The sequence below is a fragment of the Balaenoptera ricei genome, chromosome 17 (genome assembly GCF_028023285.1).
Source record: "Balaenoptera ricei isolate mBalRic1 chromosome 17, mBalRic1.hap2, whole genome shotgun sequence".
Classification (NCBI taxonomy): domain Eukaryota; kingdom Metazoa; phylum Chordata; class Mammalia; order Artiodactyla; family Balaenopteridae; genus Balaenoptera; species Balaenoptera ricei.
In genome coordinates, this window is record NC_082655.1 from 43012623 (window position 1) to 43084711 (window position 72089).

Below are 72089 nucleotides of genomic sequence, written 5' to 3' on the forward strand. Positions count from 1 at the left end.
TCATGCCCAATTTTCTTCCTTCCCCCTTTATCCCGTACACTTATCCCATATGCTTCTTGCACTCTTACCTCCATCTGGGTGTCTGCTTCCCAGAAGATCCAGCTGACACTGTTGGTTGCAGGAGTGGTGCAGGAAAGCTGAAGGTAAGATGTGTTTTGGGGATTGGATCCAATGAGACTTGGGGCACAGATGTTCTGGCACAAAGTGGCAGTCCAATTGCTAAAACTAGCAGAATTGCCTGGTTGTTACTAAGTTGCACTGATGACCTATAGAGGCATAATGAAAAGTTGAGGGCAGTTAAGAGACAACTGAATATTGCCAGAAAGGCTGTGGTTCGCAGAGTCCCTTATTGCCTGCAGTGAGGGAGCAGAACAAGCTGAAGACTAAACTCAGGATTTAATAGTGTTGCCAAGCTACTAAGACGATTGAATATAAATGAAAGTTCTATTATGCCAGGACCAGGATTCTTGTTGGGCAAACCTGGGACCCTGACACATCAGATGAGGACATCTGTAATGACACCCTCAAAGATTTGGGCTCTCCATATTTCATTGAGTCTGCAGAGTTGCGGAGGTGGCCCACTCCTTCCTATTAAGAGATAGCATTCTCCCCTGGTGGGAACACACTGTGATGTCTTTTTAGCAAGGCAGTAAGCCCCCCTCTCAGGATCTCCCCTTACCTCTTCTGATGACCACTGGGTTGATAACTAGGGTTAAGTTGTAGCAAAACCCAACTAGGGACATGCTGGGCCTGATAAGAGAGGAAAGGGAGCTGTAAGAATTAGCCAGCATTAACTGGTAGGATCTGGGGAGCTCCCAGGGGACTGGATTTGAGGTTGCTTGATCAAGAGGTCTGGGACATAAGACTGGATAAGAGTGAGTTTGTGAACTTGGGGACATTTTTGCAAAATGCAGGATTCAATACCCTGGCAAAGACCCCAAAAGCCCACTGAAAACAATGGCCCATGGTTGAAAAGTCTGCATTACTGTGGCAAATGATGCAAGAAGGGAGGTGGGTCTTCTGGACTAGATAAATTATGCAAGGCCAGAAAACACAGCTGAGAAGTATATTTCACAGAAAAGACCAGGAATTACACCAAGCCCAGAATAGAGAGACACCAACATCACCAGGAGGTTCAGTGGTGGCTGAGGGACTAAATATACAAATATTCACAACCACAACCTCTGCTGCAATTAGCCCAGAGTCAGGACTTAGCCAATAATGGGCAGCTTCGTTATTTTTTTCTTGATTCCAACTCAGGACTAACCACTGAAAGCCAAATATGCTCCCGAAAACAATCTCATAAGATGCCCTCCTAGTTAGCCTGCCTCCAGCTTCCTAATGCAAACTACCTGCAATCAGAACATACCTAAAATCTTCCCTTAATTTTCACCGTGAAGCTTTTCCACTCCCCTTGCCTGCCTTTGAGTCTCCGTCAAACATGAGTGATGGTGGCTGACTCCTTTGCTGTAGAGAGCTCTGAATAAACAGCCTCTGTTTCTTATCATTCAGGTGGTCTTTGTCTATTTCCACATGGCTTTCTTCTGCAGACAAAAGCTGATGGTAGGAGAGGCTGTCACAGAGCTTGGCTCATTGATACTAATGAGGATTACGGAGCTCCGAAGTTGTAGAGGCCAGGTGGCTACACTTAACTGCCAGAAGCCCGGGGGTTGCAATTTTTGGGACACCTGCCAGGATTGAGTGGCAGCCAAGGAGGCTTAACCTACAGAGAATTGCAGAAAGATAGTTAACAGAATATAAATAACATTGTTAGGGGTAAAATAGAAGAGGAGTCAAAGATGGTATTGCTCAATACATATATTTAATCAAAGAAAACAATCATAAAAGAGCAGGAAACTGAGAGTGGTCACACCAATAGAAAGTCACAATCCCTTTCTCAGTTTTCAGACCTGAGCCAGTTTTCAGACCCAGAACCCAGTGCCTGAAGACGTGGCTGGGTTCCAGTGAGAAGGATGTGGTATCACCATGGCAAGTATACGTGGTAATGATTCCTCCAGCCCCTCCACAGTGGGACCTATGGCTATTTATCTGAGTGATTGTACAATGGGGAAAGGGGAATATTAGGACATTTCAGCGATTGTTAGGCATAGGATCTGACATTGATACTTGGAGGCCTGAAACATCATTATGGTCCCACTGTTAGATTTGTGGTATAGGAAGAGCATGTAATAAATGGAATCCTGGCCAAAGTCCAGCTTGCCATGGATACACTGGGTCTGTGAACTCACTAGGTGGTCTTTTCCTCAGTTCCTGAATATATAATTGGAATTGAAAAATTTGCAGGTTTATCCTTAGCCTGTGGGGTAAGAGCTATGGTAGCATGGGGGGCAAAGAGGAAGTCTTTGAAACTGCCTACCCACATCCCTAGCCAAGATAGTAAACAAAAAGTAATATCATATTATAAGAGAGAGTGAAGATTAATGCCACTCTTAAGGATCTTAAGGATGATCCCCATCATATCACTATTTAATTTACCAGTCTGGCCCCTGCAGAAACTGGATGCATCTTGGAGAATGACCTTGTACTGCCGTAGACTCAATCAAGTAGTAGCCTCGATTGCAGAGACTGTGGCAGAGGGGATCTGGTTTGCTAGAGTAGATTAACATGGCCTTGTTACACAATCTGCAGCTATTGATTTGGTAATGGGACTCTTTTCTTTCCCTATCAGGGAAAAGTTAGAAAAGGTTTGCATTCACAAGGAGGGAAAACAATATACATTTATAGTTTTGCTCTAGGACTATGTTAAGTCTTGGATCTCTGTCATAATACAGTCTGAAAATATCTAGATTGCTTGGACATCCTGTAGAATATCAACTGATTTATCACATTGTTGATAGCATGCTGCTCAGGCAGGATGTGCAAGAGGAGTTAGCGCGCTGGAGACTTTGGTCCTCAGTCTACAGGGTGGAAGACAAATTCTACAAAGACTTTAGGACCTACCACTTGGGCAAAGTTTTCAGGGGTCTAGTGGTCCTAGGAGCATGCTGGGACATCTGCAAAATACAAGACAACTTGCCTCAACCTTCATCCATTATCACAAAGAAGTCAGCACAATACCTACGAGGCTTATTCAGGTCCTGGAGGAACACATTCTACATGTAGGAATACTGCTCCAGCCCATATATCATGTGACCCCAAAGGCTGTCAATTTTGAGAGAGGCTTGGAACAGGAAAAGGCTCTGCAGCAGGTTCAGACTGTGGTGGAAGCAGCTCTGTCATTTGGGTCATATACTCCAACAGACCTAAGTGACCATGCATCAGGAACTGCTTATTATGAGTTGGGTTCTGTTGGACACAAGTCATAAAGTTGAGTAGACCCAGACTGAGGACCAGACGGCATGAATAGTCGAGATACTCCCTGTGCCCATGTCACCCACAACGGTATGCCAGCACCTGTGCCTTAGCTCATACCTGGCAGGAAGTTGAGATGGGGAGGGAGGTGCATACAACCATTTGAAGGAAGAGGATAAACCTGAGGTTGGTTTATGGGTGGGTTGACTTGGTACATGGGTGTAAGCCAAAAATGGATGGCAGATGCAATACAGCTGCAAGCAAGGTGGCCTTGAAAGCTAATGTTGAAGAAAAAAGTCTTCCCATGGTAGAGCTTTGCGCAGTTTACCTGGTCACCCACTTTACCAGTAAGAAGAAATGGTCCATTTATCTGGGCCATGATGAATGTCCTGGAGAGTTTGGTCAAGGGCCTGGAAGGAAAAAAAGACTGAAAGATCACAGATAAAGTCTGGGGTAGAGGCAGGTGGATGGACATATGGAAGTTGGCATGAAGTGTGGTTTTTGTATCACTTATTAATTTGTGCTTACTAGAAAGTATATACTGTTCAATGGCACTAAAATGATCTAGTAGACAATGCAAATCAGGCAGTTGACATTAGCCAGCCTATGTCTTTCCCACTTTAGAACTACACACTAAACATATGAATGAAGAGGCCATAGAGGCAGAGGTAAAAGGTACTCATGGGTTTAGCATATATTCCTACTTATGAAGGCAAATATTGCTATTGCCAACTCTGAGTGTCCAACCTGCCAGCAACAGATCTCAAGGCTGAGCCCTGACAGGGCACTATTCCTCACAAGCAGCTGAGACCAACCAGCTACTTTGTGACAAGTTGACTACATTGGGCTCTTTTCATCCTGGAAGTGCCAATGATTTACTCTAATAAGAATAAATACCTATTCTAAATGAGTTTACTTTTCCTGCCCACAAAACTTCAGCCAGCACCACTATCTGGATTCAGGCTTACCTGATCCATAGCATTTGTACAATGAAGGAAATGGGGGAGTGGGCTTATTATCATGGAATTCACTGGTGTCATCTCATGCTGCACCACTCAGAAGCTGTCAGTCTAACAGAGTATTGAATTGACCTGTTGAAAGTACAGCTAACTGCAAGTATGGGGTCTCTTGATGAGAAATGTAAGGGAAGATTCTCAGGTTGATATTTTGCAGTGGACTAGATTGTTGACATTCTCAAGGGATATAACCTCATTATTACTCCCCTAGAAAATGAGTTCCCTTGTAAAATGTAATAAAGTATAACTCAAAATTAAATGATCTGTTCACATTCAGTGATAAGAGAACAACAAAGCCAAGCTCAGTGCCCTCATGTTCCTCATGCTCTTCTCTCTGTCACCTGATTCCTCACACCCTTCTCTCCTATTTTTGCTTTAGGTAAGGCCGTATTACAATGCATGCAGTTCAAATTAACATATGAACAACGTTACAAATGATGACATGCTTTGGAATTTTAGCATCATTTTGAAGTGCTCAAAACCATAAATGTTGTATTTGCCAATGTTAAGGTTCTACTGAAATTAGTTGAGATTGCAAATTATTTTGATTAAATGCTGGCCTTTTCAATTGCATAACTTTCTCTAGAATCATAGTGATCTTCTAGCCCAGGTCTTCCACCCATTCCATGTGGAAGAATCATTTCCCATTCTTGCATTCAGGTCTCTTGTAATATTATGTCCTTTAAAGGATAAAACAAATATGTGCAATGCAAATAATATCAAGTGGAACAATGTATTTCATACATATAAATGAATTTGGTGGTGTAATATATGTATCTAAGGCAAGCTTGGTCTGTCTTATTAGTGAGCAGAACCATATTGTGTGAAAAGAAGTCCCATCTCTAGTATTCATTTGGATGCTAAAATTCTTAGAAATACATACTTACTTCTAAAATGATTGCCTTATTTTGGACCCAGCTGATGTGAGTTATTATGAATCCCGTATCCAAAGGAAACACTTCTCTTCACATATGTGGTTATTTGATTTGAAATAGATAGAATCAGTATCAGATGGTTTTTAAAGAGAATGATTATATTCTTAAAGGAATCTGGAAGAGTGTGATACTGCAAAGAGATTTAAAGACTATGTAAGGAAAATGATATATTAACTAGTTAAGTTCGTATTTTTAAAAAAGTAAAGAGGCTTACCTTACCTCTCATCTTTTTAAAAATATATTTAGTTCTTTATAGGTTCTATTGAACAGCCATAAAAAAAATTATTTATTATTCAATGCTAAGTATTTTAATTTGAGTTCTTAAAGACATTTAACCTTTCAAAATTGTGCTATTACCCTGCAAAAAAGACAGTCAGTGAAACAAAAAATTCCATAAACATATTTTCACACAGAGACAGAAAGCATGCACAAGAAGAGGGGGAACACAATACCCGAAATAAGTGGAATATGACTCTTGTTCATTAAGAACTGTTTCAGAACCACCTATGGAATATAGGAAGTGACCTACTTAAGGTTTAATGTCAAATGCCAGTGAAGAACCACAGAGCCCCAGCTTAAGAAAAGTCATAACACCTCATTTTCTGAGGAAGCAAGAAGAAGGAAGGAGATAATCTCATATAATATCAGTTGTGGTAAAAGAGATAAGAACTTTCCAAGGTGGCTGAGTAATCAATTATTCTCAGTCTTGAGACAGGGAGATAAATTTTCTATTGAGAATTGCTGCCTTTACATGAGACCTTTTTTTGACAGAAGGGCCAGGTGGTCCAAAAGAAATACTCCTGGCTCTAGAGAGTATAATCCATTTTTTATAAACTGACTAGCTGAGCACCTACTATGTGCTAAGTATCCTGCTATGTGTCATGGGAGTTACAAAGATAAATAAAGGGCAAACTAGCTTTTGCTTTGAGATCCTACTTGGTGCCAAGCACTTAGGAATTCTATGAAGTGGATATTATGGTATCATTTTTACAGATAAGGAAATGGGGATTTGAGAGATTAAATAATATGCTCCTGTAACCAAACTGGAATTTGGGTCTGCTTGTCTGACACACAGCAAAGCCAATCTACTGACACTGGCTTGTGATGAAGGAAAGTACAGTGATTACTGCAGGTGTCAAGCAAGGAAAATGGGCAGCTAGTGCTCAAAGGACCAGAACTCCCTATGGCTTTCAGGGAAGGGTTTTTAAAGGCAACATTAGGGGTGGGGGTTACAGGGTGTCTGATCAACCCATGGACATTCTTCTGATTGGTTGGTGGTGAGGTAACAGGGTGATGTTTCAGAAGTCAACATCATCAGCCTTCTGGTCCCAACTGGCTTGGAGACTACATGCTGTGATCAGCAGTTGCTAGCTGGTAGGAGTCTGGTTTCTATAAAAACAACTTAGGAATGTGCATTAGACATTATTATCTATGTCCTTCAGGGAGGAGATAAAGGTCCTGTGACTCTGCTATGTGGCTGATATATTGTTTAAATTGTTACCAGTTTCTGGCCCAATAGCTAGTTTTGTTACTACATGTTCACATTTTCCTAATCGTTAACTCTTGAGTCAGCCTTTTGAGACTCAGGGGAGGCTTGAAACAGAGCCTTTTTATTTCAAGAGATGGGGGACAAAGGGCAGGGGCTTGTATACTAGAGCGGGTCCCTAAGGGACCTGCTTGGTTTTACTCCAAGTCACATAGCTAAGAGATGATAACGATAATATCCACTTTGCAGTGTTGTTCTTAAGTCCTAAGTACAAAGTAGAAGCTCACAACAAAAAACAAAACAAAACAAAACACCAAAAAAACAAAAAACAAAAACCAAAACTCCTGGGAGGATTATCATTGTGTATTTGGGAGTTATTTTATCTTAATTTTTCTTCAAACTCATCATTCAATTATCATCTGATTGTAACACATTCAACTTAGTGATGCTGTAGAATATTTTCCTATGTATTAGATTGAGCTATTAATAGCAATATGTAAGCTTCTTTGAGGTCTGAGACCATGACATACAGGCAAGGTGAACTTTCCCCACTCCACCAAATGGCTTCTTGGTCATGGGACACTGCTTAGTGAAGATCTATGTTTTACTCTTTTGCTGAGAGCTCATCATTCATTGGTTCCCACTGATGGCAGTAAAGATAAAAGATGAAGAACATGCAAAATCAGAATTTTACTTTGGTTCAGTATGCTTTAAAACAGTGACTTCCAAATTTCTCTCTGAAATCTACAGTAAGACATATATTTTTCATTGGAGCTAACATTTGTGTGTACATGCACACACTCCAGTCAAAGGTTTTATGAAACAATACTTACCTTATGGGTGGCAGACTCTGATACTTTCTATTCTATTCTATTCTATTCTATTCTATTCTATTCTATTCTATTCTGCCATTGCATTACACTCCATCCCATTAAAAATGCTGATCATAATACACTAAGTTGATTTAATGACCCACTAAGGGGTCATGGCCCACATTTTGAAAAAAAACATTTCTTTAAGACATTTAAAATATGGGGCACTATATCAATTTTGGACCTCCTACAGTGCCTAGAATAGTACTAAAATAATACTGGCTAATCTGATGTGGTAGATTGCCAATTTGCTCCAATTCTTTACCCCCTGTGCCCCCATATCCATGTGCTTTGCTGTGTAACTTTCTAGTGTATACCTACTTTGATACTGGCCTGGGCCATGTTTATTGGCCTATTGTTTTAGCTGATAGGAGTTTAGTAAACATGATACAATCAGAAGCTTGAAAAGTGCATGTACACTCTTGCCCCTCTGTCTTGTTTATGAGAATATGCCCAACTATGTTCTGGAGACACAAGGACAGGATCAGAGATGTGATCAGAGCTGAAGATCCAGATGTCCCAGCTGAGGCTATTCTAGATTAGCTCACAGCCAGCCAACACTGATATATGAGTGAGCCCAGCCAATATAAGCAGAGGCTTCTAGCCATCTAGTCAACTGCTCCAGACATGTGAGCAATAAACATTTATTGTTAAATGTCACTGAAGTTTTTTGGTTTGTTACACATTACTATTGTGGCAACAGATAACATACACCTGGCTGTGTCCAATCATGTACTGTTCGTGTTTGAGTACATGATGAAGTATATCTATGTAACTTGAAGCTTAGTAGAGTCAATTAAAAACTCCCCCATCCTGCCTTACTTCTGCTATGGGTCAAAATACTACTCACTTTAATCACCTCATTATAGGATAGTCCTTAGGATATCTGGTTTCTTCAGGAGGTTGTTCACAAACATTCACAAAATGTTCACATTTTGACTTCTGGAGAGAGGGCCATTGATATTAAGAAGATTATAGAGGCATAATGTTAATGTAGAATGGCATACTTTATATAGTGTACAGAAATACTTTGGCTTGCTAGTGTTAGGAATTTGACAGTTATTTTAAGGCATAATAGCATGACAGACTACCCTTTCTTCTTGTTTTTTCTGATTTTCCAGTTCTTTGTTTTAGGACTTCTCTTCTAATTACTCTTGTCTTATTTCCTTTAGCATTTTATTATCCCCCCCAGGAGGTACACACATTCCTTGTTTGTTACTCCATGTATACATATAATGAAAAAGTTAGACAACTTGGGATCCACAAAAGAGAGATATTACTTACTGCCCTAGAAAATCTGAAATAGAAAGATCTGGATGTGTTATTTGTCATGGATGTCATCAAGAAAGTCTAACTGCTAAAGAGATGGTTATTAAAAAAAATCAACCTCCACCTCTCACTCTGATTTCACAGAGATCTCTATGCCTGGACCAGTCCTTTAAAACAAGCTGGAGATGTTTCATTGCCTTCCACCGTGGAAGCCTTGATATGGTTGTTTTACTTATCACTAACCAGCTTGGGCTTTGTCTTTCCTAAGTGAACCTGGGACTCAAAAAAGAGGCCAGGCCTCCTAGAGGGTCCTAGATCCCTAACAGAAATTTCTGGTCACACCATCTTTCAGATACACCAAGCTAGCCATCTTTGCCAGACGGGTCCCAAGGACAGAACCAGATTTACTTTCATCTTCACATCTTTCTTGTTTTCTCTGACTCGTTGGTATTAATGAGTTCTTTGGCTTGTGAACTCTTGGATCCCAATAATTCCTTTAGCACAGTGGTTTTCAATTTTAGTTGCATTTTAGATCACCTGGGGAGCTCTGAAAAATCCAGATGCCCATGCCACACCCAGATTAATTATATCAGAATCTCTAAGGGTGGGTCCTAGGCATCAGTGCTTTTTTAGAGTTCTTGGAATAGTTTCATTGTGTAGCAAAGCAGAAAGCCACTGCTCTAGTCAACTTCTTATATCGTGTTCTAAATTATCTACTTTCAGTAAGTTGGGATGTACTAAGCTTTCATGTTTCCCTCATTTTGGGGTTGAAAGGTCTAGATTATACACATTTTGCCAATAAGAAGACTGTCCTCTCAAGCTCTCTTTCTCTTTTCTACTTTTCCTGTTTGTGAAAAAAAAAAATCTTATTTCTCTCCCCACTGCCCCATATCTATTAGTCAAAGAATGAAGTAGTTCTGCTTAAAATGGAAAGTATGTGGCTCAATTCAAGCCACCACTATCCCAGCAGAAAGTCCTTTCTGTTCTAGTATGAAACTCTTAAGTCTTTTAAACCTAGCATATGGTATGAAGTGAATACAAAATTATTAAATTAGACTGAAACATGATTTTTTTCTTCACTCACTGCAAGTACATTATTCTACTGTATCTCTTTCTTTCTGAAATTCTCAGGTAAGTTTGTGAATTGCCAGGACTAAACAGGATCGTTCCTTCTTTCCAGACTGTCTAGTTCCAAGTATTGACTGCCATTATGTTAAATCTTCTGTGAATTCTTAAACTCTAAGGATATTGTAAGATGAACACAATATTATTTTGGCAGGGAATTGTTTATATGTGTGTGGGTAGGGGGTTTTACTTGCTCTTATATATCTCTTTAACATGAAAGAAACTTGGTTTAATTTGCTTCTATTTTATTCTCCTAGGAACCAGGAAAAACGCTCAAGAGAAAAAAGGATATTATTTCACTCTAAGAGCTCACAGTGATGGAAACTTGGAAATGAAAGCAAGTATGTGTAGGTACATAGGTCACAAATTACATAGGTCACAAATTTTAAAAGTCTGAATTACCTCTGGTTTATTCATCTAAAATGAAAATATTCTTCAGTCATCAAAATCATGTTTATGGCTTATTTGGGAAAATTTATCTTAAAACCAGATACAGATTTTGGAAGGAAACCAGGAACCTGGACAGTACAATTCACTTGGGGTCAAAGGCAAAATTGCTGGGAGATTGAAGTTTTCCTTATTGAGCCTGCAATATTGATTTGGGGAATATAAAAGAAATAACTGAAAATATCTTCCTAGAAGTAACTGTATATCATCAGCTTTAGAGGAAAAAAACTAAGAACTGGCTTCATTTGAAGGAATAGTTACTCAGCTCTCTAGAGTTTGCTTAAATGACTTCAAGGACCAAATTTATAGCTTATATCATGTGCTGTTAAATCCTTTTTTTTTTTTTTTTTCCCAGAATCAGTTCAAGATGGAATACTTATTAAATTTCTCCTTGTTCATTCATTTGGTGTGTGCTTATTGAGTGTTTACTATTTGCTAGGTTCTGCTAGGTCTTGGAAATACAGTGATGGACATGATGGTCCCTGTTTTCATGGAATTTACAGTTTAGCAGAGAAGATAGTCATTGAACAAATAAGTGACATATATAGTGATTTAATTACAGTTGTGGTAAATGCAACAAGACAAAAAGTAAAGTGTACAATGGAAGTCATTAATATGAGAAGTGCCTTGTCTCAGGGGTTAGAGATAATTTTCCTTAGGAAATGATATTTTAGCTGCCATTAATAGAATTAGTAGGCTTTAGCTAGCATGTACTGTAATAGTACATTTTAATCAAATCATTGAAATCAGATATTTATTTGAAGAACCAATTCTATGTGGTCAGGTGTCTAGGAGGCTTCTGTGAAATTTAATTTAGGAAATCAGTGCTACTGTGTATTCATAGAAGCCAAGGGTTAACAGGCAAAGTGGCAGGAATGACTCAGAAGGTCATATCCATTCATTCAGTAAATATTTGCACAGGGGAAACAGACAAAAACCCCTGCCCTTCTGGAGCTTTCACTGTCGATGAATAGACAGTCACTAACAAGGTAAATCGGCAACACACAGAACACGTTAAGATATTAATAACCGCAATGGAGGAAAAATAAGGTAGGAAGGGGGTTAGGGAGTGTTAGGGGCTGTAAACTTACCATAGCCTACTTTATACATAATGTCTTGGGAGAAAATGGTTTCTGGTTCGACTCACAGAACTGCTACTTGGATTGCAGTTGGCTGCAATTGGTACCATGTTTGAAAGTTCACTGTCATTCTTCAGAGCTGTCATCCTTAAGTTGTGTTATTTTTTACAAGATAAATATTATTATCATTCCCATTTTACAAATATCATTTTTTTCACCACTGTGATTGGCAGACTTCAGGGACGGAAAGGTGAGGGTGTAGACGTTTTTGACTGCAGTAAAGCCAGAGCCTTATCTATTGTGTGAAGACCTTTGTGTGTGCAGAATTAAGACAGAAGTGGCTCTACCATTTATTCGCCTGGAAAATGAATCCACCCCTTTGATCCACAGTTTTCTTATTTGTAAAATACAGTCTTGCCTCGGTATCCACGGGAGATTGGTTCCAGGACTCCCCGCGGATACCCAAATCCGCAGACGCTCAAGTCTCTTGTGTAAAACTGTGTAGTACGTCCATCCTCCCTATCCGCAGGTTCAGCATCCACGGATTCAACCAACTGCGGTCCGATTTTCTCAGATTTTCTTAAGTGTTCCCAGAATTTTTGATCCTTCTTTGGTTGAATCCTCGGATGCTGAACCTGTGGATACGGAGGACAGACTGTAAATGGCTTGGACCAGATCTGTAAAACTCTTTTAAACCTGAAAACTTTCTTCTCTGAAAGGCTCTTTACCTTTTCTAGGGGGACTTTTACTTTCAGGAACGCCTACCCCAGCCTTTGATAGCACCCGGTTATACAATACTTTGCCTGTATTGGCTAGTGGTCTTTCTGTCGGGCAAGTAAAAAAGATATTGCGCTTGCATTAGCATCGTTTTAATAATAATAATAAACATTTGTGCGTTCCTGGCTATGTGTCAGGTGCATTTCCTAACCTTTTACCTACAATCCTCATGGCAGTTTTACAAGGTGAATATTATTATCATTCTCAGTTTACAAATGGCAAATTCAGAAAGATTAAGTAATTTGTCCAAGGTCACAAAGGTTGTAAGAGGCTGAATTAGGAATCAAGTTCAGGCAATCTGTGTCAGTGGTCTCCAAACATTTTCTGAACACACATCCCATTAATAGAATAATTTTGAGGATTCATCCCAATATATGTTTATTTACTGATTTAAAATTGTATGTGTAGGAATCATAAAATGTCCATAAAATAGAAAATAAAAAGCTAAAGATGATATATTTAAGAATTAATTTTAAAGTTTTATTAACAATACAAAAATTTTTTGTTTTCATAAATGTGGTTGAATATACTTCATTATTTTTGGTTTGAATCATGGCCTACACTTTGTGATTCAGCTATACAAAGATCTGTTTCTAAGTTCTTAGCTGAGAAAGATGCCTCACAAATATACTTGGGTCCTTATGGAAGAGGTACATCGTTAGCTGCCCTTAATTATGATATGCATTTGTCAATCATCCTTTATACAAAGGCTTTTTTATTGTTATTGTTTAAATTCTGCAAGAACATTCCTATCATTCCTGATTTAATCAGCTGCTCTTGCATAATCCTTGGAAGGTGGTGCATTTTTGTATTTTTACAAATGAGATTAAAGCCAACTAATATATTACTTTGTGGATATTGAAACTGGTTATAATATTTTGTTTCCACTTTTTTTCTTGGTACAGATAAGGGAGATTTTAGAGGGGACATCCTGCCTTAGCCTGGGTTTTCCAGAAAGCAGAACCTGGGTTTTATTTAGAACTGTACAATCCTAGGGAGCAGGAGGGAGGGACATGGAAAAGGAGAGCCTGTCAAGGATGTATTATTGAGTTGGCCACAGAGCATGACTGATTTTCGATTTTGAGAGATGGTCTTCACAAAGGCTATATAAATGACTGCTTCTCAGGACAGTCCCTCCAGGGGAAGGAATGGCGAAAATGTATTGTCTCACTCCCGTCCTCCATAAATTCACTTTGGATTGCACTTGTGTGGGTTCAAAAATTCACTTTGGATTGTGCTTGTGTGGGTGCTCAGCCGGGTCCTGTAGCCTTTCACCCCTCCAAGTCAACAGGAAAAACCTGGGGTGGGAGGCAAGAAAGAAGCATCCCAAACAGGTACAAGGCTGGGTGCTGTCAACTGCTTGAAGGACGCCAGAGTCTATGCACCACACAGGGACTGGACAGGAGAGAGGGGGGGCAGAGAGTGTTGAAGTGATCAGAAAGGTGATTGATAGACACACAAATTATGTCTTTTGCAACAGAAACATATAACTACACACACATTTTCAAATAACTAGTTTCCAAATGCTCTCCTAAGCAAATTTTTAAAAAAGCATTTACTTTTTATTCATTGTTAAAACATCACCTGTATCTACCTAGGTACAGTAAACTGCAACATGCTGCAATTATTGAAAGAACAGGGAAGGTTCCATTGTGAACCGCTAAGCGGGTGAGCCCCTTTCTTCCTCCAGAATACCCCATGCTGTATTTGGGTGCCCAGCAAACAAGCTGACTCATGCACTGGGCTCAACCAGTACACTAAATATTGGCATAACAATTTCTTATTTTTTGACTGAAAATAAATAGAAAAAGATGTTCTGATATTTTCTAAAGAAGTTCTAATATTTCATTTTCTCAAAATAGTGGATCGCCTTGCCCAGTACTTTGGAGGTCAGCAGTATAGGTCTTTTAAGACATGAAGGAATTAAGGCAGCTACATTAATAAACAGAGTTTGTAGTCCAGAGTTTGAGAACATGGGCTTCATGGCCAGCAGGCTTGGATCTCAATACTGCCCTTCCACCTAGTGCTTTTCGTAGCTTTGGTTGAGTTACTTAATCTCACTTTCCTCATCTGAAAATGGAAATGATAAAACCATGTCTGTCTGATGCATAGCAAGTGCCTGGTGAGAGCAAGCTGCCCTTGTAGCAGTAGCAGTTGACAGTAACAGGGGGAGGGAAAACCAGCTGAGCAGCAGTCCGTGCTAGGATTGCTCTCATCCTAAAGCAAAGTTTACAAGTTACCAGGAAATGAGTTTTCTGTCACCTCCTATTCTTCCAAGGTTCCTTCCTAGCAGCTATACTGTTCGGGAGGGGAGTGGGCCAGACCTCATGAAACTACATGATTTATTATCCATACTGACTTAGCCCAGGAGCTCTGGAATATGGAACTCAAATTCTTTTCCTTGCTGATCTCATTTTTTTTTATCACAAAATTCCTTCCCAAGTTCCTTCTTGGATCTTCCCTCAAGATGGAGAAAACCAGAAATTATGTTACTCTGGTTGTAATTACTATTTATTTTAGATGTTTATAATTTTTTCATTATAATAATTTCACCAGCATGGTGAAGGAAGCATGCTGCTTTCTGAGGCTACCTTTAATGGAGCAGGGGTTCACCTCTTTGGAGCTCTTTGGAGCTTCTCCTCCACTTGAACACTGACATTGACCTCTTTGGAGCTCTTTGGAGCTTCTCCTCCACTTGAACACTGACATTGACTTCCCTTAATTTCATGGTCACAAGAATGAGACGTTTTCTACAGTTCCATCTGCGGTTTCTCCCTAGTTTGTGTCTCTTTGATAAGGTCTCACTGACCTGTGTACTTTCAAATTAAGTCATTTTATTTCTACTAATCATAGTTAACTTTACCCTCTCATAGCCAGTGAATTTAACCCCTGGTTTTCCTTTTTAATTGATAGGGTCCATGCAACAGCAATAATTTCCAGAAGGAATGGATAACTTCCCTATTATAACTGTTGTAGGTAGTATAGCACAATTTAATATGTTGATTCCATTAATATAAGATAAAGTGATATTGAAATATATATGAGAGTTATGCTTTCTAGTTCCATATGTACTTATCCAAAATGGCTTGAAATCCCAGTCCTTTGTGCAGATGAGCAAGCTAATACTGTAGAGTGGGGTTTGCATGAAAATGTGAGCAAAGAAGACACCGTTGAGTGTCCTCTGGTTAAGGGTTGGGACTAATAATTTCTCTATTGTCAGCTCCCTCCAGGCAGTAGCAACTCTCAAAGCAATGGCAGCATCTCCACCTTTCTGTCTGCCTCATTTGGCTCTGACTTTTATCTGATACAGAAAGATGGAGAGATGGTACTTTAACACACTTCCATTCATACCAAAACTTCAAAAAGCAGCTCTCACAGGAAGCTTAAGTTAAAATTATTTGGATCTCATCACTTGTTTTCAGAAAGACGCTTTATGTTAGTGTAGGCCCCCTAATGCCACAGCCCTCTATTTTTTCTGTTATAACTTTTGTCACTCTTTATTTGCATGTTTTATTATATGCCTTTGCCACCAGCCTGTAAATTCCTGTTCAGCTGTATGCCACCAAGGCCAGCACTGCGCTGCACTGCAGTATGGATACAGCAATCTGGCTGTACATAAACAGTACTTTCATGCATCTGTTGAATGTTCAGGAAGTTCTTTAGCCTTATTCCTCAAAAAATGCCCTCAAGCATGTTTCTTTTATTTAATAACTGTCTTTAATATCATGCATCTGTAAGAATGTGCAAAAATATATCTAGGTCCACACTGTAATTCTTTACTTCCTGGACTGCTGTTCCAAGAAACATAACAAGAAGGTGTATTGATTTTTATTTCTTCTGGGCTTCGGCCACACATATTTCCGTGTAGTTTTAGACATTAACGACTGGTATTATAGTTTGGGGAATTTTGATGACAGCTTTGGTCTACATAGCTCATTCATCTCAGGACGCATGTGTCCATCTGCCAGGCTGAGGTGCTTTTTCCAAGAAGCATTCTATACACCGAGAGTATGTTTGGGTGTGGGGAGTTTGTGTGTCGGAGTCATGCTCCAAGCTGATGCCTCAGTAACAAAGAGGGCTGAGCAGAGCTCTAAGGCAGATGCAGCAGAAGTAATACACTCTCGGGAGCGGAGCAGTGACACTTTTGTTGAAGGAAAACAAACTTCACACATGCCTAGCAGCTTCTCCCTTGAGAAACCCATAACTTAGTAAGAGCCAAAGAAAATGTTCAAGGTTGAGAGCCATGTTTGCCTATGTCTGTGGGAATGGACAGGGTATACTCCAGTGAGTAATCTTCCTGAATGTTCCATAGCATTTGAGCATTTGCTTTCTCTTTTCTGGCATGGAGCCAGTTGTTTGGCCTGATGTGAAAGCCACTGAGTGAATTTCTCTGAGGAGCTACATTTGGCTACACATGCACTGGAGGATTACACGATGTAATTGCTTCCTCTTTTCTTCATTTTCCCTCTTAATTATTTCCCTTTTCCTCTATCTGGTGAAGAGAAAGCCACAGGAAATAAAACTACCCTTTCCCCTTTGGTTTTAATTTCTGTTTAGTAGAAGAACAATCTGACAAATATAACCAATCAGGCATTAAGGAAACCACTCGTTTAGTGGCTGGGGTCATATTTGATGCCATCTAGAGGTTAGAGCTAGAAAGTTTACCCAGCTTTCAAAATGGCACGATTTTAAACTCAGAGGGAAAGCTTCTTTATTAAAGTCCCCCTAGGAAATAGGCAAGTGAATGATCTACTTTAGACCTTGCTTAAACATTCAGTGTTGTGGTTGCCTGCAGTCTTGGTTGGAGGTCCACCTTAGACAATTTGCATGCCAATATTTTAAGAGAATCAGAGCAGGGAAATCAGCCTGGGAAACTCATCTTACCACATGATGGATGCAGAACACACACATCCTGCTCAGACTACTGCTTTGAGCCTCCGATTTGTGTCCACAAATCCTCTAAACTTAAGTCCCCATGCAGGGCACAAAAAGTATCTTGGAAAATGATTTACATTCTTCAGCTTGAAACTGGACTACAATCTAATATAACATGTTTTTTTCTCCTCTTTCATTCTTAAATTTTTTTTTATTGTGGTAAAATACACATAACATAAAATTTGCTCTCTACGTCTGTGTCTCTATTTCTACTTTGCAAATAGGTTCATCTGTACCATTTTTCTAGATTCCACATGTATGTGTTAATATACTATATTTGTTTTTCTCTTTCTGACTTACTTCACTCTGTATGACAGTCTCTGGGCTCATCCACGTATCTACAAATAACCCAATTTTGTTCCTTTTAATGGCGGAGTTCCACTGTGTATATATATCACATCTTCTTTATCCATTCATGTCGATGGACAAATATATGGACACCAAGGGGGGAAAGGGGTGGTGGTGGGATGAATTGGGAGATTGGGACTGACATGTATACATTGCTACGTGTGGAATAGATAACTAATGAGAGCCTGCTGTATAGCGTGGGGAACTCTACTCAGTGCTCTGTGGTGACCTAGATGGGAGGGAAGTCCAGAAGGGAGGGGATATGTGTATACATATGGCTGATTCACTTCGCTGTACTGCAGAAACTAGCACAACATTGTGAAGCAACTATACCCCAATAAATTTTTAAAAAGCCATTTGGAAAGATTAAAAAAAATGCCTCAATTGTTTTGAAGTGTACAGTTCAGTGATATTAAACACATTAGCATAGTGCAACCGTCACCACCATCTATCTCTTTTCATCTTGTAATTAAAACTCTGTACTTAAACAATAACTCCCCATTCTCCTCTCTCCCTAGCCCCTGGCAACCACCATTCTACTTTCTGTCTCTATGATTTTGATTACTCTAAGTACCTCATATAAGTGGAATCATACAGTATTTGTCTTTTTGTGACTGGCTTATTTCACTTAACACAATGTCCTCAAGGTTTATCCATGTTGTAGCACATATCAGAATTTCTTTTTAAGGTTGAATAATATTCCATTGTACACATTACATTTTGCTTATTGACTTTTTTCAGTGATGGACACGGGTTGCTTTCATTTTTTTAAAATTAATGTTTATTGGAGGATAGTTGATTTACAATGTTGTGTTCATTTCTGCTGTACAGCAAAGTGAATTAGTTATACATATACATATGTCCACTCTTTTTTAGATTCTATTCCCATATAGATCATTACAGAGTATTGAGTAGAGTTCCCTGTGCTTTACACTAGGTTCTTATTAGTTATCTATTTTATATATAGTAGTGTGTATATGTCAATCCCAATCTCCCAATTTATCCCTTACCTGCTTTCTCCCTTGGTAACCATAAGTTTGTTTTCTACATCTCTATTTCTGTTTTGTAAATAGATTCATTTGTGCCATTTTTTTTTTTTTTTAGATTCCACATATAAGCAATATCAAAACCACAGCTCTCCAAAACCACAGTTTTGCTAGATATAGGATTCTTGGTTTATAGTTTATTTTTTTCCTTTTAACACTTTGAATATATAGACCCATTGACTTCTTGCCTCCAAAGTTCTTGCCTCCAAAGTTTCTGATGAGGTGTCTGCTGATAATCTTATTGAGGATCCCTTGTATGTGATGATTTGCTTTCCTCTTGCTGCTTTCAGGATTCTGTCTTTGTCCTTGTCTTCTGAAAGTTTGCTTATAATGTGCTTCACTGTAATTCTTTTGCACTTTATTCTACATTAAGCTTCTTGGATGTTTATATCTTTCATTACATTTGGTAAGTTTCCAGCCATTATTTATTCAAACATTCTCTTTGCCCCTTTCTCTTTCTCTTTTCCTTCTGGGACTCTCACAATGTGTATGTTGGTCTGCTTTTTGTGTCCCACAGGTCCCTTAGGTTCTGTTCACGTTTCTTCAGTCTTTTTTTTCCTGTTCCTCAGACTCAATAGTTTCCATTTTCATATCTTACTTCATTCTTTGGCCTGCTTGAATCTGTTTTTGAATCTCTTTAGTAAATTATCATTTCAGTTATTGTATTTTTCATCTATAGAATTTCTTTTCCATTTCTTTTTAGGTTTTCTACCTCTTTATTGATATTTCCATTTTATTCATGCATTGTTTTCTTGATGTCCTGCACATCTTCCTTTAGTTCTTTGAACACCTTTAAGATAGTTGTTTTAGAGTCTTTGTCTGGTAAATATGCCATCAGGGACAGTTTCTGTTGATTTACTTTTTCCTTTGAATGGGCCACAATTTGCTGTTTTTTTGTATGCTTTGTGATTTTTTTGTTGAACAATTTAAATCTAATAATGTGGTAACTGTGGAAACCAGATTCTCCTCTTTTCCCAGGGATTGCTGTTTTATTATTTTTTTCCTGATTGCTGTAGGCTGTCTCTGTGCCAAGGATCAGCTCGAGGTGTAAACTCAAGGTCTTCTCAGGTCTTTTATGGGCCTATACCTTTGTCCGGGCATATGTGGCCACTTTCCAATTTTCCCTATATATGCAGTTGCTTTTGAGTGTCCTAGTCTTTAATATCTGGATCCCAAAAAGGGAATAAGAGAAAGATGAAGTGCAGAGAAAAAAAATGGTGCCAGCTCTTTAAATCCCCTGGAAATCACTTCAGCAGGAGGAGGAAGGGCTTGCAAAAATGGGGGGAAGTGCAACTGCAATGACTACTCTTCTCTTTGTCTGCACCTCTATGACTGGGAACATCAGATCCCTGATATTTGGAGGAAATATTCCTTTTTTCCCACCATTATTCCCACAAGCTGTGTGCAGGTTGTTTCAGAAACATGTGTACAGCTGCCTGCCAGGGGGCTAGAGGTGGAAGATGGGCAGCTGCTACCACACTAAGAGCTGAAATTGATCAAAATTAAGCACAAATTACTATACAAGCCTCTCCCCAGAAGTTGCAAGGCTTCAGTAGATTCCAGAGTTCCAAAAGTAGTTAAATAAGACAGATTATTCCAGTACAATTGTGGTCTAGACTGGGTGACAGATGATTTTTTTCACTCTTTTTTTAATTGAATTATAGTTGCTTTACAATATTGTGTTAGTTTCAGGTGTACAGCAAGCATATATATCTATATATATATACACATTCTTTTTCTGACTCTTTTCCATTATAGGTTATTATAAGACATTAAGCATAGTTTCCTGTGCTATACTGTAAATCCTTGTTGTTTATCAATTTTATTACAGTAATGTGTATCTGTTAATCCCATACTACTAACTTATCCCTCTTCCACCCTTTTCCCTTTGGTAACCATAAGTTTGTTTCCTATATCTGTGAGTCTGTTTCTGTTTTGTGAATAAGTTCATTTGTATTATTTTGTAGATCCCATACATAAGTGATATCATATATCTTTCACTGTCTGACTTACTTCACCTAGTATGATAATCTCTAGGCCCATCCATGTTGCAGCAAATGGCAATATTTCATTCTTTTTTATGGCTGAGTAATATTCCACTGTGTGTGTGTGTGTGTGTGTGTGTGTGTGTGTGTGTGTACATGACATCTTCTTTATCCATTCATCTGTTGATGGACATTTAGGTTGCTTCCATGTCTTGGCTATTGTAAATAGTGCTGCTATGAACATTGATGTGCATTTATCTTTTTGAATTAGAGTTTTCATCTTTTCTGGATACATGGCCAGGAGTGGAATTGCTGGATCATATGGTAACTCAACTTTTAGTTTTTTAAGGAACCTCCATAGTGTTTTCCATAGTGGCTGCACCAATTTACATTCCTACCAAAAGTGTAGGGGTGTTCCCTTTCTTTGTAGACTTTTTGATGACAGTCATTATGACCAATGTGAGGTGATGCCACATTGTACTTTTGATTTGCATTTCTCTAATGTTGTTGAGCATCTTTTCAGGTACCTACTGGCCATCTGTATGTCTTCTTCAGAGAAATGTCTATTTATGTCTTCTGTCCATTTTTGATTGGGTTGTTTGTTTTTCTGATATTGAGCCATATGAGCTATTTGTATATTTTGGAAATTAAGCACTTGTTGGTTGCATCATTTGCAAATATCTAGACTGGGAGACAGATTCTTGATGCTTTGTACTTCACCATCTTCCCAGAATCCTTGACATAGTTAAGATGATAAGAATGAGGGTTATTGTTTCATAATGTTTACATTGCTGGCTTTTAAAAATATCAGAACCTATAGCTTCTTTGTGAGTCATGAAGAATTTATAGCATGCATGATTCTCAAGATTCAGAACATGTTCATTTTTTTATTACCATGGCAGCATCAGTGTAGACCTTGTTTTTTAAAGGTAATTTTGAGACACAAATTTTAACATTTGTGTACCACCAGCACTTCCCCTCATGGATCATGACCTGATGACATATGTTGTTGAAGTTTTACTATTTGCTAGAAGTTCTGCTTAAAGGTGATGGGGCAGGAGGGGCAGCAGAGACCAAGTTCTAATGTTTTTGTTGGACTTCCTTTTAGGCACTTCTTATAACTTGGTGAAAAGAACATTGAAACTGTTTGTTAAAAAGAAGTTTTGGAGATTATCCACAGATTTGGCTTATCTGTGGCAACTACAGAGAGGGAGAGAAGTTAAAAGACATTAGAGGCAGAGTAGGAGGACATGGAGTTCATGTCTCTTCATGACTAGGGCACCAGGTGCTGGTGGGGGACATCAGACACCTAAGGGGATGGGAGGAAGCCCTGCACAACCAGGTAGGATGTGGGGGGGAAGGAGGGGGAGAGGAAAAATGGAGGTCGGATGGGACAGGACCCCCTGAGGAGCAGCTGGAGGCAGAGAGGTGTTCCCATGCTTGCAAGGGCCCACTCAGAGTGAGGAGATCAGCAGAGACAGGGAGAGACCTTCAGGGGATCAGGGGATTGGAGGGGAATGTGGCCAGCATCTCCCCTGCCCAATGGGGCTCCAATGAGCCTGCTGGTGTCCCAGGCCTGAACCTCTGCCCTCTGGGACCCCTTCTGGCCGTGTGGGTCCTGAGCCTGAGCCCCACTCCCTGCCCCCCCACCCCCAAGACCTTTTCTGGCCTTTGATTTATTTACTTATTTCTGTTGTGGTTCTGTTTTGCTTTGTGGCTGTTTTTTTTTTTTCATTTTCATTTTTACTTTTTCTAATGTGTTTTTTATTTTTCTAATTTTATTTTATTTTTTATTCTTTGTTATTGTTCTGCTCCTTTTCCTTTGTTGCTTTTTTTTTTTTTTTTTTGTCATGCTGCATGGCTTGTGGGGTTTTGGTTCCCAGGCTGAGGGTTGGGCCTGAGCTCCTGTGGTGGGAACACTGTGTCCAAACCGCTGGACTAAGAGAAACTCAGATCCCAGGGAATATTAATCAGTGTGAGCTCTCCCAGAGGGCCTCATCTTGGCACCAACACCTGGCTCCATCCAACTGCCTGTAAACGCCAGTGCTGGACGCCTCAGGCCAAACAACCAGCAGGACAGGAACACAGCCCCACCCTTCAAAAATAAATGAGATGACAAAAAATTATGTTAAAAAGGAGCAAGGTAAAAACCTACAAGACCAAATAAATAAAGAGGAAATAGGCAACCTACCTGAAAAAGAATTCAGAGTAATGATAGTAAAGATAATCCAAAGTCTCAGAAATAGAATGGAGGCACAGGTCAAGAAAATACAAGAAATGTTTAACAAGGACCTAGAAAATCTAAAGAACAAACAAATGGTGATGAACAATGCAATAACTGAAATGAAAAATACTCTAGAAGGAATCAATAGCAGAATAACTGAGATAGAAGAACTAATAAGTGAGTTGGAGATATAGAATGGTGGAAATAACTGCCAAGGAGCAGAAAAAAGAAAAAAGAATGAAAAGAAATGAGGACAGTGTCAGAGACCTCTGGGACAACATTAAATGCACCAACATTCAAATTACAGGGGTCCCAAAGAAGAGACAGAGAAAGAGTCTGAGAAAATATTTGAAGAGATTATAGTGAAAAACTTCCCTAACGTGGGAAAGGAAATAGTCACCCAAGTGCAGAAAGTCCCATACAAGATAAACCCAGGGAGAAACACGGAAAGACACATATTAATCAAACTAACAAAAATTAAATAAAAAATATTAAAAGCAGCAAGGGAAAAGCAATAAATAACATACAAGGGAATCCCCATAAGGTTATCAGCTGATTTTTCACCAGAAACTCTGCCAGCCAGAAGGGAGTGGCAGGACATATTTAAAGTGATGAAAGGGAAAAACCTACAACCAAGATTACTCTACCCAGCAAGTATCTTATTCAGATTTCATGGAGAAATCAAAAGCTTTACAGACAAGCAAAAGCTAAGAGAACTCAGCAACACCAAGCTTTACAACAAATCCTAAAGGAATATCTCTAGGTGGGAAACGAAACACAAGAGGAGAAAAAGACCCACAAAAACTAAACCAAAACAGTTAAGAAAATGCTAATAGGAACATACATATTGATAATTACCTTGAATGTAAATGGATTAAATACTCCAACCAAAAGGCACAGACTGGCAGAATGGATACAAAACCACAACCTTATATATGCTGTCTACAAGAGACCCACTTCAGAACCAGGGACACATACAGACTGAAAGTGAGGGGTTGGAAAAAGATATTCCATGCAAATGGAAATCAAAAGAAAGCTGGAGTAGCAATACTCATATCAGATAAAACAGACTTTAAAATAAAGACTGTTACAAGAGGCAAGGAAGGACATTTCATAATGATTAAGGGATGAATCCAAGAAGAAGATATAACAATTATAAATATTTATACACCCAACATAGGAGCACCTCAATACATAAGGCAAATGCTAACAGCCATAAAAGGGGAAATAGACAGTAACACAATAATAGTGGGAGACTTTAACACCCCACTTACACCATGGACAGATCATCCAGACAGAAAATAAATAAGGAAACAGAAGCTTTAAATGACACAATAGACCAGATAGACTTAATTGATATTTATAGGACATTCCACCCGAAAACAGCAGAATACACTGTCTTCTCAAGTGCACATGGAACATTCTCCAGGATAGATCACATCTTGGGTCACAAATCAAGCCTTGGTAAATTTAAGAAAATTAAAATCATATCAAGCATCTCTTCCGATCACAAAACTATCAGATTAGAAATCAATTACAGGAAAAACTGTAAAAAACACAAACACATGGAGGCTAAACAATTCTCTACTAAATAACCAAGAGATCACTGAAGAAATCAAGGAGGAAATAAAAAATACATAGACACAAGTGACAACAAAAACATGGTGACTCAAAACCTATGGGAGGTAGCAAAAGCAGTTCTAAGAGGGAAGTTTATAGCAATTAAATCTCACCTCAAGAAACAAGAAAAATCTCAAATAAATGATCTATCCTAACACCTAAAGCAACTAGAGAAAGAAGAACCAAAATCAAACAAACAAACAAAAAAAACCAAAGTTAGTAGAAGGAAAGAAATCATAAAGATCAGAGCAGAAATTAATGAGATAGAAACGAAGAAAACAATAGCAAAGATCAATACAAGTAAAAGCTGGTTCTTTGAGAAGATAAACAAAATTGAGAAACCATTAGCCAGAGTCATCAAGAAAAAAAGGGAGAGCATTCAAATCAATAAAACAAGAAATGATAAAGGAGAAATTACAACTGACACTGCAGAAACACATAGGATCATAAGAGACTACTACAAGCAACACTAGACCAATAAAATGGACAACCTGGAAGAAACAGACAAATTCTTAGAAAGGTACAAACTTCCAAGACCAAACAAAGAAGAAATAGAAAATATAAACAAACCAATTACAAGTAATAAAATTGAAACTGTAAATAAAAACCTTCCAACAAACAAAAGCCCAGGACCAGATGGCTTTGCAGTCAAATTCTGTCAAACATTTAGAGAAGAGCCAACACCTAACCTTCTCAAACACTTCCAAAAATTGCAGAGGGAGGAACACTCCCAATCATGTTCTACAAGGCCACCATCACTCTGATAAAAAAAGCAGACAAAGATATCAGACAAAAAAGAAAATTATTGGTCAATATCACCGATGAACAGAGACACAATATCCTCAACATAATACTAGCAAACAGAATCCAAGAGCACATTAAAAGGATCATACACCATGATCAAGTGGGATTTATCCCAGGGATGTAAGGATTCTTCAGTATATGCAAATCAATCAATGTGATACACCATATTAACAAATCGAGAAATAAAAACCATATGATCATATCAATAGATGCAGAAAAATCTTTTGACAAAATTCAATACCTATTTATGCTAAAACCTATCCAGAAAGTGGGCATAGAGGAAATCTACCTCAACATAATAAAACCATATACAACAAACCCACATCATTCTCAATGATGAAAAACTGAAATCATTTCCTCTAAGATTAGGAACAAGACAAGGATGTCCACTTTCAACACTATTATTCAACTTAGTTTTGGAAGTCCTAGCCATGGCAATCTGAGAAGAAAAAGAAATAAAAGGAATCCAAATTGGAAAAGAAGAAATAAAACTGTCACTGTTTGTTTGCAGATGACTTGATACTATACATAGAAAATCCTAAAGATGCCAGCAGAAAACTACAAGAGCTAATAAATGAATTTGGTAAAGTTGCAGGATACAAAATTAATACACAGAAATCTCTTGCATTCCTATACACCAACAATGAAAGATCAGAAAGAGAAATTAAAGAAACAATCCCATTTACCATCGCAACAAAAAGAATAAAATACCTAGGAATAAAACCTACCTAAGGAGGCAAAAGACTGTACTCAGAAAACTATAAGACACTGATGAAGGAAATCAAAGATGACAAAAACAGATGGAGAAATATACCATGTTCTTGGATTGACAGAATAAATATTGTGAAAATGACTATACCACCCAAAGCAATCTATAGATTTGATGCAATCCCTATCAAATTACCAATGACATTTTTCACAGAATTAGAACAAAAATTTTACAATTTGTATGGAAACACAAAAGACCCCGAAAAGCCAACGCAATCTTGCAAAAGAAAGATGGAGCTGATGGAATCAGCCTCCCTGACTTCAGACTATATTACAAAGCTATAATAAGCAAGACAGTATGGTACTGGCACAAAAACAGAAATATAGATCAACGGTATGGGATAGAAAGCCCTGAAATAAACCCATGCACCTATGGTCACCTAATCTATAACAAAGGAGGCAAGAATATACAATGGAGAAAAGACAGTGTCTTCAATAAGTGGAGCTGGGAAAACTGAACAGCTACATGTAAAAGAATGAAATTAAAACACTAACTAACACCATACACAAAAATAAACTCAAAATGGGTTAAAGACATAAGTGTAAGACCGGACACTATAAAACTCTTAGAGGAAAACATAGGAAGAACACTCTTTGACATAAACCACAGCAAGAGTGTTTTGACCCACCTCATAGAGTAATGAAAATAAAAACAAAAATAAACAAATGGGACCTAATGAAACTTAAAAGCTTTTACACAGCAAAGGAAACCGTAAATGAGACAAAAAGACAGCCCTCAGAATGGGAGATAATATTTGCAAACAAGGCAACTGACAAAGGACTAATCTCCAAAATATACAAACAGCTCATGCAGCTCAATATCAAAAAAACCATCAACCCAGTCAAAAAATGGGCCAAACACCCAAATAGACATTTCTCCAAAGAACACATACATATCGCCAAGAGGCACATGAAAAAATGCTCAACATCACTAATTATTAGATACTGCAGATCAAAACTGCAATGAGGTATCACCTCACACCAGTCAGAATGGCCATCATAAAGCATCTACAAACAATAAATGCTGGAGAGGGTGTGGAGAAAAGGGAACCCTCTTGCACTGTTGGTCAGAATATAAACTGATACAGCCACTATGGAGAACAGTATGGAGGTTCCTTAAAAATCTAAAAATAGAATGACCGTACGATTCAGCAATCCCACTACTGGGCATATACCCTGAGAAAACCATAATTCAAAAAGACACATGTACCCCAATGTTCGTTGTAGCACTATTTACAATAGCCAGGACATGGAAGCAACCTAAATGTCCATCGACAGCTGAATGGATAAAGAAGATGTGGTGCATACATACAATGGAATATTACTCATCCATAAAAATGAATGAAATTGGGTCATTTGTAGAGATGTGGAGGGACCTAGAGTCTGTCATACAGAGTGAAATAAGTCAGAAAGAGAAGAACAATTATTGTTTATTAACACACATATGTTGAATCTAGAAAAATGGTACAGATGAACCTATTTGCAGGGAAGGAATAGAGACACAGACGTAGAGAATGGACATGTGGACACGGGGGTGGGGGGAAGGGGAGGGTGGGATGAATTGGGAGATTAGGACTGACACATATACACTACCATGTATAAAATAGATAGCTTGTGGGAACTTGCTGTATAGCACAGGAAGCTCAGCTCGGTGCTCTGTGATGACCTAGATGGGTGGGATGGGGGTGGTTGGGAGGGAGGTCCAAGAGGGAGGGGATATATGTATACATATAGCTGATTCACTTTGTTGTACAGCAGAACTGATGCAACATTGTAAATCAATTATACTCCAATAAAAAAATAGCATGTACTGTATGATCCCAATGTTGTTTTAGAAATAAATTAATAAATAAAAAAATAAAAGACATTAAAGAGGACCAGGAAAGTGATGATGTGGGTCACCATGGTAGAGATGAGGAGTAGTGGATTATGTTGGCATTAACTCAAATAACCTCCCTCTCTCTCCTTTTTCTGTCTCTTCCTCTTTCTTCTCTGTTTTCCTTTCATTCTACTTCTCTCTACTTCTTTCCCTTCTCCAGATGGAAAGATATATCTGAGTATATACCATGGCCCTGTCTTTTGACCATTTTCTCTGCCCACTATTTGTTCAGTCTCCTATATATGTTGGGGAGATAAATTGTCTCTAGTAACACTAAAGCAGACAAAACAGTACGAAGCGAAGTCTTGATTTAAAACATATGTGGGAAAATTTAAAGACTTTGAAGTTCTGTATAGGCTGTGTGTATTATTATACAATAATCATTATTATTTAATGAATGCCTTCTATGTGCCAGAAGCTTTCTTAAACACTGAGCCTACACAGTCGAAAAGGCTAAGCCTCTTACTCAAGTAACTCATCATCCAGTTGGGGGAAAATATACACACAGAGATTTAAATGCCACAAGTATTTTAAAAGAAATATAATTGTGTATAAGGCACAATGGGGAGTGTCAAGAAGGAGCTTTGAAGTTTGCTTGGGAGGAACTCAAGAGACAAGCTTTTAGTTAAAAATTGTAGTAGATGGGCCAGGGGCCTTCTAGGCAAAGGGAGCACCATGTGCAGAGAGAAATGGCAGAAGTTTACTGTGGATGCAGTGTGAGTTGTAAGGCTGGAAAAGAGCAAGAGATGAATAGGTAGGAAGGAGAAAGATCACAGTAGGTGTTGTATATCATAGTTCTCCCTTGGGTAATGGGGAGTCACAAAAGGATTTTAAGCAAAGAAGAAACATAATCTGAGTTGAGTTTTAGAATGTTCTATGTATAAGATCAAGTGGGAAATGGCTATTCCAGAAACAGAGAGAACATTTAGGTGGTGTGACAATGGCCTCAGTAAAAAGTAAGTGAACCTAAACCAAGGCAATATTTTGATAAAGAGGAAGATATGGTTTGGGGAGATATTTAAGAGAATAAAATGTATAGGACTTATAAAGTAATTGGGTATACTCAGGATTTTGGTTTGAGTGATGTACAGACAATGGTTTTATTTATTCATTCCATAAATATTCATTATATATCTATCAGGTCCCAAGAGAAGTGGTGAGTGCTGAGGATACCTAGATGAAAAGACATAGGATCTGCCTTTGAGAGGTTTTAACTTTAGTAGGAGAGACAGACACCACAATTGACAGGTGAAATAGAGCACTTGCATAGTGGAGTTGTGACTGTTGCCTCCAATAAGGACCTCAACGAAGGGTTGTAGTGATATCTTCACTTATGGACGTTCTGAGCTTAAGGAACCTGCAGGACATCCAATAGAGATGCAGTAACCTGCTTATATGGAGCCAAGACTCAGAAGACACACACTTAGGAAAAACCAGGGGTGAGGTTACAGCCAAGATCTTGTGAGTGATGAGATCATGAAGGAGATTAGGTAGTGTCATAAGAGAAAATGGGCAAAGAGAGAAATAAATTTTAAGGGGAAATGGGGAAGAAATGCCAGCAAGTAAGACTGAGAAGAAACTGTCACAGAGCTAAGAGGGGAACAATTGCATCTTATCTCCAGTCGCTCTTAAAAGTCCTGCTTTGGTGGTACATAGGGGAGAGGCACCACTATTATTTCTAATATAGAATTGGTACCTGCTATAAAACAGGTACTAAAACAAAATGTTGATTTAGTTAAATGTAATATAGAGATTAAGAAATTAATTGTATCCTAATAGTGTGATTAAGGAAATAGAGAAATAGTACAATATATGAAATCTGAAAAGAATTGGACTTGGTATTTACTGAATTTTTATAAGGGATGCATTTGTTCTAGACTTTATCACCAACTACTAGGCAAGTTACTTGTCCTTATATATTGTACTTGTGCTATGTACTTCAGTGTCCTCCTTGGTAAAATCAAGAGACTGGGCGAGGAGACAAAGTCCTTTTTGGTTCTAAAACTCTGAATCTGGAGACATAATAAGCAGGTCAAGCTGAAGAGATGATGTATTATCCAATGGAGGTGTGCTGTCAGTTTTCACTGATATATTATCTTACTGGGACATTAAATATTTGATAGTGGAACTCTGGATATTGATTTTTTTCCCCCAGTTGCAAATGATTTTTGCTTCTGAAGAATGGTAGGCATTGCAGAGTTGTTTATACCAGTAGATTGCCTCCCTGCAAAACGAATGTCAAACAGTGCATCTGGGTATTGTCTTGATAAATTACATGACTCAGTGATCACTGACCCACATTTTGTAATATGATTTTATAAAACCCATGTTACAACACTAATGGAGATAGATGCACTATAGTTCTTATACAGTAGAGGCCAACAGTGTTCTTGGAAAAAAATGAAAATAGGAAATGTAATTGCAGATTTGCTATTATAAGATTTCATCTAAAGAAAGAATGTTAGGTGGGTGGATATTCTATGCAGGGAAGTTGTTAGAATTTCAAGCAGATTTACTTCATGCCAACAAATAATACTGCTTTGTAAAAATAACTGTTTATTTCTTTGCTTCTAGAATCTGCACTGGCATAGCACCAGGTTTGGAATAATAGGCTTGCACTCTGCACATATGCTGGGGTGCATGATACTTTGGCGTATGCAGTCTTGGTCTGGGATTTCCTTTTTATGACTTCATTTTCATGGTGGTAGCCTCCACCTGAGGATTCACCACACAAAAAAGATGCTGACCTTATCAGAGAAGATTTTAGCCTCACTCGTGAAAGGAAGAAGAGTACCTCAGACAACAAATTCACCTGTGTTTACAAAGAAAGCATTAGGAGAGTTTTAAAGATTCTTTTATCTTGAAACATAGCAGCTTATATTGTTTTGTCATGTAAACTGCTAAGATAGGAGGAATTTAGTGAGCTTCAACCTGCAAGACTTATTCACAAAATCTCTTTCTAAACCGAACATGTGAATTCCCAGAGTTTTGTGTGTCTGTTCCAGTTTGGGGTTTGAGCTTTTGTAAGGTGAAAAAAATCAATTATGGACTGGCAATTGCACCTGATTATAGCTACTCTTCTAATTTCATTTCTTTTAATAACAGTAGGAATCTGAAGAAACACTAACCTGGTTTTCACATACTTTTTGAGAAAAGAGTTTCTAGTCTCTATCTGCTAAATGTTCTTAATATTCTATTATTTTGTATCTTGGTCATTCATTGTCAGAATCAAAGTCATGGCAGAAAGGTAAAGCCAAATAAGAAAAGCAGACAATTTAGGTTTATATAAGGACTTTCCCCCTCATTTTTTTTTTTTTTTTTGATGTGTTGGGGCAAAGAAAATGATGAGGTTGGTTCTGGTCAGTTTGAAGTCATAAGCCTATTGCATATGCAAGCAGAGATGTGAACCTAGAGGTCAGATGTCACCATCTGCAAGCGTTCGTTGAAGTTTGTGCATGGATGAGATTACCCAAGGGAGAGCATGAGCAATGAGATAAGTAAAGTGCTGAGAGTAAAATCTTGGTAAAGATCAATTTTTAAGTGGCTGTTAGAGAGAGACAAGGAAACTTAAAAAGAAGAGCCAGTCAGTCATGAGGAAAATCTTGAAGGTTAATGTGGAAGAGAATTTTAAAAAGAAAATGTTCAACAAGGACAAATGCTGGAGGGAGATAAAGAAATAATTGCAAGGGAATCTGTCCATCTTATTAGTCAAACAGTAGGATGTTACTGACCATTGTGAGAGCCAGTTTAGTGGAACAGTTGTGGCAGAAACCCAGATTGCAATAGATTGATGTGTAAATAGGGAAAGAACAAATACAGCAAATGGTATTTTCCTTTAAAAGAAACTAGTTTTTCTTTAATAAAGTTATAGTATTGCGTGTATGTGGGGAGAGGTGGTATATTAAGATTTAAAGGAGAAAAAAGGGTTTAAGTAAGTTGTAATGATGGAAAGGAAGGTCTATTGTGATCTCTGCTGGGACCAGTTTTGGAATTTTATCAAGACGATACAATTTGACAGAACATGGTGTTGGATAGATTAAATGTAGGATTCTTCAGTAAACTTTCTTGGAAGAACATGGAATATAAGCAAAGGAACAAGGAGGAAAGCAAGGGGCTGGAGGTTGGACTGAGTTTATGGAGTGAAGTTCTTTAAACACAGTGGTTGAAGATTGTAGTCTATATCACAATGGAATTCCAAGGTTATGAGTATGGGAAGATTATCCTCAGAACCCAAAGGAAAATTTATCGGTAGCCTAGAGCACTGAAAAATTTTATAAGAGAGAGGACCCTGGAGGCAATAAGCTATAGAGGTGGCACAGGAATAGTTTGAAATAGTGGGGGTGAGGTTGTATGAAATGAATGGCCCTGACAAATGTATGGAGGATACCAGTGGCTGGGCTGGAACTTATGCTCCAATGGGGAGGTCAGAGGTGACTAGAGAGCCACTTTTAAACTTGTTTCTAAAAAAGTTTATAACACAGTGGCATGTGTATTGTGAAGAGAAGGCTACTCATGGTTCATGACTAAGATGGACAAAAAAGAACCCCTGGGTCCTGTGTTGCCTAAAATTCCTTAGACGACAACTCATGCCCAAAGCTTTGATATCCTTGTTTATTTAAATCACAATATCTGTGACAACGGAAGTGTCCTAAGTTTTAAGAAAACATAATAAGCGATGAAGAGATGTTTGGGACATTTTAAAAAGAATGTCCAATAGAAGGAGGAATCAATTCCCGAAATTGTGGTTAACTACTGAATTAAAGAGGGCAAAGAGGGTAAAGTGGCAAAATCGGTATAGGTCGTTACTCTCCTTTAGTCCTTTAGTGACAAAGAGGTAGGTATGGTTATGATAAATTGTTTAACAGAGTCTCAAAGTGGGAAGAGTCTAACCTTTCTTCCAATTTAAAAATTCCCTTTCAAATATCCCCAACAAACTAGGTGGACATCTCCAATATCTTGAGTTCATTAATAGACATTTTAATCTTTAGCAAAAAACTCTGAGAGATGGTGTAAACCTCTCTAGTGATAGGAAGATCACAAGCCATAAGGCTGCCCATTCCATTTACAAATTCTAAATTTCTAGTCATCAAATGCTCTACAGTTCCCTCAATCCCCCAAATTATTTTTTTAAAACTATCTACCTTATACAGAGATTTCACTTAGTAGCTCTATTTTAATCCTCTGAAATTATTCTTTAAAAAATTTAAAGGCCTCTATATTTTTAACATATATCTTTATACCCTTTTTTACATCATATACCTTCTATGTTGTCAAATACCTTGACACTGAGTATCAGGATCTAGAACTGGACATAGTTCTCCAAATGTGAGCTGGTGTATTTAGTGAAGCCATTGCCCATCTTGGTTCAAACACAATGGTATCACCGAGAGTTTTTTTTTTTTTTTTTTTAATTCTAGCAAGAGGGTCACAGGGCTCTCTAATATAACAGTGTTTTTGACCTTAGAATTTATATTTTCACATGAAGTGCTGTAAAGTGGGGATTGCCCATTTCATTCTTCTACAATAGATTATTTTTTAAAAACAAATGCAGTTTAAAATTTTATCTTGCTGGGTTAGGCCCTTAATCCTATCCTGTTGAAAGCTTCCCAAATCTTGATAATGTTGAACAATACATTTGCCTTCTTCTTAGCTTTGCATCACCTGTAAAAAGATTTTGCCCCAGTTCCTGATACATTTGCTGAATAAAGTAGAATCAAGGAAAGGGTGTAGAAAAATGCTAACAAAGTTCTTTCTATTTGCTAACAATTTTATGCATTGACATTTTATAGGACAGTTTTCCAAATGGTTACAAGTGTACCTACTTCATAACTGCCTAGTCCATCGTTCTCCACTGTATCCACAGTAATGTGAAGAGAGACTGTCAAATGTCTTGGTGAAATCAATGTGCATTTTCTGGCTTAATATCTTTCAAAGGTTCTCCAGTAAAGTCCAAACTCTTTATCACAATTTTCAGGTCTGACTTTTGCCTGCTTCTCCTACCTTTCTCTCTTCGTGCCTCACTCTACACTTTGAAATATATGTTCCAGTCTTCCTGAACTTCTCGCAGCTCCTTAAGCCATCATGTGCTCTATCACCCTGAAGCTTTTCACCCCGTTTCTTTCATCTGGCATGTTTCTGGTCCCCAGTGCCCAGTTCTCAGCTCTTTTGGCCTGGCTCATTTCTCATTGTCCTGATCCTAGCTGAGATGCCAATATCTTCAACTATTTTCCCTCATCTAAGACCTTCCTTTCATCTTTCTTCCTTACACCCATGTTTTACTCCATGAAGACTGACCTTGTTTTCTTTCCTATTTCTCCCTCTAGACTGAAATCCCCTTGAAGGCAATAACTGTGTTTTGTTGGGCATTTGGGGATGAACTCCAAGGACTCAATATATTTTCTTTGACTCAATCATGACTGGTGTTTGAATGAATTTTGTCTGTGATATTCTTTCCATCTACTTTCCTTCTAATATAGTAACCATATAAAAATAGTTTGCACTGAATTATTTTTGGCAACCTCATTCTGGCCTGTGGTGATCGCCCCTTACCCTACTAAGTGTATACGAATTATCTAGTGAAGAATACACTTTAGAATGTTCTGGGTATAAAAGTCAAACTCATCTGGCTTTGGATTATGAAATCCCCCTTTTTGAAATCTGAGGCATTTGCTTAGCTCTGATCTTCTGGCAATTTTCCCATTCCCTCTGCTTTTTTTTTTTTTTTTTCCCCAGGATACGAGCAGCTGTGATAACAGCTGCAAATTGTTCTAATTGTCTTAGATGTAATGCATCTGGGCTTGAACACATTTTAAAGCTGCGAGACACTCTCTTACTATCTCTCCTACTAAGATTTGTGCTCCATCCATTGCAGCCTGAATATCATTCTCCTTCATGGAGGAAAAATGGAAGCAAAAAAGAAAGACAATTGTTCTGCCTTTTTCCTTTCATCATCTTCATCAAGCATTTAACGTATCCATTCCTTGGTCTTATTAAAAATCATAGCTTTAAAACACAACAACATTTTTATTTTGCTCTCATCTAAGTTGAGATCTGGAAGGTTTTACCAGCCAGGTTGGTGAGGCAGGAAGAATATAAGTGGATAAAATGGAAACATCAATCATCTTTATGTATCCAAGACCTACTTGGTGCCAGACACTGTGATAGATGGAGATCTTGCTACAAATAGGAATTATTCATTATTCTTAAGGAGCTCATGGTCAAGCAGAGAGTGTCGAAGACCATAGCATTACATTTCAGTTAGCTGTGCGTCAACCTTGGTTAAAAAAAAAAGAGGTGTTGATAATTATTTTGTATGATTTAGTTTTATATCCAACAATCCACCCATTCATCCATATAACTTTTAAGTCATGATTCTCAACCATAGTTGTATGTTAAAATCACCCAGGGATTCTGGACTGGATAGCAATAAAGTAGGTGGATTTGTAAGTATTAGGAAACTGTTATAACACAACAAACCGACTCAATCAGGATCTCTGTGAGTTGAGGGCCGGGGGCAGTATCTATTTTTTTTTTTTAATATATATATTTTATTTTTATTTATTTATTTATTTGGTTGCCCTGAGTCTTAGTTGCGGCAGGCATGCTCCTTAGTTGCTGCATATGGGCTCCTTAGTTGTGGCTCACCAGCTCCTTACTTGTGGCATGTGAACTCTTAGCTGCGGCATGCATGTGGGATCTAGTTCCCTAACCAGGGATCAAACCTGGGCCCCTGAATTGGGACATGGAGTCTTAACCACTGCGCCACCCGAAAAGTCCTAGGGGGCAGTACCTATTAAAGGCTCCCTTAGAGAGTCCATGTTCAGTGAGTTGATTATCACCATCTTAAGAACTTACTATGTGTTAGATAGGGCTGTGCCAGGACCTGAGGAAGATATATACTATCTTATGTAATATAAATCATTGGCCTGCAAGAGGTAATATTTTATGAGTTGACAAGGCATTCTTATGGAAAAGAACAAAGTGGAAATGCAAGCTAGTGTATTGTATGATTAAGAGTCAAAGTGAGAGGTCAAAGCAAAAAAATAACATGGAAGTTATAGGTAAAAGGAGACAAATCTTTTGGAATAGAGTTGTCAGAGAAAAGCTGGGGCAGGTGGGTTGAAGTTGGACTAAAGCATAGGATTAGCTGAGTAGTAGGACAGGGCCATGCAGTTCTGACAAGGAGTCCATAAATGAGCAAAGGCTTGATGTCAGTAATGGGCATGGAGTATTCTGGGCATTTTATGGACCAGATCAGCCAAAATTGAGCAGAAACTTTATTTTGATGAGCAGTCAGACTAAGGTTATAGAAGTAAGGTTATACAAATATGGAGAACTTTGTATGCTGTTTTGAGGAATTTTTACTTTAAAGTATAGGCAATACTTTTTTTAATAAAAAGAACATAATCATAATTTTTGAATGAGCAAATACTGTATGTCATTGATCAACCTCAGCTTTGTTATTAATTGAGTTTAGAATCTGCAATACAAACTTGGTAAAGGAGAGAGGAAGCTGGACCTCATGGCCAAATGGAAGTTCTCTAATGCTCAGATTCACCTGTGCCAGTGTTGTGCTGGTAAATTTGTAACAAACAGCTCTCTGAGGGGAAAAAAAGCCCTGATGTATATAGTGTTTGCCAATTTCCATGATGTAAATACTACCACAGTGACCAATACCAAGCTACCAATGGTTTAAAAGTCAGTTTGCAGAATTCCTGAAAATTTGACATTGACTTTCATGAGCTGATAAGAGCTGGCTTCAGCACACCACAGCTTGTGCTTACTACATGAATTCTCTCCTAATAATGATTTGTCTCTGGAAGATTTGCCTTTGAAGGATAATATTCAGTTTAATCTAAACTTATGTAACTCATTAAAAATTGGGGGAGGGGTGCAGAAAATTCCTAACACTTTCAATGTAGCTAAATCGAAAGAACATTTGAACATCCATGTCTTACAACATGCGATTCTAGAAGCATCTTCCACCAACTGAGGGGCCCCGGCAGGCTCAGTGTCTGGGCGGGGCTCTTCTCACCTTAGTTTGATGGTGTTTCTGGCAGAGCAGTTGAGGGTTTAGAAAGCCTGGGGAAAAATATGAATATGTTGGATAAATCAGATTTCCAGGCAAGGGTGCTTTGTACGCCCCTGAAGGAGGAATCATGGGCAGTCATGCTCCCATGTCGCTCAGCTCCCGCTGCACTGGATCCTTTCAGCTTTGGCTTTCTGTACCCCCTGCCCGCTTCGTTCCCAGATAACAGCACCTGCCTTGCCTGTGAAAACTCTTTGCAAGACTTTAAGTGCCATCAGACCTGGTCTGATTGCAGTTGTGTCTCCACAGCCCCCATCAGCCGCAGTGCCAATTAGCTGCGGTCCTTCCTGCCAGCTGCATGAGGGTGTGAACGCGGGGTCCATTCCCAGTGCCCAGATGCCACCTGAGGCCCGTGCCCAGCTGATGTGAGCCTTAGAGGGGCAAAGCCACTACAAAGCCCTTCCGTCCGATCCACATTTCCCTATTCTCCCACCTCCCCACCCCCCTCACTCAAAAACAACTGATGTGTGGGTAGGAAAGCCATTTAGTCAAAAATAAAGACTAAAATGTTTTTTCCTTCTGATAATGTTCCTGATTCCGTCCCTCGGTATTACGCTCCATAATGCGCCGTGTGCAGCCGTTTTGTCATTGCTTTGGGTCATCCTTGCTCACAATTGGTTATTTACTCAGGGGCTTTTGAAATTATTGAGTTGACACATCTGTCAGACGGCAAAAGCAGAAATGCTGAAAGGTCACTTGGAGAGAAACCAGCTGCTTCAGACAAACCTTTCTGCCTCCAAATAGCACAATCATTACAGCCTGGCAGATGGGGCCTCTGCTTTCATTTCAGGCTCCCCTTGCCTTCAGGTATTTAGCTACACTACCTCATTGCCAGGTCAGCCGGGCCTCCTTGTAATTACCCACACAATAGGCATCTCTCTGCTTAAGAATAACAGCTCCATTTTCTCTAAATAGGAAACCGGTTTCCTCACAGATAGGAGCTACCCAAGGCTTGCCACAAACTTTCCTATTAGCAGATTCGTTTTGACAGTGGCAAGTATATTTCTATGACTTCTGCAGCCTTCATTGCACCCAGAAACATGAGGCCTGGACTGATTTAACAGTTTGGAGGGCTTTTGAGGGTCTCTGAGTAGATGGCCTCCAGAGAATAGGTCTGGGATTCCCTTTTCCCTCCTCCTAATCCTTCCTCGTCCTCACGTGACCCCGCTTACCTCTGTGAGCCCTTGAGGAAGTGTTGGGAGGAACAGGGTAAAAGGTGATGCCTGTTTGCCTGCTCCACGGGAAGGTTTCATTTAGAGGATTTTTCAGTCAGCCTGGCTCGCCTGAGGCTACAGAATTTGAAAGGTGTGTGTGTGTGTGTGTGTGTGTGTGTGTGCACGCCTGTGTTTATGGCTGTGAGAGATAATGTAAAATAAAAATTAAAAATAAAAACAAGCTGATGTTGAACCTCAACCATACAGGGAGGAAATTCATTCTTTCATAAAGAAGGTTCTTACAGACTCCACTTTGGGGGACAATTATTATGTCAGCAGCTATAACAACAACATCTTAACCTTTCAGAGTAATAACAAATAAGTTGATAAATGTAAGGCTGTCTCTCAAACTTAGTGGCCATGGGGGTGGTTTTAGAAACCCCAGTTTAAACATGGCTCTTTTCCCTGAAGTAGTAATATTACCAGCAGTAAGGTGAAAGTTTGCTCTCTGTTATTAGGGATATTTCAGTGGATAAATTCAAAAAGCACCACAGTGAGGTACATGCACAGGGCTGGGGGTAGAAAGGAGTATGGGAATTGCCTCACAATACAGTTAAGAGGTCTAAAATCATTACATGCTGAGTAGATCACTCGACCTCAATCTCCTGTTTCAGCCTGTTAGGGCTTCCCACATAACGTGAACCTGAAGACTTCGCTTGGGAAATGCTACCAGAGAGCTTCAAATGGAAAAACAATAACAAAGCTTTCAACAACACAATATCATGGGAACCCATGATTGATGCCCTAAAAACCAATGATTCCTCTTTAATTTCCCCCTGATCTGCTACCTTGCCCATTAATCTTCAATTTCCACCTTTGAATTCTTTCAATTCTTTTATTCTGGGGGGTTAAACAGTGACTCTGCAGTTAGTTGACTTTAGGATCTGTGAGCTCCAAGAGTAACTGCTATTAGGAGCAAAAGCGGGGCTCTCTGCACTGTACCTCCATAGTCGTATGAGAACTCAAAAAGTTTTGTTATATACCATAGCCAAGTCTAGCAATGAATCAGGAATTGGAGAGACGTTTGGAAGTGAGACCACCTATGTCAGCGTGACCTAATTGTTCTGTGAAATTCTTCCTCAGTAAGATAAAACTGTAAACCAGTAAATAACTTTACTTCTTGCTTCAGGAAAATTCTGAAACATTACTTTACCTGGGCAAAGAGTTTGGTCACATGGGCGAAGAGTTCTATCAGGATGATAGATTGCTCATTTAGGCAACAGTTCACTTATCAGATAATAGTTTACCACTACTTGCTTCAAGACGTGTTGCCTTATTCATCAATCCAAAATTACTATATCATAAAATTTGTCTAACCTCAATAATTCTCCACCTTAAAAGGCTCCCCCTTAAAGCACATCCCTGAATCCTATAAACGTCCTCTCTGGCCTCCCTCTTGGAGACATTACTAAGATACCGTCATGGTGTTGTTCTCCACCACTGTGGTAAATCTGATAAACTTAGCTTTGCTCAATCAGCAGGTTTTCCTGGTGGTCTATTTGTGGGGAGTTGATAGTCAACAGAGTGGATTGGTGTCCAATCTTGAAACAAATCACTACGGGAAGAGAAAACACCTAAAAGAGACCCCAGGAGAGTCTGATATGATAGTAATTCAGGACACGGGTGATGGGGGGGAGGTCATAAGATAGATTTGGAGCATGTAAGTATTCTACGAAGTTCCCAGAAGTTATATATGGAGGGAAACTGGTAGAAAAATAGAATTCCTGTGATTCATGGGACAGGGTTTGGAGTCATTATAATTTTGCTTACTTTGATATCTCCAGCTGTTGAAACCTGAGGGATTCGTAGGCAGAAAAGACATACTCTGGAGCTTTGGAAGAGACGGAACAACTAAGGCAGGAGGGGTGGGGTCAGGAGAGACTTTATGCAGGAGGTAGCTAGCATTTGGAGTGGGTCTTGAAGAATGGGTAGAATTTCCATGAGCATGCGCACGTGTGTGTATGCGTGTGTGTGTGTGTGTGTGTGTGTGTGTGTGTTTATGTGGAGGTGGGTGGTAAGGACATTTGGAAGAGAGCAAGGCGAAGGAGGTAGTATAATGAAGTGGTTAAGGAAAAAGGCATATGATTCAGATGTCTTAAAATTGTGTAGGTGATTGTGGGCAAGGTGCTTGACTTTCTCATTATGAGGATCAAAGGAGATAATGTATGTAAAGTGGTTAGAAAATTATGGGGATCTAGTAAACACTCAATAGATGATAGCTATTACCATTATTACCACTTATTGTTATTATAGGCTAACACAACAGGGAAGAGAATAGAAAGAAAGCTCAAGGCATATTCTAGGAAAGACTGAAGATTGGGCTATGCATACACGAATAGTAGAAAACAATCTGGAAAAGCTGGGGCCAACTGTAAAAAGTCTTGAATTTATTATAAAAATATATTCAGTTGGCAGAGGGGAGCCCATGAAGGATTTTGAAACAGGGGACTAACATGATCAGAGCTGTGCTGGTAATTCATAGGTTGGGTGAGAGGAGAGAAAAGACCGAAGTTACGAGACCGACAAATGAGCTAGTAGGTTATAGCAAAGTCAAAAGTGTGGTGTTTCTAATACTAGAAAGAATAAATGCAAGAGAGAGCGTGGTAGAGTTTTGGATTAAAATTTCCTTTTGTGTACTCAACTCAGACTACACAAATCAGCATAGAGCTCTAAACCCTTAATCTAAGACACATCAAGTGAACTTTAGTCACATGTTTAAAACTAGCTCATGCTGCTGTCACAGTTTACTCTCTGACCCTCCCTGCTATCTGACACCTGATCCCAAGAACACAGGGCACGTGAGATGAATGCATAGCAAAAGCAACTAGCTAATGCATCTGAACTCTGTCCAGTTTATATTATATTTACATTGCCTAAGAAGTGACTGTAGGACTAGGACCCTTTAAGTAGTAGAGTGTGTTGCTTAGTTTTACTTCAGTTCTGCAAATTCTAACCTACTCTAACTTTTTATCATATAGGTAGTTAAATTTGATGCCCTCCCCTTCCTTTTGAGTCAATGCCAATTTGGGAAGGAAGCATTAACAAATCCACTGAATATAGTATTTCTTTGAATCAATTCTTGCTCTGCTTTATCTATTGGCATTCAAATTTATTTAATCAGTAGGCTTAATTTGCACTAAACAGAAAAGCCAGGATTCGGAGCAAGCATCAGGTGACACTAATGTTAGCCTAACTGGTCGACCTGTGTTAATTATCAGGTAACTTAGCTAAATAATAAAGCCATTCACAGACAGGGACAAAGTGATTTTAAAAGTCTCTCTTTGGGCTTCCCTGGTGGCGCAGTGGTTGAGAATCTGCCTGTTAATGCAGGGGACACGGGTTCGAGCCCTGGTCTGGGAAGATCCCACATGCCGCGGAGTAACTAGGCCCGTGAGCCACAACTACTGAGCCTGTGCGTCTGGAGCCTGTGCTCCGCAACAAGAGAGTCTGCGATAATGAGAGGCCTGCGCACCGCGATGAAGAGTGGCCCCCACTTGCCACAACTAGAGAAAGCCCTCGCACAGAAACGAAGACCCAACACAGCAAAAATAAATTAAAAAAAAAAAGTCTCTCTTTAACAAGGCCTCCCTTCCCTAGAACAGTCTAGCAGCCTTTAGAGCCACACTGTTATTTACAGTGGCTCTTGTTAGAGTTTCTATTTTCAGTTAGAAGATGAAACTTAAGGATTGGGATTTAAGGTCAGAGGATTCAAATCAGAGTTAGTGGAAGCCTCACACTGGAGGGAGATCAACTTCAAGGGTTTGGATGATATTTAGAAAGGAAACAAAGAACATCATATGTTTTATTCTTAAATAATTAATTAAGCCTTTGAAAAGTCTGAGAACAATCTACATAAAATTCAAACCACCTTCAAAATTAATCAACAAAAAGTAACTCTCCTTTAAGGATTGAGATCATATTGTGTATATGGTGTGGTTTTCTGATCATTTTACTTAACATACTGTGAGCATTTTTTCCCATAGTGCTAATTATTCCTCAAAAATACTTGTCTAACTTTACAATTAAACTGGATAAACCCTAGGTCACATTTTAGCCTTCTTATATGAGAAGGCAGATATGAGTAAGATCAGGGTGGAGAGGGTTTCTGCCAGGTCCAATGGTTAATCGGAAGTGCCTTGCATAGAAAGGAGGGTGGTGGTCCCTGTCTCCTTCAGTCGTGCTGGGAAGTTAATATGAAATGATGCTGGGAGGGGAAACTATGAAGCCATACTAACTTAATTGTCTCTTCCTTGAATTTCTTAATCCATAGAAGATCTCATTCAATCACCCTTTCTAAGATTAGGTTTTAGGATTGTTAACACAGGAAACTACAGCCTGTGGGCCAGATTTGTCCTCCTGCATGTTTGTGGATAGTCCATGAGCTAAGGATGTTATTATATATTTAAATGATTGAAAAATATCAAAAGAAAAATAATGTTTTGTGACACATGAAAATTTATGAAATTCAAATTTCAGTATCCTTAAACTTGTTTTGGAACGCAGACATGCCCATGCATTTACACGTTGTCTCTGGCTGTTGTCCTGTGGCTTCTTTCCTATTACAAGGGCAGAGCCGAGTAATTGAGATGGAGACTGTATGGCCTGAAATGCCTAAAATATTTACTGTCTGTCCTTTACAGCAAAAGTTTTTCCACCCTTGCTCTAAAAGGTGAAGTTTTATACTCATATTCACACATGCTTCCTAGAATTTTATAAGGAATTCTAGGCCCTTAGTAAAAACTTCCTGACATCACAACCTTGTATCTGCTTGTTACTCAGCATGTTTATTTCAAATAATTAATCCTTACTAATAAGAACATTGCAGCCTGGACTAACTTTCCATGGCAGTGCTAACACTTTAGAGTCTTCTGCCTCACTTCTGACTTGTCAGAGCTACATGTTATCACACAATTAGAATCATTCCTTAAGGGAAAAATAACTTTCATTAGTTATTTCATTAAATTGAGAAATAAATTTTAAATATTATGTTAACATAAAAATAATATGATTTTAATGTCTTTGCAAAACCCCTTGAGAGATCTTAGATGATAGTGAGAGCTGAACGTGTAGTGGGTAAAGCTACATGCCAGTCAGCTCTTTTTTCAAACACATATTTGCACATTGGAAGATAAAATTACCTGGAGATTGTAGCATACTCTCTCTCTGTCTCTCTCTCTCACAAATACTCAACAGCTAAGTCTAAACTGGCTACTGTATAGATATAGTGATTGTTGCCCATGCAACACAGTATGTTTTTCACAATATGAGTCAGTTGAATTGTGGCTTAAACATCAGATGTTGCCTTTGTTGACTATGTATTTTTTATTAAATGTGGGGGGAGAAACAATTTCATGTTTAGCATGTAATATGCACATAATAAAAGTTACCTATTTTTATTATTGTTATTAGCCACTTGATTAACTTGAGTATGTCTCCAGATAATATTTTGGAGGCCAGCTAATAGAATGCTATTGATATTAGAAGCACAACTGGAGAATATTCCAGAGATTAGAATTCATACTGTGATGACATGTCTCCAAGAATGTTTTGCTGCATGTAAGACCAAAAGTGAAGTGTTTTATGGTCCATTTAGAGCAACAGAGATAGAGAAATAGAATGTGGAGTCTTGACAGAGGTTAGTTGCAGAGATCACAAACTTGGATCCCCATAGTTGAATATGGCCAGGGATAGCTTTAATTAGCAAAAATAGTACCGGTAAAAAATAAATTTGAATATTTTTAGGCAGGGCATGTACTGTCAAGTTTGCCATGGTCTTTACTATTCCCTATTACTGAACATTTTACCTTATCCCTAGAGGCATCTGAATTTGTGACACTTGACTAGAAATACTGTTGAAAAATCCATTAGAAAGATGTTTTACAGGTGTGTGTTTTTGTCTGTGTATATGCACATATCAGTAAATAATTAGTTTTGCTGCTAGTTCCTGATCTCAAAATAATATATTTAAATAAAGCATCCCAACTAAAAAGAACTTAAGGCAGATTCTGTAGGACATTTCTTGTGTTTGGGAGTGAAAAAAAATTCCCTCCTCTCCTTTTTTGGTAACATAGTCTTCTTACTATTTACAATGCTCAAAAATAAAAGTGAGAGGGCCTTAGCTCACGGAAAGATGACACTCCTCTGAAAATGTGTGCATCTTTGGGTTACATGAGTTTGCTCTTCTGATCTGAGGGTACTGTAATGCCCCTTAGGGAAAGCACAGAACATTTTCCTGTCCAGAGCAGTTTGAACATGAGCCAGAGTAAATGGATGTCCTCTTGCAGAATGAAGAGGCTCAGATATTATGTAGACACCTGTCCATTAATTACTTGTTAGACACTGTCCTTTTGCTCTCCAGTGGTTCTGGGTAAGTCTGATTTCTTTTCCAATCACCTATTGTGGGGTATTCTGAGAAAGTGACTTGGTTATCTTGGGGTTCCTAATGGTAAAGGAAGAAAATTTTGGATAGAGCAGGACACTGTTGGAAAGAGAAGTTTTGAGTTGACTTAATGGTTTTTATAGCCAGAGACCATAGAAGGAGAGCTTACTTGGGAGGAGAAAGAAACTATAAAAAGGAAATATGGACTCTGACCATAGGAGGGCAATTCAGGAACACATCTGCCCTTTGTGGGGCTTGGCCTCTATGACAAGGATGTTCCTCACCAAAAGGTAATTGGTGCCACTTGCCTCCGTGAATGCACTTGAACTTTTGATCCTAACCTTGGTTCAGCACCTGCCCACTTGCCTTCAGGTCTCCAAGTTTAGTCAAAACTTGTTAAACACTCATCTGCCTGTTCCTTTGTCTGCAGCCCTCTCCTTTGCCCAGTCTGGCCTCCTTCCTCTCTGCCCTGTGTTGCAAGGAACCAACTTTAGATCAAATACTGTGACTGTGCAAAGTTTTAAGACAGATAAAAGGATAACAACTCTTACTTTTTCGAGGTTTATAGTGAAAGAGAGAGAGCCACATGTAGGTACTAAAATAGAGATAAATGCAAAGAGTTATGGGAAAATGAAGGTGGACTTTGTCCCTGATATTTGCATAGCAAAATATATTCTCAAATAGTATCTTGCTTAATCTCCTCATTTTCTTGTGACGCAGGCAGTATTTTCTCTCATTGGAAGGTGAGGAGATGAAGGCTTAGAAGTGAAAGAAGAAACAATGTGTGGAAGATTAAAAAGCCCTAAATGCACTAAGATTGAAAAAAAGTCCCCCCAAAAAGCAAAAAAGAGAGAACAAATAGTCTCATTACTGGAGGATTTAATGTTAAAATGATAGAGGGAAATAGAAATTACGTGGTCCTATTTGGCTTCCATATTCTCTAAAAAGGAATAAAAATCCATCAACTGTTAACATTTCCTGAAAAGACACTAAAAGACACATGTGATAAAATGAAGCAGTAAGGAAGACAACTGTTTTAGCGGAAAGAGGGCAAAAATGGGTATTTATGAGGTTTTTAGGGGTCTGAGTTAAGAACAGTTCTTTCAATAGGGAGGCCTGATTGGGACGGGGTAAAATTCATAATGTAATTGTTTAGGATTGATGACCAGGTGGATTTTGAAGGATAAACAATCATGTTGTGAGTCTGGTTGGGAGGCCTATTTCTGCGGAAGGAGCTATTAACTCTAATAAGGGTAGTGGAGTTGTTCATTGTTTGGAGAAATGGATTTTCAGAATGTTCCTGAAACAAAAAGCAATGCAACTTCATTTTCTTGGAAAACTTCCTGGCAGAATTTTCGTGGAATATTAAAGCCATATTAATGCAGACAGGTGAATAGTAAAGTCATATTAATTATAGGCAGTGTTGCAGATGGCTTCCATTCTAGGTGCTAGCAGGAAAAGTAAAAGATACTATTAAGAGTAAACAGAAGTTCAAGATAAATAAAGAAAATAGAATGAAATTACCTATGTTTTAAAGGAATTCAATTCTTGATAATGCAGAGGAATTATGTAGGCAAATGCTTTCTTGTAAACATGTAAACTTATAGATGTTTAGATATTTTCTCGGATTTTCTGCCAGTAGTCCAAGAGAAATTAAAGAAAATGTGAGGGAGAATGCCAGATATGAATAAAAGTTGCCTGGATTTTCAGAAAGACAACATGACCTGGTAAGGCTGATATTGAGCCCATACAAGATTCTTGATTGCTCAGAGAAGTGCCTGGTTTGGATGGATCACTTACCTATTCTAGGCATTAGGAATTCCATGGTGAGCAAGGAAGATGTGATCTTTCTGAAATCCTGATGGTTACTTCTTGAAAATAAATTCAGAATCTGAACACTATTTAAAAAAAAAACATTTCCACTCTGTTATTTTGGCTCAAGCCAGCATCTCTTGTCTAGATCACGGCACCAGTCCCTGCCCTAACTGGTGTCCCTGCTTTTACCCTTGTCTCCCCTTCTCATCACAAATCTCAAAGTGATCCTTTTAAATATTTTTGGGAAATCCCAAGTCAGGTCCTGTCACTCAACTGTTCAAAATCTTCCAAAGGTGCCATCTCAGAGCAAAATCCAAAATCCTTACATTGACCTGCAAGGTTTTCCAACGGAGCGTACATGATCTGGTTCTCTGATAACTCATTGACCTCATTTCCTGATACTTTCTATCCTGCTGACTCCCACCAGCCATACTGGTATCTCAGTGCTTCTGTGAACGTGAAGCAATGTCTTGCCTCAGGACCTTTGCACTTGATGTCTTTGTGCCTAGAGCTCTTTCCCCTCACTTCCTATTAGCCTGATGCTAATAGGAGGTGTTATTACAGAGAATAGAAATGAGGACCAAGGAAAGTGAGGTGGGGAAGGAGTGAGAGATACAATGAGGTATGTTATCAAACTAGTTGCCTAGATGAGACTGACTGCTTGATCTCCTGGCTGTCTTACAAGAAGTTGTATAAAGTACATTTTAGGACAATTTGCTTGGGGGCTGTATTAGTCGGCTTGGCTGCCATAACAAAATACCATAGACTGGGTGGCATAGACAACAGAAATTTATTTTCTCATAGTTCTGGACTCTGGAAGTCCAAGATCAGGGTGCCAACATGGATTGGATTCTAGTGAGAGTTCTTTGGCTGCTGTCTTTCTGTGCCCTCACATGGCAGAGGGAAAACTCTGGTGCCTCTTCCTCTTCTTATAATGACACTAGTCGGATGGGATTAGAACTCCACCCTTCCGACCTTATTTAACCTTAATTACCTCCTTACAGGCCTTATCTCCAAATACAGTCACATTGAGGGTTAGAGTGTCAACATGAGTTTTAGGGGGACACAATTCAGTCCATAGCATTCTCTGCGCCACCCCCATCATGCCCTTCTTGCATGCAAAACACATTTATTTTACCTCAACAGCCCCAAAGTCTTAATTCATTCCAGCATCAACTCTCTAAAGTCCAAAATCTCATCTACATATCATCCAAATCAGATATGGGTGAGATTCCAGGTGTGATTCATCCTGAGGCAAAATTCCACAGCAGAGACAGAAGGTGGGGAAGGATTTATCCACTGACTCCAATCTCTCTTTGTCCAAAGTTCTACCCCCAGGCTATAAACTGTTTTCAATGCCTGATTGTGCATTCCTGGATGCCAAGTAGGGCCTGCCAGCATCTAGAGGGAAGCCCTGAACATGAGATGAGAGGCCAACAGTGTGGCATGAGGCAAGGCTCTGTCAGGTTGGACCTTCATGAGGTTGTTTGGAGCCCTTGTGGGGCTGGTTGGTGCAGTGCTGGCTGGAACAGGGGACTGTAAACCAAAGGGATCTGAAATGGCACATAATAAGGCAGGATCAGTTAAGAGAGAGACTTTCCCCATTGTCTCCCCCATCCCTTAGCCAACCTAAAAAGCCTATGTTTAAAAATATTTCTGAATATTTGCTTATGATGCTGAAATTTATTTTAATATGGAAAAAGCATTTTATTACACAGTTAGAAATAAAAGTTTGAATTGTAAATTGATATCTAAGGAAACACATTGACCAAAAATCATCACACTGAAGAGTAATGAAGCAATTATGGTACAATTATCTAACAGCAGATCCTTTCCTTATCTGTTAGAATGATAGGGAAGTTAAAAGACATGGACACCGGAAAGCGGGAAGCAACTTCACTAAAGAAGACACTAAGTAGAAAGGAGATGGAATTCGATCAGCAAATGTTTATTGCCATGAATTTGCCAGGCACGCTTCTAGGCACTGCTGTACAGCAGGTTACAAAACAGACTAAGTCCCTGTCTCGAAGGTCAGGGTTGGAGGAAGGAACAGACATTAAGCAAACAGTTAAATGAAAAACGTGTCAGTGAGGATAAACCTTACAAATAAACATAAAGCAGGATAGGAATAAAGAGAGGGAAGGGTATTATTTAAATAATTGAACAGGAAATCTCCTAAAATAAGATGAGGTTTTAGTAGAGATATAAACAATTGAGAGAGGATGTCATACCAATAGCTGGACAAAGAAGCTTCTACACAGAAAGAATAGCTTGTGTAAAGGCCCTGAGTCAGGAGCATGCTTATTATATTAAAGTAACAAAAAGAAGGGCAATTTATTTGGAATGGATTGAGGTAGGAAGAAAATGGAGGTGATGAATCAGAGGATTGTCTTGTGATGGAGTGAAAAGGGACAGATTATTTTTTTGGAGGCTAATTAATTTTCTGAGAATAAGTCCTTTTTATTTCACTTGGATATAGACACACAGAAGGTACAAGGTTTTGTACACTCCAAGTTTAATGGAACACCACCCTGAAGTACCACGTGCACCTTTGCTTATAGTATTTTCTGAACTCCTGACTCATGCCTTTCATACTGTGCAGGTGGCAGAAACTTCTACTTCAGACAGAAAAGAGTTGAACATGCCTGCCACTGAGCACCAATGGCTCAACTATATCTGCTCTAATGAATCCTCCTTCCTTTATTCTTCAGGTCAAACTTTGTCCTTCCTCCTGTTAATATGGGCTCTGGGTCCCATCCTCTGAATATCCTTGATTACAAATCACTGCCCTCTCTCTTTCCTCATTGTGAACTTCTCCTCTTCCGCTGATACTTTGTCTTCATCTTTTAGAAATGCTCTGGTCTTGCCCATCTTAAAAAAACTCCCCCTACACCTGATGACAAACTCTAGCTATCATCAATGTCTTTCGTCTCATCCATAGCCCAGCCTTAGAGTTAGCTCTACTCATGTTTTATCTTTTTCTATCACTTTTATCCTTCATCCCCCTCTAGGCTTGATTCTACACCACCTCTCCAAAAAACCCCTTGCTCTCAGTTCATCATTGACTTACTCTTTGCCAAAACTGGCGCATACTTCTCAGTTTTCACTTTATGCAACCTCTCTGAAGTTCCTTTTAACAACTCTTCCCTCTCCCGGCCTCCATGATGGCAATTGTTCCAATTTCCTTCCTTCCTCAGTTTCCCTTGTCCTTTTCCAGTTACCTAAATGTATTTATTCTGTAGGGCTGGGCTTCCCTATCAACATGGATAGTGATCCCCTCAGCCCTTGCAGTGGCTAGAGCTTACAGGCTGGTTGCCTGCAGACTTGATCTGCCTTGTCTTTTTAACCCAGTGAGGTGCACAAATGTCTATGTGTCCTGACATGAAAAAAGGCTGGAAAGCATTGCCCTGGGATTCCATCCTCAGCCCTCCCCATTTTATATTCTAGATACCCTTAGTGATCTCATTCACTCAACTACTCCCTATTCAGAGATGTATTCTAAATCCTTATCTCTATCTATCATTCCTCTGTTGAGTTCTAGATCAATACAATCTAACCAAACACCTCTTCCTGAATGAGCCTCAAATTTAACATGTTAAATATTAATCTTTTATCTCCAATCCAGTTCTTCTCAGTGAATGATATCACCAACGATCTACAACTGTGGAAATGATTCTCACTTCTTTTAACTTCATTACTCTTACATCCAATCAACCACCAAATCTTCTTGATTTTGGTTTTGTTTTATCATATCTAGTCTTTTCTTGTCATCACTCTGGTGCCACTTCAGTTCAAGTCTTTATAATTCTTTACCTGAAATACTGTGGTAGATCCTTCCTTCTTGTGGGAGGAGCATACATCCCTGCCTCAATGAATTCAGACAACGTGGTCTAGGATTTGCTGGGGCTGAAGAAATGTGAATGGAAATTACTCAGAGTTAGCCAAACTGAAAGTTTGAGGGCACAGTCCTCCAGGCTGCCAAGTCTGCTTAAAAATTCTGATACCAACTACAAGGTTAGAGGGAGAGTCCACATAAGACCACCCTCACTTCTGACACATAGTGCAAGTTCAGATGTTCCCCACACCACTCTCAGTTTTCATATTTGCTATAAAGACTCACAGAACTCCAGGAAAGCTATTGTATTCATGGTTACAGTTTATTATAGGAAACATATATAGATGAAAAGTCAACCAAAGGAAGCCATGCATAGAGCAGGGTCTGGAAGGGTTCCACTGTGCTCAGGATGTGTCACCTTCCCAGCATCAATGTGAAACCACATGCATCGTGTATTGCCAATCAGGGAAGTTTCACCTGAGCTTTGACTTCAGAGTTTTTATTGGGGCTCCATTACATAGACATGATTTATTGATTAATTGCCAAGGTGGTTGACTGAAAGCACCTCTCCTAAGTCCCATGGTTGATTTTTCTGGCATGGCTGCCCCCCACCTTAAGACAATCAGGTGTTGCTGGCCCCCATAAGGTTCATATAACCAGCCCTTGGCCTAAATGAAGACATTCCTATGAGGCAGGACATAGATTATCTCCCAGAAGCTGGGAGCAAAGTTGAGATGGCTCTTTGGGCAAAGCCAGATTCCTTACTATTAATACATAGAAGTGTAGTGGATCACTTCTGAGTGGCAGCTTTAAACACCAGGATGGGATTTGCTATATGTCTTTCCCCTCTGCCATCTGGCTGGCAATGCCCCAGATGAATTAATTTGGTCCTAGAGTTAAGATGGTGTGGAGCTGGGGTGCACATGGCCATGTAACATACACGAGCAAGAAATACTCCTTGGTGTCTGTAAGCCCTTGAGACTTTGAGACTTTTTGTTTCTACAGTATAACTTCTAGGACAGGATCAGCTAATGGATGAAGTATTTAGCACCTGCTTCTTTTTTTTTGATCTTCTCGACCTGCTGGAACCCCGTCATCATGGAAGACTGTGTCTCCACTCTCCAGTGGTAAACAGACCAAGAAGTACACATTCCTACCAGGCCTGACCAGATCTCTGCTTGCTTAGCGTCAGCTTCTCCCCTGGCCACAGGCTGCTTGAGTCAGGGGCAGTTAGGACACAATTTTCAGGAGGGAGGACAGAAGGCTTGCCACATTCTCCAATCCAGCTTTCAAAACAATAAATCAGGGTTTCTGATTCCTCTCTGGCTGCTCATGTCCGCTCTCAAATGGTTAAGAACCCAGAAAGGGAAAGATGATTGATTACCAATCCCAAACTCCAACACTGGGCACCAGGGAAGACTAAATCTGCTGACTTTAGTACTTGCTGGTGGGCAGAACTGGGGCAGGTAGGAACTGATATTTCAAGTTCTCATTGTTAATCCATTTTGAATATGGAAGTCTATTTTAAGAACAGAAGAAGGACAACAATCTGCTTGCTATTAAGGCCAAAAAGAAGGAGCTAGTGGGGTGCTCTGGGAAAGAATAAACATTTTGGTTTAATCAGTTTGGGTCTTCTTCTGGGATGGAGTCAGTTAATGGATGAGGCAGTTGGCATTTTCAATGAGTCTGAGGCTGTCACGTGCACAGGCAGGAAAGCCAGAAAGTGGCTGATGGGCTGGCCACAGCGCAGCTTGTCAAGAGGGCAAGAGAGCCTCTGAGAGGGAGCTGGAGTGGTGGGTGGCTCTGAAGAGGAAGCCAAGAGTCTATATTTGATCTAGGAGGTAAAAGGACAAAGCGGTTGAAGCGGTTCACAGAAGAATTAATTTCCAGGGAAACAGGATACTTAGCAAATTGTCTCTTTTCCTGAATTGACAGATATGACAGGAACTAGAGTAATACATCTCAAAGGATGAGCAGTTTGTTCCCAGGGGTACTTTATTTACTGAAAAGTAAATCTCACGGAGAGCCCGGCTGGAAATATCTTTTCACTTACTATGCTCTCTGCCTGCTTTGCCTTTAATAGAAAACAAGCCAAGAATGTTCTCAAATAAAACTAAAGACCATACGGCCAGTAGTGAGTTCCAGAGGAACACTTATAACAATAATCGCAGACAGAAGATCATTCTTTCAGGGATTTTGGTTCCCAGGTCTCCTTGCTGAAGTGGAATAGAATAACACTGGGCAGCACTGGGGTCGATGCTTCCTATAAAGTTCAGAGATAGTCGTCGGGTATTCAAGGGGAGAGGAAATGTGGACAGAAGGAAAATATCCAGGACGAGGATCTTTTTTAAAGGGTAGGAGGACCTTACAGGAAGTATGTGGAGCAATTTATTAACTCATGAATAGCTACAATTCTCTTCTCTACTTTTTCTTCTTTGCTTCCATCTTTGACACCAAACTTTCTCCTGCTTCTGTCTCCACAATCCTAGCAGCCCCAGTAACTATCCCTGGGCAGAGATCAAAACAGAACTGCCTTGAGGAACATGTGAGAATGTTTTGCAAAACCAGAAGAGGAGTGACAGTGATGAAAGCAGGACAGTCATAATGAAATAACCACATATGCAGAGGAACTTTCTTCCCTTCATGTGATGAGCTTCATTGACATGTACTTGGCTTGGTGCAGAAGGTAGACTTTCCTTCCTTTTCTACGGACAGGCAAAGAGAGCAGCTCTTGAGATGGTTGTGGTGGGTTTGAAGCCATCGAATGGCTCACATGTTTCAAAATATCCCCTTTCCAGACCTGGGAATCTGAAAGATGCTTTTCTTGCCATTAAAATTGTTTCTTGGGTGCCTGCTGAAGACAGGTAACTTTGACTAAGCCAAGCTGGGGACCATGGCGTTATCTGGCGTGAGTGAATGCAAGTGTCTACATGACACTTGTACGATGTGGTTGGAATACTTCCTTCTCCCCTTTGGCATCATTTCTGTGAGGACAGCAGCCCTATCCTCACAGTGGAGCATAGTGTGGGTTTGTTTTTATGGGCAAGTCAAGGTCTGGAATACGGATGGACTCCTGTCAGGAGGATGGTGGAAGGCTCTGGTCAAGCATAGGGCAGCATGAGGACACTGTGTGTGTGATGTGCATGTTGGGAATACAGAAAGGGGATGGAGAGTGAGAAATGAAAAGGGCCAGTTTGTGAGACAGATATTTTTAATTTCTCACCTGGCAGTACCACTTATTTCTTGACTGTACCATCTTAATTTATGAGCTTTTTCTTTAGTGGTTCCTCTAGGAGGAATTATTACTGTGAAGGAGACTATGTTTTAGAGCAGTTTTAAATTTTTCAGAATAACTTGAGTATGTAGTATAGAGATTCACACCCACCCCCACAGAATTCTCCTATTATTGTCTTGTATTTGTGAAGTACATACGTTAGAATTAGTGAGCTGATATCAACCCATTATTGACTAAAGTCCATAATTTACATTGTTTCATGCTTTGTTTTGTATAGTTCCATGGGTTTTGGCCAATGTATAATGTCATGTATCCACCATTACAGTATCATACAGAATACTTTCACTGCCTGAAAAATCGCTGTGCTTCACCTAGTCTTCCCTCCCCCAAGGTTCATCCTTTAATTGAATATGGTGACTAATGTAATAGTCAATTAAAAGTATGTGCATGTGATATATGAATATGCAAGTATATGTGTGTGTATATATACAGAAACACACAAACTTGCTTTTAAGTGATGCAATTTCCTTCTGGCTGCTTTTAAACTATCTCTAATAAAATCAGAAGCTGCATATATGCATATATGCTCTACCTTGAGTCTGAGGTGTTTTCTTTGATGGGACAGTATTATTGTCTATCATTAAACCCATGGAAGGTCACACTTATCACCTTGACACCATCATTGTGATCCTTAAGATGTCCTTGTAAATGCTGGATGCCATGGCAACCAGTGTTATATATCAGGATCCAGTGCTGCTGAACTTCTCTTAATAAATCAGGCATAATTGGCATATATGCATTATAATGAATTAAAAGTTGTTCAAGTGGAATGATTTTATATTGTGCAATATTAAGTCATTAAATTTGCTTGTCCTGATCTTCCTTCAATGTTGGTATTTTTGCTTAGCTTAAAAAAAAACCTTACATTTTACTACCAATTGCTTTCAGAGTAGATAGTTAAAATAACATATTGTAAAATAGCTTCATGCTTTGTTTATGTATTTATATATATATTTTTTGCTTTTGACAGTTAAATTTAAATTCTGATGGGTTTAGGTCAGAGGGGAATGAGTTACAAGACTGTCTTTTTTCTTCTTCAGTGCACGGAGGATGCTTGCAGGGCACATCAAGGCACCTGACCTCTGTCTGGTCAGTCATGGTGCTAGTTAGTAGGGTGGGTAAATAACTCATGGACTGAGTGCATGTGCCAGAAATGATTAACCCACCCACTATGCTCTCATCTTATCTTCTTGGTTGGCTCCAAATCTGGGGAGACACCAAGAAGGACTAGCTGTTCAAAGTCTAAAGGCATGGCAGAAATTAGGAAGTGTGAATGGCACAGAGTCTTGCTACTGAAAGAGTAATCAGAGGGTGAGCACATCCATCTTCTGGGAGCTTGTGAGAAATGCGGAATCTCAGGCCCCTCCCCAGATTGACTAAATCAGGATCTTCTTGTAAACATGATCCCCAGACCATTTGTGTGCACAGTGAAGTCTGAGAAGCACTGGCTTGGGGGTTAGGGTTAATGCATTCCAGAATAGGAAGGTCATGGACTTGAATTGCACCTCCACTACTCTTTAGTGGTAGAAATCAGGCAAATTTCTCAGTTTTTGTTTCTTAATCCTTTAACATGGGTATCACAGTATACTTACCTGTTAGGGGCAAAATGACATCATGAATGTAACGTGTCGAGCAGAGCGCCTCGTGCATAGTGACGTTTGTTTCAGCTGCGATTACAGCTGGTGGGAGGGTCCATGTGACTGGGGAATCCCAACATACATGAGAGAGAATGAGCCCCAGCTGGAAAGTGTGAAAATTAGTAAAAAATGATGAACAACCTTAGAATTTAGGAAATGCCGAGAGAGAGGAGGAACTCTAACCAAGTTCCCTAGTGACTTACAGGGCCAGGGTCCACCTTCCTAGTACATTTTGGCTTCTCTAGTATGTGCAAAACATCTTGGGTATTCAGGAATTCAGTATCGTTGAAGGTTCTTGTGTTCTCAGAAAGTAGAAAGAGGGTGAACAGGCAGAAGAGAAAGGACGCATTCCCTTAGAATCAGAGGAGGCCATGTCTGGAAGGACCTGAAATGTTATCTGGCCCATACACCCATTTCATGTTTCAGTTCCCACTGAGGTGTTGCCCAGTCTATGACTGAATACCGTCTGTGACTGAAAACCCACCACTTCTACTGAATTCACTGAGATGTGGCTGCTGTCTGTGGGCAGAGAAGTGTTTTAGAAGTTGGCTGACTCAGATATGTAATATCCAACACACAGACAAAACAACCAGAGAATTTCAAACAAGTTATCGATTTTCACAATCACATTTATTGAAGCATCTACTTGTTACAGGCATCAGGTTAGGTGCTGGGGACAAAAATCTGAATATGACATACAGATCATACTTCTGTTGAGTTCTTGGTCTAGATGAGGGATAGACATATAAATAATAATTATAATGCAATAAAGGCAATAATAGAAGAATGAATAAGTGGGCAGGGTAATAGAGAAAAGGGTCATTCATTTTGTTGAGGCATGTTGGGGATTTTTTGATAAGATGATTTTTGAATTGGGTCTTAATTATAGGCCGCTAATATTTGCTGAATGAATAGATGGACATGTGAATTGTGTGCATGTGTGTGTGTGTCTAAAGTGTGCATGTGCTCTTGAAGGGAACATAGCAGATGTCTAGTATCTTGTAGTCCTGAGATGGGCTCCTACTCCATCCCTCCTTCTCATCTATGAATGTCAAAACAAGGACAGTTCTTACTGTTTTCTAATAAATAATACTGCTTTGCAAATCCCACTTTAACACACTCAATGTGTGATGATAGAGATTTGTAAAACATAAATAAGAGTGTGATTAGACACAGAAAGTCATTCTTCACTTTATAGAAGGATTTATTTTCAGAATGTTTATAATTTCTCTTTGTACATTTCAAATGTAATTTGACTTTTACTCTCCAATATTTTTTACTTAAAAAAATTTTTTCTCTTTTTTTACTCTCTAATATTTTGAATCTCTGTACATTATCTTGTGATATGCTAACTACTTTCAATGCAAATATTTTGTAATTCATTTGACACATTTCACCATGTTCACCTAAGAAAAACTTCTAAATATCTGAATACTTATAAGGTTGTCTTTGGCTTTTTGGACATTAGCTTAATACAAAACAGCGCTTTGTTACAAAAGGTGTAAATGACTTAGAAACAGATGAATTATATTTCTGTGAATAAATACAATTAAATGTTTAAAAGCTTGGAGAAAAATAAGTGCTCAAAACCAATGGCTGAACAGATAGGCTGGAAGTGTGAGTAACCTCGAACAGGTTAGGGTTCCCTTCCAAGTCCATCTCAAAGTGTATATTTGGCTACACATATCTGTTTATCCACAAATGTTTAATGCTGGTTAGTGTTTGTAATGGACTTGGAACTGTCAAACAGAGTTAGACTACTTGGCACACACATGAAAGGAACCGTACCTTAAACCACTTCATCATACCATAGACCTACCAGGTATGGCAGGCAGTCAGTAATCCCTTATCATTTCTAGCTCTTGGCTCTCTTGTCAATGTACACTTGTTGCATCCAGAAATTGATTCTGGATTCTATTGCATCTCTGGAGTGGGCATTATTGAATCAGGTCCAGAGTTTGCTCAATTAGATGGGACCAGTAAGCTGAATTCCCAAGCAGATCTGATGTTTGATATCCAGAAGAGGGCAGTAGGACACAGAGATTAAATTCCAGTCAACCAGCCACTACAACAAACAATGGCTGCCAGCACCTTCTCAGTGTTAGACCAAACGCTTACCTTCCCTTTGATGCACCATGGGCAACATGGTGTCACTAAGAGAAGACACTAACACTTTCTGCAACCCTACTATGTGTCAAGCACTAACTAGGTATTCTTCACATGTGTTAAATCAAAACAATCCCGAGATGTAGGTGATATACTATTTCCCTTTATAATAGTAATGAGAAAATCAATGCTCAGAGAACTCAAGCAACTTGCCTGAGGCCACGCAGCAAGTGGTAGAACCAAAATTAAAATCCAGATCTGACTCCATAGGCTCTGTTCAACCATATCAGAATTTGACTACTGACCCCACCACTCATAAACTTACTGACCTTGGGCAAGTAATTTAAACATTCGGAACTCCAGTTTCTTAATCTTTAAGGTAAGACTAACAATATCCTCTTATTTTTAAGAATTAGTGTCTGGATCAATTTTTCCATGATAATCTCTGTCCAACCAGGAAGGTTTTGTTCATTGATAACATTTTAAATTAGAACTATAGAAAATTAAATCTAGATGGGACACAGGAGAGTTATCTAACACTTTAGAAATGATAAAAATAAGACTGGAGTGTTTATATGACTTGCATATGATCAGAAAACTTGACAGTGACAGACGCTGGAACTCAGGACTGGCAACTCTTAGCCAGCTTTCTTCTCTCATCTCTCTGCATCATTTGTTAGGGATGCAGATACATGGAGATGTTGATGACAGTAACGTTGTTGATGGGGGGTGAAGATAACAATAAACGTGCCTGAGGAAATTATAGAAGAGTTACTTCATTTTAGAAGGAAATTATTATATTAGTAAATCCTGCTTCCCTTGCTCTGTTCATGAGGGAGGCCAGTATATGTCTAAGACTACAAGATTTGTCCAAGACTGTTGATTGACAGGAGGATGGGAAAAGCCAGGGTATGTATATTTATGATACTCTCCAAATAAGAAATGCTAAAATGCAGACTCCAATCAATGCTAATCTTAGATTTACACGATTCTCTATCAGTCAATGTTACTGGCTTTCCCAAGGATCGTGATGGAGAAGTTGGCTATTTGGAAACAATGTGGGAGATTGATCTAATGTAGCAGTGACTCCTTCAAGAGATTTTTAGGTAACCCACCATATTTTATTCCATTTCTTATAGCTTCTTCCTTTTTGAATTTAGTATAATCTTTCTAGTCCTCCAAGTCTTACACATAAAAAATTGGATAAGAGGAAGGCAAAGGGAAGAAAGAAAGAATGGGAAGGAGGAAGAAATGGTTTACTTTTCACCATCAAGAGGCTGAGAGGCCAAAGCATCTTGCATAAGTGTTTGAAGAATTCCCCAGGTTCCACTGGCTTCTGGATTTACTGACTAGAACTAGGAAAAATGATAGTCAATTAAATGAATGCAGAGAGCTTTCTATGTAAAGTACTGGCAATCAGAATGACTGGTTTCCTTAATTCACCCAAAGATGGCTTTTTGTGTTAAAATTGTTTGAAAATAGAGATTTATACTAGTTTAAGTGATCTATCTCATTGCTCAACCTGGGGATAGTTTCCCAGATCTTATACATTTCTTTTATTTCATCAGATCCTTAGAACTCTCCCTTCCCCTTGCAGTGCTGGGAAAAGAACTTCTCAGGAGTCTGGAGAAAGGCAACTAGGGTGGTGAAACATGAACATATGTTCCTGGAGCTATAATATGGCTGTCCTGGAGGTCAAGGGACAGGACAGGTAGAGACCAGTGATGTTATTGCTTCCAAATTCACACTTGAGCATCTGCATTGCTCATTGACTATTAGTCATACAATGCCTGTTCCAGTTTTCTGTTATCACTTGCCAAATCTCGTACAAGCATACCTCAAAGATGTTGTGAGTTTGGTTCCAGACAACTGCAATAAATTGAATACTGCAATAAAGTGAGTCACAAAAATTTTCTGTCTTCCCAGTGCATAAAAAAGTTATGTTTACACTATACTGTGTCTATTAATTGTGCAATAGTATTATGTCTAAAAAATGTACATACCTTAATTAAATAATACTTTATTGGTAAAAATTGCTAAACATCATCTGAGCCTTCAGCAAGTCATAATCTTTTTGCTGGTAGAGAGTCTTGCCTCCATGTTGGTGTCTGCTGACTAATCAGGGAGGTGGTTGTTGAAGGTTGGGGTGGCTGTGGGAATTTCTTGAAACAACAATGAAGTTTGCTGCACTGATTGACTTTTCGTGAATGATTTCTCTGTAGCTTGCAATGCTATTTGGTAGCATTTTATCCACAGATCTTCTTTGAAATTTGGAGTCAATTCTTTCAAACCCTGCTGCTGCTTTATCAACTGAGTTTATGAAATATTCTAAATTCTTTGTTTTTATTTCAATAATATTCACAGCATCTTCACCAGGGGTACATTCCATCTCAAGAAGTCACTTTCTTTGCTCATCTATAAGAAACAACTCCTCATTCCTTAAAGTTTTATTATGAGATTGCAGCAATTCAGTACCATTTTCAGGCTCCACTTCTAATTCTAATTCTCTTGCTATTTCTACCGTATCTGTAGTTACTTCCTCCATTCAAGTCTTGAACCCCTCAAGGTCATCCATGAAGTTTGGAATCAACTTCTTCCAAACTCTTGTTAAGGTTGATATTTTGATCTCTTCTCATCAATCACAAATGTTCCTAATGGCATGTAGAATGGTGAATCCTTCCTAGAAGGTTTTCAATTTACTTTGCCCAGATTCACCAGAGGAATCACAATCTATGGCAGCTATAGCGTTATGACATGTTATTTCTTAAATAATATTACTTGAAAGTCAATATGATTCCTTGATCCATGGGCTGCAGAATGGATGTCGTGTTTGGAGGCATGAAAACAACATTAATCTCACTTTACTTCTCCATCAGAGCTCTTGGATGACCAGATGCATGAGCAGTAGTATTTTGAAAGAAATATATATATTTTTCTGAGCAGTAGGTCTCAACAGTGGGCTTAAAATATTCAGTAAACCATATCATAAACAGATGTGCTGTCATCCAGGCTTTATTGTTCCATTTATAGAGCACAGGTGGAGTAGATTTAGCATGATTCTTAAGAGCCCTAGGATTTTTCCAATGGTAAATGAGCTTTGGCTTCAACTTCAAGTCACCAGCTGTGTTTGTCCCTAACAAGAGATTCAGCCCATCCTTGAAACTTTGAAGCCAGGAATTGACTTCTCCTCTCTAGCTACGAGATTCATAGATGGAGTCTCCTTCCAATGTCAGATGGTTTCGTCTACATTGAAAAATCTGTTGGTTTCGTGTAGCCACCTTCATGAATTATCTTAGTTAGATCTTCTGGATAACTTGCTGCAGCTTCTACATCAGCATTTGCTGCTTCACTTTGCACATTTATATTTTGGGTATGGCTTCTTTCCTTAAACCTCATGAAACAAGCTCTGCTAGCTTCAAATTTTTCTTCTGCAGTTTCCTACCCTCTCTCAGCCTTCATAGAATCGAAGAGAGTTAGGGCCTTGCTCTGGATTAAACTTTGGTTTAAAGGAATGTTGTGGCTATTGGATCTTCTATCCAGATCACTAAAACTTTCTCCGTGTCAGCAATAAGACTGTTTTGATTTCTTATCATTTTTGTGTTCACTGGAGTAGCACTTTTAACTTCCTTCAAGAACTTTTCCTTTGTACTCACAACTTAGCTAACTGTTCGGTGCAAGAGGCCTAACTTTCAGTGTATCTTGGCTTTCAACATGCCTTCCTCACTAAGCTTAATCATTTCTAGCTTTTGATTTAAAGTGAGAGACATGTGACTCTCCTTTTCACTTGTACACTTAGAGGCCACTGTAAGGTTATTAACTGGTCTAATTTCAGTATTGTTGTGTCTCAGGGAATAGGGAGGACCAGGGAAAGGGAGAGAGATGGGGGAATAGCCTGTTGGTGGATCAGTCAGAACTTACACAATATTTCTTAATTAAGTTCACCATCTTATATGGGCATGGTTTGTGGTGCCCTAGAACAATTGCAACAGTAACATCAAAGTTCACTGATCACAGATCATCATAACACATATAATAATAATGAAAAAGTTTGAGATATTGTGAGAATTACCAAAATATGACACAGAGATGGGAAGTGAGCAAAAGCTTTTGGCAAAACGGTGCCAATAGACTTGCTCAACCCAGAGTTGCCACAAACATTTAATTTGAAAAAAAATAAGAGCAATATCTGCGAAGAACAATAAAATGAGGTCTGCCTGTATTTTATTTGTGTTTTATAATTCAGTATCATGTCTCCATATAGACATGCCCAACCTCAACTCATACCCAGCACCTAGAATAGTGCCCTAAACACAGGTTATGATAATGCTTATTAATAGCTTTGAAAGACCCTCTGAACAGGACAAAACTTCTGACTTCTATCCAATCCGTATGGACTGATTGGGAAGATGGATTTTGGGATGTGAAATATAAAGAAATAGGAAAAAAACACCAGTGGGTTGGTAGGGTAATCTGGTACCTTTGAATGCAGAGTTTAGTATATTAACAAATGACAATATTGCCTGTGAATTGCTGAAAAAACTCCTCATATGTTGCCTGATGAATGGCAGCAAATTGTAGTACAGCACTGCTAATGGTGTGGGGTGTGAGAGATGATAGGTCCTGGAGGATGGAGCCTGCCCATGTTTAATTGTATAGAGGGTCTGTTGCCTCAGGACAGTATTATTTTAGCATGGTTGATACTTTATGGAAATTATAATAATTTTATCTTCCATAGCATTCCTGTAAGGAAGTTGATAAAATATATACACACACTCATAAAGGTGTGTGTATAATTTTTTGCTAGACAGCCTTTACCCATAGACGTGTTGAAATTTTAGATATTAGAATGACCATAGAAAATAGGAGATAATAAAATATGAGAGTGAAATGATCACAATAAAGATTGAATATTTGTATTATCTATGATAATAAATAAGGCACTGTTTCTCCTTGAAATGTGGTCAGTCATATAAAAGGTTAACATGGCCAGTGGTGTTTAATACAGATTAGTGGTGTGTTGAGTTATGGGAAGAACAAAGGTCTGACTTTGCCATTTGTACAGTGGGTCCAATGATGGATATTCAGAATATCTTATATCTCATCATTCTGTAACACCACTATCACTTTTATCGTAAAAGAATTATGTTACTCCATACATGAAAAATGCATTCTTGAACCACTGTGAATTAGTTTTTAATGTACTGTGACCTTGGATTGCCCTGGGATATTAATGCTAAATGATTACTTCTGAATGCTTTTTGAATAGCTGCATAGTACAATTAAATATGCAATACATCATGGATGACATCGTTAAATGCCTCTTCTGGTCAAGGAACCCAAAGAGGTCTTTGGAATGATGGTAATTCTGCACTGCTGAGGATGGGAGAGAAAAGAATCTCTTGTTAGTACTGAAATAAGTACAGGCAGAAGTAGGTGATAACCTTCTTTGGGGGTTAGTCAATGGGAAATAAATTTTTGATTAAGAACCATAAAGGAAGATGATTTTTGATCACTGCCAAAGTAGTGTCCCATTATATCTGCCAAATGCTCAAGGTGAATAATTGTCATTAGTCTTTCTGAGTGACAAGTTGACAAACAATATGTATGGATATTTGTATGAGCGTACGTGTATGCATGTGTGTGTAAAGGTATAGATAAAAGAGTAAAGAATTTTGTTCATATTCTAACCCTTTTTCGAGAATGGGCTTATATTGAATTACAATATGTCTCAATGTAGAACCTCATAAATCTTACACTTAATCAAATCTCTTTTCATCCAATTATTGGGCCTGGGGCAACAATGACAGATGAAAGGGTGGTGTAGAAGAGCCAAGATGCAGTAAAGGGTCTTTTACCTATTGGTCAGTGGTTTAAATCCAAGCTTGTTGGGCGGTGGCTGAAAGTGATTTGTTGTCCTGCTGGCTGTGAGCTGGTGGCCAGAACCTAGTCGTTAGCTGACTCTATAGTCTACAGAAAAGCCCTGAATCCAGTCCACCCTACCCAACCCCCAACAGAACTGGGCTTACCTGTCTAGCAGATGATCTTTATCTTGAGGAGATATAGAGTTACTCTGTGAAAAGGCTGCTTCAAAATGGCCCACCGTTAATGCTGTTTGGTGAGTGATTTGTGGATTTCAATATCTGAGCTAGCAATAAGGGGAACTTACAACTAATGAGGAACTCAATTTTTCTTTAACTGGAGCTATTTTAAAAAGAAAGCATTAAAAAGGATTTTGGTTCTGTTTCATGAAAATGAGCTGCAATTGTGCAAGTCAGCCCAACTTCAGAACTCAGCCCTAAGTGCACAAAACTTACCAGGTCCAGCCTCGCCATGACCTCATGCAAGACCTACTAGAGGCATTGAATCAATACTGAAATGCTCCAGTGAGTGTCTCCCAGAGATGCCCTGAGCATTACGACCTCAGTGAACCCAGAGATGGAAGCCACATTTCCTAACCCCCCACTCCCTGCCCCTGCAATTGTGGGCCTTGCTAGCTAGGAAAATGTGACCTTGTATTTTAAATGTTAGTATTTTGGGGTAATAGCACCAGCTTAGATGTACCAATCCTTCTTTTCTAAAATGATACTGATGTAAATTAAATGTAAACATATTAATGCTCCCATCTCAACTGATTGACTTCTTCGGTGAGCCTTTTAGGACATTGCCACGAGTACACGTGCATACCTGCCATTCTAGCATTCAGTATTCTGCTGCTGTTTATTCATAGGGATTTGCATTTTATAATTATTTATTTGTTTGTATATTTATCATGTGTTTCTCCAGTAGGTTGACACTTCCAGGAGGCAAGGACTTTGTTTTGTGTTTTTTTAGGTACACTGCATCTAGCCAGTGCCTGCTACATAATGGGTACCCAATAAACAGTTGTGGGATAAATGAATGAATGAATGAATGAACACACTTGTTAGAAACATATTTACATGCCTGTGTGAATGGAGGAGGGCGTCTAGGAAGAGGAAAAGTGTGGGAGAGTAATTTTATAACTAATCAAGTTGTGAGCATGGAACTTAATTACAAAAGAGACAATATAAATGCAAAAAATTCAGAGCTCTTCAGTGACGCAGAGTGGAATCAGAAAAGCTTTGGTGCTTCCTTGCTGGCTTTGCAGTTCACTAACTATGAGCTAATTTTCTTCTTAAATGTGTTTGAGAAGCTTTATTTCTTTCATATTTCAGAGTAGGAAACAGGTTCTATGTCAGTTCAGATTCTCACAATTTCTCACTTGGGTTTATGGCAAGAGTTTTCTAACTAACTTCTCTGGTCCAAAATCTTCCAGCCCCATCTCAGATCCCTCCTTCCTGGAACTGACAAGGAAATCTTTCTAAGATGCAAATCTGATCATGCCATACCGCAGCTTAAAAGCTTTCAGTTGCATCAGATTGCCTTTAGGATAAAATCCAAACTTTTAGTGTGGCTTTTAAGGCCTTTCTTGATCTTACCCTCCTCTGTTGCTCTACTCTCATGTCTCATACCTTCTGTTCAAACATGGCAGCTCTCCCAGGCCTAGCTGCCCCACTGCTCTGTGCTTTTGCAAATGATAGTTCCTTACTTCCCTTTGTCTGATTAACTCTTTTCCTTCCTTCAACACTGATTCAGGTTTCACTTCTTCCAGGAAGTGGGTCTTGATACCACTCCTCAACCCTCCCAAGGCCAGGTCCCCCCAGACATCTTTCTCTCATGCTCCATTACTCTGTGGTAGCCCAGAGCACCCAGATAAGTCTATTTTGATTGAGTGACTCTTGTCTGAGCTTTCACCAGCTGTTGAGCACCTTCAGGTACTTTTTTCTTCCATCTCTGATTCTCTGGTGCTCGTGGAACCTATGCATAATAGATGCTTAATGAGTGTGTGTTGAGGGAATTAGGGGCTCATTCACTGCCTGGTGGCACTTCGGTTGGCTGTGGATGACAGACTTTGAAGTGTGTAGGGACTGAGGGTCAAGTGCAAGGGAGAGAATGAGGGAATGATTGTTGGTCTGCTGAGGTTAGCTGATTAGTTAGTTGTCAGGTCTTTGTTTTACTCAGTGTTAAATCTAAAGCAAAGCCAAGCAAAATAAAACAAAAAGCCACTGGAAGAAAAGGTGAACATTTTTTGGCTGGGCTGATGATGATGTGACCTAGAAATAAATGATCTCTTTCTCCTTTGAAATCCCATATTTCTCTTACAGACCTGACCTTATATTGTGGTTACATATGCTCTCAGTTTGTTGTAGCAGTCAGCTTACATTAAGTTATACTGTGTAACAAACAACCTCAACATCTTTCTGGCTTACAGCAACAAAGGTTGACAATGTGCTTGTGTTACACTTCTGTCATGATTTGTCATGGCTCTGCTACTTGTCAGGACCCAGGCTAATGGAGAACAAGCCCTATTTCTGTCTGGGATATTATTGGCCTCATTGCAGAGGAAAAAGGGAAATCATGGCAAAGTACACATCTGGCTTTTTAAACAATTGAAATATAATTGACATATAACATTATATTAGTTTTAGGCAAACAACGTAATGATTTGATATATGTATAATATTATGAAATGATCACTACAATTAGTCTAATTAATAACCATCACCACATATAAAAAAATACAAATTTACAAATTTTTTTCTTGTGATGAGAACTTTTAAGATTTTCTCTATTAGCAAATTTCAAATATACAATACAGTCTTATTATTTACAGTCATCATGTTATACATTATGTCACCAGGGCTTATTTATGTTTTAACTGGAATTTTGTACCTTTTTACCACCCTCTCCACCCCCTGCCTCTGAAAACCACCAATTTGTTCACTGTATCAATTTGTTTGTTTGTTTGTTGTTAGATTCCACATATAAGTGAGATCACATCTGGCTTGAATTCTTCTGCCTGGAAACACTGCCTCTGCCTGTATTTCCTTAGCCAAAACAAATCCTAAGTGGAGATGTATTATGCTCTCATGGGAGGGAAGGCCACCAAAAATTATGAATAGTAATGCAGTTTATCACACTCTCCCACTGGAGTGTAAACTCTTGGAGGGCAGGAGTTTTTGTGTTCTCTGCCTTACAAGCCTCAAACGTTGCCAAAGCACATTACTTGTTTTTTTTGAAATAAAGAGCAGAGGTGGTATGCTTCAGAAATAATGAAAATTTATTTGGAATGCCACTCTCTTTTGTCATCAGTTATGTTTCAGTTTGTGTGATACTAATTACTTAAAAGCCCTTATTATTTTTTCCATTAAATATTTAATGATTAACATTAATTTGAATATGTTAATCTGTTGCTTGCAACAGAATTCTACATCATTGACAGAGGTATGTCCCATTTCCCCAACTAGTCTTGACCAATTGCTTGACACTAGTTCTCCATTATTTCCTCCATAGCAAATTCCATAGCTTGTACTTAAGGCCCTCTGTGATCTGGCACCAAACGACAACATTTCTAGCTTTATTGCTGGCTACTTGTGCTGCCCGCCACGACCAGTTACAATGAGTTGCTCCCTTTCCCTTTGTGTGTTCCATGCTTTCCCACCTTAGTGTCTTTGCTCTGGTTGTTCACTCTGCCTGGAATGACTTTGCCCCATCAGCATATGTTCAATTCCTTCTCAGTCCTCACAATGAAGATTAAGTACTACTTCTCTCATAAAGTCTTCCCGGATCACCTAGGGGATGTAATCAACACCCACACGTCATGCCCTTTATATTCTTCTTTTGGCAATTAATTTGCTTTATCTTGTTAAGGAGGTTAGGACACAGGCTTTGTATAATTAGAACAGAATTTGAGGGCCTACCACTGAACCTCTTCTCAAAACTTGGCTGAATTTCTTATCCTCTGAGTCTTAACTACTTCATTGTAAATAGAGAATAGGAATAATAACATAACATATTGGATAAGTTACGTGAAGTGATCTATCACCATCCCTGACATATAGGAAGTACTCAATAAATGAAAGTCATTACCTTAATATAGTTATGTATTCACTGGATAGGATTTCTCTGCTTCATCTTTTTAGTTCCCTCAGTGACATCGCACAGAGTAGGTACAATGTAGATATTTGTTGAGTGAATGAATAAATGAATGAATGTGAAATGATGCTAGAAAAATGACCATGAGGCTCACCTTTCAGTGAAATCAATGATGCTAGACTGAGTCTTCGTTCTTTTCCCTGTGGCTGAGATTGCCTAGATTTTTAATAACTTAGGTCCAGTGGTGGCTGGCCCATATCCAGTGGTAGGGTGGGGAGAGAGATGGAAACTGTTACAAAAACACTTAGAAGGTGTCCCCTGGCGGAGGATCAAAGAAAGTGGGATGAATATTCTCTCAACATATTTGCAATAGGAAATTACTGTCCAGTGAACCCAGATAAAAGTTTTTTGTGTCATCCCAATAGTTGATTAGAAGTGTCTTATTTTTTCTTCCTCTTGTTATGGCAGACTGAATAAATAGTTATATCAAAAACTGGGTCAAGAATTTACATTGTAAACCCTTGATGTACTGCAAACATTTATTGAATGGTAAGTGGCAACCCTAGAGCGATCATTTACCAGGTCAAGAGAATGCTGTTTGGAAAAATCACAAGCTATATATTTTGGAAATCTTGTGATACATTAGTGCCTTCAAATAAATGCAGTTTCTCTTTTATAAGCCAAAAATAATATCACAGCTCATTTTAGAACACTATATTCATTTAATTCTCCCAAAAGGGACTCTTCTAAATCAAGCTAAATATCACTCCTTTCTTAAGTTGACAATGTTGTCAAATTTTTGGATCATTGTCCCCCAGAAAGATAACTACAGGAACTGCTTAAGTGGCAACAGAGGAGGCATCTAGGTCATGATTAAACTGGAAGCATCAACTCAAAGCCAGAGTGGAGCTCAGCCGCTGGGTTAGTTCTCAATATGAAGGTAACTTGATCTTTGGACACACTTTTTAGTAAATCAGGCTCTTTCCCTGTGTTTTAATTTTCTGTTGTCAGTGTAACAAATTTCCATAAACTTAGTGTTAAAACAACACTAATTTATCCTCCTATCATTCTGGAGATCAGAAGTCTGAAATGAGTCTTACAGGGCTAAAATCAAGGTGTCAGCAGTCTTGGTCTTTCTCAAGGCTCCAGGGGAGAATCTGTTCTTCACTTCTTCCACTTTGAGAGGCTGCTAACTTTCCTTGGCTTGTGACATCTCTCTAATCTCTGCTCCTGTGGTCACATCGCCTTCTCTTCTACTATAGTAAAAACTTCCTCAACCTCCCTCTTATAAAAGCATTGTGATTACATTTAGGATCCATCCTGGTAATCCAGGATATCTCCCTACTGCAAAACCCTTACATTTAATCACATCTGCCAAGTCCCTCCCTTTGCCATATAAGGTGGCATTCCCAGGTTCCGGGAACTAGGACACCAACATCTTTGAAGTACCATTATTCAGCCTACCACACATTGCCTTTCAAAAGGTTTTCTTTATCCAGACTATCATGTTGACTTTTTGAAAACAAAGAATAAAGTACTGGCTTTCCCAGAAGGGAAAAATAAGGCATTTCAAAAGACTATAGATTGGGGAATATTCTGATTTTGCCTCTAAAGTGTGACTTGTGGTTTGGCTACCACAGAACAGTTTGTTCCTGTCATTGTGTGAGTTTGGATTTGTTTCTACATTCACATTCAAGGGGCACAAATCCACTGATGTGATGTTGAGCTATGAGAACCATCACGGGACTCACTTCATCTGGCACAAAACAGATCTGCTGGCACTTAATAGTCTAATCAGGTATTTATATAGTCCCTCCCCCATACCACCTATGGTAACCGTGTAATCCCAGGAGACTAGGATCACGCTGCAAACCTAGTAAATTACTGTTCAAAGTGGAATTGATTCTTAATCTGCTTGAAATTAGATGTGGAAAAATTCATATCCACCTTCTTCAATTATTCTATCTTTCCTTATAACTCTGGGTAGAAAATAGTTTAAACCTTAATTCTGATGGTTCTTAATTTTATGAGTTTCATTAAAACCCCTGAGAGTCATTTCATTTGATGGAGTTCAATGCTGATATTCAAATACATTTCTTCTGAAATAGATTTTTACCTTGTATTATAGAGATTGAGCTCCCATTTTTAACACATATGTTCTTAGTGCTTATGCTAATTTCATTGCTTATCTTTAAAACTGGCATATCATTGTTATTGTTATTATTATTATTGTTATTATTATTATTGTGTATTGACCAAGTTGAAGGCCTCATTCTCAAGGGATTGCTGTCAGAGTTATATAATACAAGAACAATGGCTGAATGTTGTTCATTTTAAATGTGAATTATAAATCAATTACAGTGGTGGCTAAAACCCCTTCATGACATGCCACAATTTACTTCCAATGACATTTAAACCTATCTCACACGCTGAACAATCTGTAATAAATTATGATTTTTTTTTTGCATCTGAAATGAAGCTATAATTATGACAGTTGAATTCTTGTTCTGGGAAATAAGGTGGCATTTAATTCCTTGAGAACAAATGACACTCACAAAAGAACAGTTAATTATTCTCAGCTGCAAAGGAAAGGAGGAGGGGAGAGAAAAATTATGAAAAAGAACATGGTAGCACTTTATGTGAAGTATCTATTAAGTAATCCTTAACTAAGGCTGAACTACAATTGAACTTCTGGGCTGCCCCTGAGCCCAGGTAACACTTTTTGTTATTTCAGTTCTCAATAAAATCCAAACAGGAGGAATTAGCAACTTGAAACCTTCTCTATTCCTTGCACATGATAATATAAATGTTCTCACAATCAGCCTTGGTTCCAAGAATGCAGACCTACATTCTAACGCAGTTAAATCAGACCCAGGGGGTAGCATGGTATTAGTTTTCAATTACAGCCTTCCTAATTCAGGCCTTTAACTGCTGTAGTTATTCAATCCATATTGCAAATAAAGGGAAAGGAAAGCATTGCACCTCCAGAATTTGTTGTGTTGTTGTTTGTTTCTAGTTTAAACAGCAACTGTGCTTCCATTGGCTTTTCTCTGCTGGCCCTTTCCTGTTCATTCTGGCAAGAAGCCCCAGTGCAATTGAATATGCCAGCAAACAGGAGGCCACTCCTCCTTGCTAGTCCTGACACCATCAGCTGCGATGTTAGCAGCCCGCTATTAGAGACGCCTCTTTCTTTGACTTCCCTTTCTTCCTTGGGAGGAATAGATACTCTAGAGAAGGGCCCTGCTGAGTGGAATTCCCCATTTTGACTGCAATTAGGGATTGTGACTTGATTGATTTGGGGGCTCTCTGAAATGTAGCAGGATCAACACAGTTGCACACAAAACAAGGCGTAATCCACTGGGTTAAATTAACGTTAAATCAAAGATGATTGGATTAATTGCTATTACATTTTATCTTCTGTGCACATGTGCTCTTGGCAGGCTTTCAGAGCCTTTTTAAAATTAGCTTAGAACTGGATGGAAATGGTACAGGTGCAAATGATTTGTGCACTGGGTCTTTCAAGTACACAGTGGGCTCATAAGAAGGTGCATTTTTTTCCAAATCATATTTTGGATGTGATTTACAGAAAACTGCACTGAGAATAAACTTGGCATCACAATACAGAAGGTATAGATGTGTTAAATGGCAAAAGGACCCTGTTGGCTAGAATATAACTTGGAAAATGGATCTCCTTCATACTGTGGCCTTGGCACTATACCTCTGTTCAGTTTTCTTCCCTTACATGCTTTTCTGCCCTCGCGGGAGTCTGTAGGGTTCTGGAGACCGATGTAACAGAGCACTTAGTATGGCATCTGATACCCCGGAATGTATTCTTCAAAACCTACATCCCTTCAACAAATTTTAAGGGTGAAAAGTTGATATGATGGTTGTTAACAGGATGAATCTGTTTAAAGAAAAAGTGTGGAATGATCAGTTCAGGGGCATAAGGCAAAGATAATCAAAGGCTGGTATCTTTTATGTACCCTTTTGCCCATCAGCCAGTGGCTCAGGCTCACTGCCAGGCTGATGGTCTAGAAACCTGCTAAGCCACTGGGAGGAAAGTTTACATTTTTATACTTTAGGAAATGGGGTGCATCAACAGCTCCTTTTTAAGACCATTGTGTGCACAGCACTATAAACAGGTACTGTGGAGGAGACAAAGACTTCATTCTGGGGCTGGTCATATATTGGATCAATACAAATAAGTAGGTGAGAGCATGATTTCTTCTTTTTCTTGGCTCGTTTCACTCTGCCAGCAATGTCAGGCTCCTGAGAGCAAGCAGCGAATGTCACAGGCATTTTCCCACCCTGGGAAGTATCCCTTCTGTAGGCCCTTTGCCTCTCATGCGTTTGCTATTGTCTAGTTTCCCTGACCTGAGCATCTTGGTTATTTCTCTGGCCTTGCCTGGCTCATCCCTGCTGCAGGCCCTGTTCAGACAGGGGACCTTCTCCATGGGACCTGGCTTCTCAGACATGTCTCTGCTTGACCCCTGTCTTTCAGCCTCCCTTGTTTCCCTTCATGGACACTTGTTCCCAGCCTCTATTCCACGCTGTGTCAGTTTCCCAAAGAAAGTGCATTTTGATCTATGCAAATATCAAAATGCAACAATAATTGGGAACTGAGCTCTCAAAATTATTTCAGCTTATTAAAAAATATATCTCACCTTTTAATATATTATTTTGAAAGGTAACATATTTGTGATTACGTTCACATGATGCCAACAGGTACAGTGAAAAGAAAGTTTCCTTTCCATCTGTGACCTCTGGTGTTCCAATTCCCCACTTCAGAGACAACCACTGTTACTGAGTTTTATTTTTCACCTGTTCTTCCAGAAACAT